Consider the following 72,089-nt stretch of genomic DNA (forward strand, 5'->3'; position numbering starts at 1 on the left):
GTTTATCAAGATCCATTCATATCTTAAAAAAATCAACAAGCCGGACCCATATGCAATTGTCTAGAGACATCTAGAAGATCAGGGAGCAAGTTGGCAGTGGAAGGTGATCTCGGAGGGCAACAAGGAAGGCCAGGCTGATCGGCTCGCACCAACCTAGACCTCTAGACCTCAGAGTTGGCAGCAGGTAGTGCGAATGGGGAGGCACAAGCAATCGTGGGGTTTTGCACCCACTTGTTCCTCCAATCATCCCAGTTGTTGCGCATCCTTTACCAGGTGTTCTCACCATGCTGCTCAGAGCAGAGCTTGAGCTGGACACCACGGTCATCTCCATGACGCTGGGCTCGCCCTCTTCTCTGTCAAACGCAGAGTAAAGAAGTGCTAGTGACACGGAGGTAAGCTCCACACGAACATGTCATAGAGATGCATGAAGATCACCATCGTCGGCACAACATTGGGTGCGAGGTGCATGAGCTGGATCACCGTCAAATGCAGAAAAGAGAGGAACTAGCACAGAGATGACGAAGAGGAGGAAGATGAAGATCTCCCGGCCGGGGCTCATGGGGTTGTGATGGATACGAGGCAACTGGGACCACGGTCACACCGGGTTGGCTCGGTGCCACCACCATATTCCAAACCTTGTCCAAACCCTTATCATTTATGAGGGTCGATTAGGGAAGAAGAGAGAGGATCTCCTCCGCGGAGCGCACTTGACGTTGAGGCCGAACCATGGCAGCTGAGAGCGCGAGCAACAGAGATGCAATCAGAGCGGCGATGGCAATGGCAGCCAAGAGGAGAGAGCGAGGGGGCAGGAGAATGGAGAAGTCACGGTATGAAATGGCACCCAGCCATTGCGCTTGTCATCCAAGAGCTAGCCCCACCCATGATCTCTAAGCCATCGATTAGGGGTAGGGCTGAGGACTGCTGTCAATAATATGGGGACTAGAGTACCCTGAGCGAAGGGCCTTAGGGTGTCTGTTGGATATTTATTTTAGTGATATGCGAATAAATGCGAGAGCGCATGGATACTATTGTACCTTTCACCTCAGAGTGTTCCAAAGGTATTGAATCTGAGGGAACGTGTATGCACTAACTTCTATTCTAGTCAGTCCAAGGACACCACACTAGATAGAGGAAAAGGGGTAAAGAGGATTCTTGTAGCACTTGAGGTAAGTTGAAAGGTCGATGTCTTTGATTAAAGATACTCGCTTTGGGCACCGGCTTACTTCTGGTCTGTCAGGCGACTCCGGCCAATATCTCTACGCTATATCCGAATGTGGAATGTTACAAAGGCCTGATAGGACTGTCACCACCTACGGCCTACATAAGGCAAACTAAAGATAAACCTTAACCTAAACACCACGTCTATGCTACTGATTACTACTGCAGTCTAAGTACATTTGAGCTCTTGTAGCAAACTACAGCACTCCGTATAAATATGGAGCGACAAACCCGCGAGTAAGAGAACTGATCTCACTCAGATATAAGGACTACTAATGTATACTATATCAAGGTTTATTAGCATACATGAGTGAATACAAGCCTATACTATGATAGCAAAGGTCACTACTCTTGCATATAAAGAGAACCAAGTATAACACTACAAGAAGGAATCACAAATGCTTACTCACTTAACTCCGAAAGAAGACAGCATCCATAAAGGTACAAGCTGGGAGGGGAGTGACGACACCCCGGCACTCCTCCTAAACTACCCCTCACCCTCTCCCTATTTTAAGCACTACAAAGGCAGCACTAAGCCTCTAAGGAGCCTTAAGATCAAATGTGAAAGCGTAAGCACAAGAGAGGAGTGTGTAAAGTGTGTCTCCTTTAGGAGCCCCCCACCTAGTATCTATAGGCTTGGCAAGGCGATGCTCGGCCAGCTTTGGCGTGGGACTCATGTAGAGCCGACTTCAAGAGGTCACCAGCTGCTGACACGTGGAAGATGGAGGCAAATGGTGCTTAAGTCGGTTCAGCCGATCCACCACCAACTCCTTTTCCACTGCCCTTTTGCTAGGTGACTGCTAGGTGGGTCCTCATGATGGTTGTCTGAGGCTTGGGTTGAATTAAGGCAATTTTGGTCGTTTTGTGGGCCCATGAATCCTTCTACTTGCACCTGATTCATCGGAACAGTGTTGTCTTGGATTGAGAGTGTATTTCCTTGCTCTTGAGGTGTGTTTTCTTCTTTAATTGACCTGCATATAAATATTCACTAACACTTATAGAATTTGTTAGTAATAATCCCTACCACTAATGTTGATGCTCGTTTTTCATGTGTTTATGCAGAAGTTGATCGTGTAAGTTTTGCACTTAAGAGCCATCAACAACACCCCCACACTTAGCCTTTGCTCGTCCTCGAGTGAAGGAGAAAGGACTAAGGTGAAACATGACTCCCATAGGTATGAAGCGAGCATAAGGGATATTCCAACACATACCTTGCACTTGTGAACTTTGAAGTGTCTATCATACCATCTTGAGTAGTTGAGGCATGAAATGGTCTTGAATCAAATTACTTCTACTCCTCATGTCAAGTAGCTTGGGATTTTTCAATACGTTTTCAAAACAAACCTTGCTTATCTCCTTATTTGATTCTCTCAGATTGCTTGATGTGTATATGTCCTCACCAAGGCATTAGATTTGCCTTTCTTCATCCTACTTCTAATGATGGCTATATGTGGAGCTCAAGGTAGTATATGAAGGATAAGGCATACTTGTATTGCATTTATTGCAAAGTCAAAAACTGGATCCAGGGTGAAGAGCAAGTCATACAATCAGATCAAGATGTGCATGTGTATGGATATGGTGGATGGTGATAGTATATGGATGGAAGGGTGTATGGACTCCTTTTCTATGATTCCATATCTCTCCTTTTTCTCTTCCTTTTGGACATAGGCTATCTTTTTCCCCTTTTTCTTTTTTTATTTTTTTCATCATGCTTTGAGCATGACTTTTCTTTTTTTTTTCTTTTTGCATAGGCAATGTCTCTTTTGCAAGGATACTTTTGGAGAGAAAGGTCACAACACATGTGGAGCTTTATTCGTGGAGTGGATGGATGGTACAATACTAACTCTCATTTGAGCATAGCAAGGGGTATACGGTGTGCACATGAATCTTGATCATGAAAATATGAAAAGAATTCTCTCAAGGGTCACAACAATTTGACAAAACTCAATGCAAGGATAAGCAGCATATGTGTATAGGGTTTTCAAGATATCTCATCATATCGCTTTGGTAGGACTTTGGCATATCAAAGAGGAGCTTTGCAAAGGTTTTTTCAAATTTTCAAATAAAGTGGCCAAGCACTTAAGAGCGAAGATCATATCTTTCAAAACATATCTCAAACATCAACTACTTAGATGAGCATGCTTTCCTAAATATTTTTGTTCACAAGCATCAAGACGATAAGTATGGAATAAAACATATGCAAGCCAACCATAGTAGACATGTAGAGCAGATGGAGCATGCTGGTTCATTTGAGTTTGATTTTAGTGAGTCTGATTTAAGATTTATTCAAACGCATGAATCAAGGGGAGTATAGAGGTAGAGTGTGCGCATACCATCGCTCTTGAAGGAGATGGGGGTCGAGGCGTGTCGGTGTTTTACCGCCTGCCCACCGAGGGGTATACCCGAGGTGGTAAGTTTTTGGTAGGGTGACGCCGAGATCAGGAACTCGAAGGTGCAAGCAACACAAGGTTTAGATAGGTTCGGACCACGATGGGCGTAATACTCTACGTCCTGTTTGGTGGTTTGTATTGCCTTGGGTGTTGATTGATGTTTTGAGGGGGTCCCTGCCTGCGCTTATATATCCAGGAGGACAGGGTTACATGAATCCTAGTCCGACACTAGCCTAGGAATCATACTCGAGCACAACTCGAATAGTTTCCTTCTATACCGGCTAGTCCTACTTCGCATGCGAGTAGAGTACAATATAGATAAGGTATAGGACATATCCTATCCCCCAATCCTGTATGAACTACGTTATGTACACAGTCCCGTAGTCCCGGGTCTGACAAGTCCCCGAGCTCTTCATAGCTCAGTACTGCAGGCTCCTCGAGTACTTTCGAAGTAGTCTTCGACTTCTTTTGAAGCTCCATCTTGAACTTCTTCAAGTACTTTCTTGGCTGCATCGAAGCTATGAGGTGCTCATACCCCGAATTACTTCTTCGGTATGGTGTGCGATTGAAAAATCGCACTCCATAAGGAGTAGCCCCCGAGCCTTAGGTTGAATCAGAGCCTTAGGTTGAATCAGAGAATCAGGTTGAGGGTCACATTAGTCTTGAATCTTCCTTTCTTACTTTTCGAATAAATTCAAAAAAATAAGTAGTCGATGCCACATATCCCGCAGCCCTCGAACCTTGAATCCAAAACTCCCAGGTTTGGAAATAAGGATCCAAAGGTCGTGGCATGCAGTGAAAAAAATGTTCCCATGATAAATAATTAGTGTGATGGTGCAGATGATGGAAGTTAGATTTGGAATTCGAAAAACCCCTTTTTTTGGAACAATTAATCCTGAAAAAATGATTAATCGAATATTTTATCTAAAAAATCCATCAAACGACCCCTCATCTTCCGAATATTCCCTGAGACGACTCTTCAACTTCGAAACAATAAACTTGTATCCGACCGCTGGTTATTTAACCCCGCGGTAACTCCGGGTAAAATCCGTGCTTCCAATCTTCAATCCGCCAAGAAATTTCTGAATCCCCAATAAGATCCGCGCTTCACCTTCATCCCCTTTGAAAAGCCCCAAACTAGCCAAATCTCTCCACCCCTTTCTCCGCAGCCCCCGAGCTACTCGTGGCAAACGGATCTGGAAATGGCACCCAAGAGATCCTGCAAGAAGGATGGGAAGGGGAAGGAGTCGCAGCCGCCATCTGGGGAGTGGACTTACAGTAAGTGCTCCAACAAAATCCTCTAAAGCCGGTAAGTGTTCGACTTCTTTGGAATAAGTTCTATTTTCTGTAACCGCTGACTGAAAAATCCTCTGCAGGGACACACAGAGTTGTACCGGAGTTATCCACCACAACCTGACATCTCCCAACCCGACCACCTCCTTCCCAGCGCCGCGGCTGAAGCGAAAAAAGCTCAAACATCTAATGCTCAGCCCGGCAGCGAGATGACCGAAAGCGGGAGCCTCCTGGTGGAAAGGGTAACCGAAGGGAAGGCGAAGAAGAACAACTCCCCTGGATCATCCATGGAGTTGATCGATTGCCATTGGTCCCTCGGGGTCGTCGAGTAGTACACAAATGTAAAGCGCATGTAGTCGAACCCCCAGGTGTCACACCCTAAAATATTTAATTTTAGGATTTTCCGACAATTTTAAAGATTTTTCTGGCAATTATTCTATTTATCTGAGAGCTAGATCCATTTTTATTTGGAAAGCTCTAAAATTCTTTTTCATGAAGTCCAAATATTTTATTTGGATTCCTCGTGTCCTAAAATTACCTCCCGAGTTTTCCTCGAAAAATTTTGGGATTCTTCCGGATATATTTTTCGTGGTTTGAAATATTTATCTGGACTTTTCTAGATTTATTTTAAACTTAAAAATATGTTCTGGAAAATATTTCTATTTTGATTCTCACAGACCGAGCCGTATCTTGTTGTACATCCTTTTAATCTTGCCTCTCCGAATCTTTAAAAGGTTCCATCGAGCTCCAGATCCTCTAACCATTCTCCTCGATCAGGTCATGCTTGAAAACGACACTGCGTGGCTCATCTTCAGTGTTTTTCCAATGATGTTTGATCACCATTAGCTCCAACGACTCGGCCTGATCCTTTCCTTGTCTTTCCATGTTCCCGAATAAATGGTTCACGTTCAACCAGCTCTGTCAGCTCGTTTTCACGTTCGGCCCTTACCTGAACCTGTTTCGGCCCATAACCGAACTCGTTCGGCCATTCTCGTTTCCTCTCTCCATTACCTCTTCTATCCTCTCTTTGCTCGTTAAATTGTGGGACCCGCTGGTCGGTCCAATCTTGTCTCCCGTGGGCAATCCGAACTCAAGAACAAGTCCCAGTCCGATACGCCGTCGCGTCCTTATCCTCGTTTGAGTTGGAGCCCAGCACGATATCTCCAGGCCTATTTAAACGCGTCTTGCACCATCTGTTCCCCAGTAGCCGGCCCTAATTTTCTCTCCTGCGTCGGCTCCTGCGTACCCTATAAATTCTCGCGTAACCCTAGCCTCTGCATCGCTTCCCTGCTGCCCACGTAGTCGGCCCTAGATTTCCCTCGCGCTCCTGCTCTCCCTCTTCCTTCACATCCACGAACAGATGCTGCCGCCGTCGCTGTGTCTTGCCTGTGCCCTTCCTGTGTGCCACCCTCCTGCCCTGTGACCTCCTGCCGCCGCCGCACGACCTCCTGCTTGCGTGCCACCAGGAAGTGCCGCGCCCCTCGCGTCTCCTACAGCTAGGACCAGCAGCGCCGCCTGAGCTCCTCCCTCCTGTCCAGCGCCGCCCTTCTCCTGTGTGCACCACCAGAACATCGCCATGCCCCTGCATCGCCACCCCCCAGCACCGCCAGCCCAAGCCCCTGCAGGCCGCCCTGCACCGTGCCTTCCCCCGTGTGCCGCGCCCCCTAGCAGGCCGCCCCTGCCTCTGCAGTGCTGCCGCCACAAGCAGGACTGAAACTGCCATGAACACAGACGTCGTCGCATCTTCCTCCGCAAAATTCGGTCACCTAGATGCGTCCCCGCGGTAAGTAAGGTATGGAATGGAATCCCCTCGTCGTCCTCTTTCATTTGCCCCGCTTCCCGCGATCTCCCGTGCCCAAAATCGACGGGAATTTGAGCTACAGTACCCACCACCGCCATTGGAGCTATGCTGTGAAGCTGTTACAAATTAGTCCCTGGAAGATCCAGCCCCACCATAGAATTTTTCAGATCTAACCCTAATCTTTTCTGTATTTGCAAGCACTATTTTCCGAGTCTAGTATTTCTTTTCTGCTAACCCCTAAAAGCTATAGTTAATTGCGTATAGGTCCCTGCAGCGCTGTTTTATGCGTAGTTTCCGCGTTTTATATCCGTTTCGATCCATTCTTTTTGCGTTAGTCTTCTAAAACCCTAAGCTATCGTTTAGTAGTGCTGTTGTACCATAATTCCTATTTTAAAATTATATATCAATTTAATTTGAATAATATCCTCTCATCTAGTTTTTCGAAATAAAATCCAATTAAGTCTTTACTCCGGTTTTCATAATAAATATTAATTTGATTAATATCAACTTAAATGTGTTTGTAATTTAATCTATCTAGTTCAACTCAAATCATAAAGTTCGACATTTAGATGCTCTCACCGGTTTCTTTCTAATTAATTGTTTAATTCGGATAATTCGTACATAGACAATTATATATAAAATTTGATTAAGTTGTATCTCATCTTTATAAATGCAAATATAATATAAGTTAATTCTAATTAGGGATATTTCTCTTTTATATATTTTACATTAGTTTTCTAAATTAAAATAAATGAAATCCTATAGTTTTTTTATTTCTTTTATAATATAAATCTCCCGATAGATGTATCTTTTCAACCCAAGCTCTGTTTTCCGCATTTTTTTCGTTCTCGTGACCGTAGCAACGAGCCCTATCTTTCTTTACGCACTTTTAAAGCTTTCCTTTTTGTTTGGTGTATCTGTTCTTAGTCGTTCTTATTTGTTTGCTTGCTTGTATGTTTGTGCCCGATGCTTGTGTGACATTAGAAGGAGCGTGATCCAAGAGTTTTGAAGATTTAGAGTTTCAAGAACAAGAGTTGAAAACTCTAAGCAGCTATTCTCTAAAATAAAGGCAAGCGATTCCTTGATCGTGCTTTGTCTTAATAATCACACTAAATAAAAATTTTTCTTTATATGCATGCATGTGTCCTAATTTTGATGGATCCTAATTATGGATATGCCTAACCTTTATGATCATTCCTTGTCAATCTGGGTTTTACCTTTATGTTGGGTAGCTATTGCTTAGTTGCTATAACTGATTATGGTTCGGGAATAATATATAACCCTGATGATGATAATGATGATACTACACCTGTTTTATCCATGTTCATGCTATTTGTGGTGTTAATCGCAAGTTATATGTTTTAATTGGAACATAGAGAACCACCCAGGAAATTAGTGCAACCACAATACTATGTGGCTCTGGTCTTGGCTAATTAATTAGAGACTCTAGCTTATGAAAATCTTACCGAAAGGGCAAGAGGGGTTGCATCGTTGGGGTAAAGCTCGGTCCTCTTGAGGGTATGATATAATCCTGGTTAAGGCGTCTGCCTCATTAGGGAGAGTTATGACCACTTTGACTTGAAACCTTAGCGGATTGTCATGAGTTAGGAAATCTTTGTAAAGGCCTCGTAGTGAATCCCTTGCCACTCACCTCGGAAGTGTTTAAGAGGCTAGCTACCTCGGGGAAATTGGGAGACATGAATTGTGGATAAAGTGTACAACCTCTGCAGAGTGAAAACTGATATATCAGCCGTGCTCATGGTTAAGAGCAGCTTGGACCCTCGCATGATTAATTGAACTTGAAGATGAATTAAATCGTGGACCATGATTAGTGTTATGGTTATCGTGGACCATGTTTATGGTTGTGGTTATGCTTATGCTATATCTCTTCTATTTCTTTTAAAGCGGATTTTGGTATGAGCTTATACCTTAGTAATCAGGTGCTAATAAAACTTTACCAACTAAAATTGCTTATCGCAGTAAGCCAGTCAGCCTTTCCTTACTTTTGGCCTTCATGTCATATAATTCCCAACACTTACTGAGTACCAACCATAAGTGTACGCTTGTTATAATTGCTGCTCAGAGGAGAAAGTGATGTGAAGTCTTTTGAAGATGCTGCTGAGTCCTAGGCTTGCGCAACCCCGGTCGGTTGCCTGTGAAGTTTGGAGTCTCCGTTTCCAGGATAAGCTGTATAACTCTGATAATCTTTATAGTCTTTTAATTCTCTTTTCGTGATACTGTTGCTGATTCTTCACTGATGAAGTCATTATATGTATGGAACTTGATCCTAGCAAACATATAGTTATGTATTCGGTTTTATCCTTAAAAACCAGGTGTGACACCAGGTATGAAGTTGCTATCCTGTAGAATTGTCAAATATCGGAGTTGTTGAATGCTTACACTGTCTGTTTTGTAGTCCTTCTGCTTCTCCTCCCGACCCCAAGTGCCAAAAGGTCATCGGGGCCGAATTCGCTTGGACGGACCCATCGACTACATCAGCAGGGATTGTAACCATTGCCGTGGCAGGTACCTCACCATCGGCTGGTGTGACCTCGCCACCGGCAACAAGTACCGTGGCTATAAAACCATGAGCCCTGAGACTAAAGAAATCCGCCATGAAGAAATCTTCGCTGTAAGTGCAGATCCTTTTTGCATAATGCATATCCTGTTCTTTTCGACTTGGTTAATGATATAATTGACTGCTTCATTAGGACTGCGTCGGCCTTGGGGTTTAAGCCAAAGCTTGTCTCAGCTACTCCAGCCCCCGAGTCGCCAGCCCCCGAGGAGGACACGACATTGCCCGACGCACCACCCCCCGAGCCCCAGCAACCCGAAGCCAGTGCCGGTAGCCCGAAGTGATCCTTTGGGCAATGCTTGTTGAGATCGGTGTAGTCAACGCATATTCTCCATTCATTATTCTTTTTCCATACAAGGATGGGGTTAGCTACCCACTCTGGATGGATTACTTCTTTAATGAAGCCAGCCGCGAGGAGTTTAGCTATTTCCCATTTAATTGCCTCACGTTTGTCATGAGCAAACCTTCAAAGGCGTTGCTTTTTAGGCACAGCCTGTGGGTTTACATTCAGATTATGCTCGATCAGTTCCCTGGGCACCCCTGGCATATCTGCTGGTTTCCACGCCAATATGTCTCGGTTAGCCCGAAGGAAACTGACGAGCGCGAATTTCTATTTCTCATCTAAGGCTGCACCGATAACAGCGGTCTTGGATGAGTCACCCTCCTGAAGCTGGATCATCTTGAGGGCCACGTCACCGGTCGACTGGATGCTCGACTTGCTGGCCTTTCTCATAGGGATTTCCAGCCCAGCTTGGGAAAGTTGTTGCGCGGCCGTGAGTACTTCTCCAGAAGCATCTAGCATACGCGCAGTTGAAGCATACAGGATCACCTCCTGGTTGCAGTCATACGACTTCTTCAAGTCGCCCCGGAGAGTGAGTACCCCACTTCATCCTGGCATCTTGAGAAGCAAATAAACATAATGCAGCACCGCCATGAATTTGGCCAGTGCCGGTCTACCCAGTATGGCATGATAAGAAAATTCGAAGTTGGTAACTTCGAATTTGATGAACTCGGTGCGATAGTTCTCCCTCGTGCCGAAGGTGACTGGAAGAACCACCGTGCCAAGTGGGTGCACCGCATTACCTAGGACAATACCGTAGAAAGGAGACTTGCTTGGAACAAGAATGTCTGTTAAGTCCAGACCCATCTTTCTCAAAGTGCTGGCGAAGATGAGGTTGAGACCACTCCCGCCATCGATGAGTATTTTGGTGAGCCTGACTTCTGCCACCACCGGGTCCAGGACCAGGGGGAATTTGCCGGGCTCCGAGAAGCTTGTCCACTAATCGTCGCATGAGAACGAGATGGGGACCTCCAACCAACGGAGTGGTCGTGGTACCGCCGGCTCGAAAGACATGATCTCTCAGAGGAGCAGTTTCTGTTCCCGCCTGGAACTGAAGTCCTCATCTCCCCCGAAGATGACATTGACGGTTTTTGAGGCATCCTGGAACTTCGCGCTGTGCGATTTGTCCCCTTGGTCATCCTCTTCGGGTTCTTTTTCCGCTGGCTTGTTCTTCTTGCCACCACCGGGATTGCTGAATGTCCTCCGGAGGTGGTAGCAATCAATTGCCGCATGATTGGCACCTGGATGCCATGGAAATTTCTTCTGCAGGAGCTTTTCGAACTCCTCCTGCGTTGTAGTCTTCTTGGCTTGCGAAGGATGATCTACAGCCGCGACGAGGTCATCTGGCTTGCGCTTTCAGGATGGACCCGAGTAGTCCCGCTAGCTCTTGTTGGTATGACTGTCATTTGTGCGCCTCAGGTTGCTGTCATTGCATCTCGGGAACCGCTCCCGCATCTTTTCCTCCTGCTCGGACCAGTCGTGCATCATGTCACGAAGCCCTGTAATAGTTTTCGGTCTGTTCTGCCCAAAGTCTCTGTAGATGCCTTGGTCGGTGATGCCATTGTAGAAGCAGTCGATGATGTCTTCCTCCGAGATATTCGCAATGGTGGCGCACAAGTCAAAAAAATGACGTGTATAAGACCGTAGGAGCTCGTTACATTCCTATTTACATTGAGCAAGATCGTGACGAGTACCCGCACGGGTGATCGGCCCCTGGAAGGTGTTGATGAAGACTTTCTTGAGCTGCTCCTAGGAGTCGATCGAGTTGTTGCTGAGGCTCTCCAACCACGTGAGCGGCGCAGGGTCCAAATCCATCGGGAAGTAGATGATCTTGGTGATATTGGAGCCTCCTGCGACTTCAATGGCGGTGGAGTAGCAACGTAGCCATTGCTGAGAAGCTTGCTTGCCATCATACTTGGTGATCCCAATCGGCTTGAAGCCCTCAGGGTACTTGTAGCTGTTAAACCGTGCAGTGAATGTTGGAAAATGGTCACTGCAGTCAGTACCCTCTGTCTTAGCTACTTCGCGCTCTCTGCGCCTAGAATCAATTATGGATCACACATCGCGTCCTTCATTGATTCGCTGGCACAGGTCTTCCGGAGGATTCCGATGATTGGCCTGTCGCGGGTTGCCTCCTGGAGGTGGCTGCTGCCTCCCGCCAGTGGCCTGACTCCTGCGAGCGTTGTCGTTGTTGTTGCTGTGATGAGGTCGAAGACGGCCGCCTGCTGTTTGACTGTGAGCCTGGCTGCGGCTTTCGCCCACGTGTTCTTCTCTGACGACGGACGCCGGGTTTTGTTGATTGAGCTGAATCCATGCCCTCTGCACGTAGCGAAGTGCTTGATGCAGGTTTGGATCGTTACTGCGCTCGAATATAGCTGTTACCTTGGCGATGTTGGCCACCGGAGTTCTGAAGCCCCGCTCACTTACGGCAGCGAATTCAGCGTCTAGCTCACGATGCATAGATCGCATGCGCTCGTTGACCCTCCTTCGCCGGACTGCGCGAGCTCTGTTTCTGGCCCTCCGTGCCTCATGATCGGCGTCGTTTTCATCGCCGGCGTTGGCTGTGGCCTCATCTTCGGATATCACATCAAGTTCATCATTGGGTGCGATGCCATCATCCTCGCCCTTCTCCGCCATCAGCACCTGGCGTGATATGAGCTCATCAGAACTCGCTTCGACTAGCTCGGTCGACTCCACTGCCACGGTGGCTAATGGCCTGCCCTCCTGAAAAGGCAAAGGCTCAAGGTATGCCACAAGTCGGTTTTCATCCACGAGTAGATCAAAGAGTTTCATGCCCTTCCAATGCACAAAATGGCCCTCTGGAGTGGAGGTGATCATCAGACCGTTGTCACCAAGACAAACCGCAGCCCCCCGATGTGCGGTGGCTTCAGACTTTTCGATTCAAAGTAAATAGTCCAAGTCCTTTTCCAATGCGGAGAGGGACTCAGAATTGTTGGCCTCCTGATGATTTGTGGCCAAATTGCATAGACCGAGTCACGATCGGCAACGCAAGTCCTCAGATTGGAAAGAGTCCAACCCGAGCAAGTTGCAGCGCTGGGCGGAGTCGCATTGACAACGGACTCCTCCACGGTCTTCCTGGCAGAACCATGGGTCGACAAGCCGTCGAGATTGTCAACGAACTCGCCGAGGTCGCTATGAAAACTCACTGCGAGAGTTTTCGGCTTCATGTCGACGATGAATCGATGAAAATTGCCCGCACCACCTGCGACGCAAACCCACGAGCCAAAAACGAACGTCGTGCCCTGAGGGGGAACAGCACTGGTAAACTTGAAGGATGCCATCGAGTTCGTCGGTGGATCTTAGATGCGCACCCCTACCTGGCGCGCCAGCTGTCGGTGTTTTACTGCCTGCCCACCGAGGGGTATACCCGAGGTGGTAAGTTTTAGGTAGGGTGACGCTGAGGTCAGGAACTCGAAGGTGCAAGCAACACAAGGTTTAGACAGGTTCGGGCCACGATGTGCGTAATATCCTACGTCCTGTTTGGTGGTTTGTATTGCCTTGGGTGTTGATTGATATTTTGAGGGGTCCCTGCCCTCCCTTATATATCCGAGAGGACAGGGTTACATGAATCCTAGTCCGACACTAGCCTAGGAATCGTACTCGAGTACAACTGGAGTAGTTTTCTTCTGTACCGTCTAGTCCTACTTCGCATGCGAGTAGAGTACAACATAGATAAGGTATAGAACATGTCCTATCCCCCAATCCTGTATGAACTATATTATGTACACAGTCCCGTAGTCCCGGGTCTGACAAGGCGGACCAGTTGTGATTCGGCCAAACCACGGGGGCGGCCAACTCACTTTGGTGCCCTCACCTTATCCCTTGTCATTTTGGCGTAGTTGATGTTGTGCGACACAATTGTGGGAGATCTTGTGTGTGTATGTTGATGATGAACTTCAGATATCTCCCCCACACTTGTGCTTGTACCTGGTGCGGTATTTAGAAAAAAGATGGAAACAAAAGGGGGACTCTGCTGGTTCGAGAACTAGGGAGTCTTTTATTGAACTCAAATATATATATATGGGGTTTTTTCTTAATTTTATTTTTAGTGGGGCAAGATTCAAGAACTAGCACCGTCTCAAAACCAAGATAAGATTTTGGCACAAAGGGAACTTACTTGGGATACTTACATACCTCCCCCACACTTGGAGTTTGTCTTGCTGAGCAACAGAACTCAAGTTGGTGGAGTTCAAGCTTCCCTTCAAAATTGTTCCCTCACCAAGAGTTACCATGGTGTCGTAGTCGGTGTAGCTCTCATGTTCTTATGCGTCACCTGTCCATAGTTCGTTTTAATCTCCACCTGCAATGGTTACCGACCAAAAATATCCGAAGGAGAGTTTATCCTAAACACATGATCTTGCTTTTATTCAAAAAGGGAAATGATAACCTGGGCAATCTTCGGCAGTGCTTTGTTTATGGTCACAAGCTCGACCATGGGAACTTCCTCTTGCAGCTATCATTGGCGATGTCATTCCCCTCTCACCACCAATTGTTGATGTGTCATGAAGCTTTAGCTGCAAGGTTTATGCCACAGAGCATCCACGAAATTTGCAATGTTTGTGATAAACATATACATCTAGAACTAGCCTTCTAAATGTCTTGCAAGAGAGGACCTTAAGGTGGTTGTAGTCCTTTTACGTGCTCGGGGTGCAAAGTGTGGCTGACTCTGGAGAGGCATTATACGAGCATGTTTCTTGTGGTATTTCAAGAATGAAGCTACCATGCTCATCTATGGAATCCTTTCCTTCGGACTCTAGAGTCGGCACCTCGCAAAATTCCATGGCCCATGGATTCTCCATCTCCAGAGATTCATTGTGATAGATATTGGTTTGATCTTGATCGTGGTCAAGAACAACATACTCCAGGCTAGCGGGAAGAGGCTCACACTCGATTGAGGGAGGTGATAATCGTTTGTTTTCACAAAGGTGGAGGGTCTCTTCCGAGTCGTACTCTTCAAGAGTTGCAGATTCTAAAACCTCAAAGAGAACAGGATCGGATGATACTAATGGAGATACGTGCATCATCTTCTTGAGCTAGTTTTGCTTGGGAAGAGGCTTCACCATAAGATTTTCTAAAGAAAAGGTAGCGGTGGCGGAAGAAATTTTCCTAAGATTTTTATCTAGGGTCCCTTCAGAAACATCAGAAAGTTTTTCTAGTGGGTAGCCTAGGAGAAGATCAAAATCAAGGATATCAAAGACATGAAAGTCTAGGTTGACCTCAATTTTGTCTATTGTGAGCGGCACAACACCTGCGACCCCCCGACATTTAATGATGTGTCCAACGGGACAACTTTTGAGGAGCTTTTCGGATGGTCTTAGTGGAACATTGCCCCAAAGAGTGTATGTTATGTGCCATGGCATGACATTGACTGTGGCAGAACCAACCTGAATTATACCGGCTCAAGTACGTGAGTCCACTCCCGAGGGCTCCAACGTGCTTCAAACGGTATAATCCCTTGGCCTGTCGGGTAACGTCCCGATAAACCACCGATACACAGGATCAAATAAGGTTACCTCACACGAAGGTGAGTCCAGAGATACAATCACCCTCACATTTTTCATCTTAGAGACTTACATTACAAGAGTTTCCAAAAGAAATACGAAGTTTCAAATCCAGAGAAAAGATTACACACCATTAAAGCTATGGTTTTTGGCAGCGGAAAACATACGCGATGATCTACAGCACGTCGACAAGACGGATGTCATGCTAAGCCCGGGCACGACATCACTCGATATCACCAGTGCTGGCCGGGGACGGATCCCATTCCACGGACCAACCTTCTGAAAGAGCACAGGGCCAAGGCAAGGGAAGAGTAGGGTCTTCAAGACATTACCTGCAAAACATATAACTAGCAAGGCTGAGTATACTAATACTCAGCAAGGCTTACCCGGGATTGGGTATACTTAGCCCATAACTAGACTTATGAAAGCGTATAATGGTTCTGGGTTTAGTTTCAGCTGAAAAGCAACTAAGAGTAGATCCTTATTTTCAACTTTTAGCTTTCAAGTTCTATGTGATTAACCATTCTAGATAAGCACTTACAACTAAGCAAGCAAGGTAGAGCTCTTTATCTCAACCATCAGTATTATTCATCATATAGTTGCTCTTGTTACTCTGTGTGATAAAGGGATTAAGTAGTCTCAATCATCGTGAGAGGCGGACGATTCTGAATCGAATTTAACCTTGCAAGGTAAACCTAACTCACACGCTTGGAACATCCAACGATAGTTCCGAAGCAACCGTTTGCCTTTCATTCCGACTCGTGGACAGGTCCACCACAAGCGACTGCAGGAACATACGCACATCACTCGTGCAGGACATACGTCTGTAGCGCGACTACAAAACCCGTATTCCTGGTTGCCCTTGCAACACGTATTTCCTCAGTCGAACATAAGTAACCAGAAGAAGCAAATACATGTGGTGGGAGGTATGTCCACTCCTCGGGCCGATTGGCTACTAGGCTTACCGCTTACCCATAACTCACGGCATGTGGCTAGTACTTTCAAACGCTTAACCCGCACTACCACACACTGCGACCTTATCAGATTCATCAACACAGACGGGGTATCATCTCGACCATGATACCTCACAAAACTCCCGTCCGGCATCCTTATAGTGATAACAGGAATGTAATCATTACAACTCCTATATCGCGCGAGTGACAGGAAATCACCCGACTTCTACCGGCCCTATTAGCATAGCAGCTAGTCGGACTCAAGTGCTAGTATTCATCACATTGGTTCCTAGGGAAATGCAACTAGGGTTTCAAGCAATTCCTAAGAACTTAATGCATAGAATACGTAAATAGATATAGATTGCAGTATAATTAAAATAGTGGGTTATGTCCGGGGCTTGCCTTTACTGGTGAGTCTGAAGTTAGGAATGTTAATATCTTCCGAACTTTGGTTCGGGGCTTCCGATATCCCATTGGCGACATTTACTTGATCTTCAGGAACATCCTCTGTAGACTCCAGGGAGATTTCGCAGGTACCGTTGCCGAAAGTAATCGTATCTACATGTAATGCAACATCACATTCAAGTGTGCACACAAAACTATTTTACTTTACAATTCAATTGCAATCTAGCATTCATACAACATACTATTCACATATCAACCCAAAAAGATCTGAACTAAACCTAGATAGAGTTTTAGGGGGACAACTAACTAGAAACAGCTACTTGTTGAGGGTTACAACAGAGCCGATTGGAAATAACGAGGGTTTAGCTGATTGATGAATGCATCGGGTTCCTAGATGATCGATGAAAGCATCGATCACTTTGGCAGAAGGATGATTCCTAAAGCAATTGTCTTAAATGAGATGTGCTTAAGTGTTATTCTAGGTAACTAAGTGTGGTTGCATCGGCTCGACTACATCAGCACAACTATTGAGTGACGTATAGCCGAATGGAGTGTGGTTAAGGGTATGTGACTGATAAGTATAAAGCCGACCTCTCAATCGATAAATCGACTGATAGAAGTGTGTGGATAAGAAGATGGGAAAACTAAGGATCGATCGGCTCTATGTGACCGATATGGAGAGCAACTAGAATCGGCTTAGGTCGGCCGATGGTAAGAACCCTAAGATTGTGTGTGTCTCTCCGATACAGCGACTCTGTGCAGTTGATGTAGGACAGACCAGAAGAACTGTGTCGGCAGTAGCTGACACTGGAAAGGTAACAATCGTATCAGCTAACCAGCCGATGGTAGAAGCATCGACTGACAGCTGTTACACATAAACATTATAGACTCAAGGGAAACAGATGCTTAGCGGCTAAACTGATAGTCAACGCTAAAGCATAACCGCAGAGGGGTAAAAGCTAAGCAGCAGAAACACATAAACTAACAGGGATTCTTTTACGAAAAGGATCTTAAGGAAACGGCAATCAAGACAAGGATAACATCTTGACGGTAAGGAGATGAGCACCAGGGTGATAGGACTAACTAACCGTCAACTTTCTCCACCTAAAACATATATCCTATACTTTATCTTCCAGCTATAACATATGCATACAATATAAGGTACAAACAAAGCATTCATTCCCTGACATTTAACCTAGACCGCAAATCAAAGACTTTCACTCAAGATCACAACATAAAATTTGTAGATTTCGACCTAGGGTTTCAAACAACACTGATTTTGCATTTTTATGAACTTCCTACGAAAATCTATGAAATGTAGAAGTTCATCGATTTGAAATACAGAAAGCTTTAGAAATTTTACAAAGAACACCCTAGAACTTTCTAAAACATAGCAATCAAGTCCCTGGTCCGGGAAAACAGATAACAGGAAGTTAATGGCGATATTCCGGCAAAGGAATTGCCAGCATTAGGAGGATTCAAAGAATCAGGGCAGACCTTGGTTGTGGAGAAGAACAAACGGAAAGTGAATTCCCGTGGTGAATAGGATTGGTGACGATAAGATGAGCTCGACGATGATGAGATTCCGTGGTTGACGAAGAGGTTCGTCGGGAATTGTAGTGGTTAGAGAATGGCCGAAGAAGTAGTTCTTGCGGCGATTCGTGGTGATAACGGTTGAGCGACCAACGAAGGCAGGGACTGCTGGACGTCGTGGACTCCTGGGACGAGATGATGGAGCCGAATGGGTTCGCTATGCCAAATCCTCCGCGAACCTCAAGATCCTCCTACTCACGGGTTAAGCCTTCCCTGCCCATGCGCGTGTGCCGCTGAGACACGGTCGGCACACCCGCACAGTTGCTTCTTTCGAAACCGCCGCGCTATAACCGCCGCCTCCGTTTCGCCGCTTCTCCTTCCGACTCGCCATGCTACACTTCCACCTCCGCATTCACGAAGACCGTGGTCTACTTGCATTAGGGCCGTGTCTTCCGTTGCCCTTTACTCGACGGCCTTTGATCAATGCATTGCACATCAACTCGGTCGCGGCCCAGCTCGCCCAGCGGGAACACTGCCATGCGTTGCACGCCGCCGCCCTGCATGTCGTTGCCCTGCTCGTCAATGCTCTGCATAGCTCCTCCTGTTGCCGAGCTCGCACTCACCTCGGCCTTGCCGCATCGCATGTGCACATGTCCGAGCCGCGCGCATCCTTGACCCGCTCCCACTTCGCAGGCTCAGCTTCACTTCTCTCGCGGCTAGCATTTCGTCAAACACCTTGGTTGCATCCTCGATACAGTCACCGCGTTCCCGCATCTCGCGAATGATCCCAAGAGTCGCCTAGACGCGGCCGTGCTGCTCCTTCGGGTTCACCATGCCCGGCCACCCCGCGCCTTTCCAATGCTGCCTGTACGCCCCGCCCTCAGCACCGCATCTGTACACACTACCGCTTCACTCCTGCACCGGCTCTTCAGCACGCGAGCTCCTGCACCGCCGAAACCATGCCGCTTCAGCTCCCGTACTCGCTCGACACCCATGCTCCTGCACCTGTCAATCCCGAGCGCCAGAACCGAGCCGCTCGTTCTGGCCTTGCCCGCGCTACAGCCGCGCCGCCAGGCCGCAGCTGCGCGCCACCACCGCCCTGCCTCGGGCCTGCGTCCGCTCGCTCAGCCGCACCGCGTACTCGCCCGCTCGCGCCCCGCCTGGCCTGGGGCCGCGCTCGCCGCTCGGGCCGCCTGCCTGCGCCGCGCGCCTGGCCCAGCGCCGGCCGCTCGCCTCCGCCTGCCGCGGCCCGCGCGCCTGGGCCCCCTCCACGCCTGCGCTGGCCACCACACCGCCAGCCGTCGCCTGCCCGCCTGGAGCCGAGCCGTGGCTTGCCGCCGCTGCGCCTAGCGCGCGTGCTGCCCTGGGCAGGAGCGCCCTTGAGCACCGCCGCCTCCTCCGCTTGAGGTCGTGCCAAGGAAGTGGGGAAGGGGCAGGAGGATAACCCCCTGGAGGAGGCGCCGCTAGAACCAGAGACGCCAGGAGAGGATAAGAGAGAGAGGGGAAAAACAGAGAAGAAGGAGGAATGAAATTCCCCAAGGACTGATGCGTAATTTCAGAAAACTGCAGGGACTCATTTGTAAAACTAAATTTCCCGTTGATTTAAAATCCAAATGAAGAAATGCCCAAAACGAAAGTTGGAGAGTTTTTCAAACTCTACAACATTGCATTAGGGCTCAAATTCAAAAACTCAAAATTTATATTTTTACACGTGAATCTTTGAACAAAAGTCGGATTTGAATTGCTTTTATCCTAAAAGTGTAATTTATAAAATTTCAGGACCTAAATGCAATCATTTATGACACGTCATGATGACGGGATAGACTCGTCATAATGACTGGATAGACATGTCATGATGACTTGCACTTTTACACTTTAGCCTTAAGTAAATTTGAAAGTTACTTTTGTAAACCAAACATTTGCATAAAAGGACTTGCACTTTTATAAAATTATATAAATACCCTTAGTTTTACCATTTTACCCTAACTTTTTACCCACTTCAACATATGCATTTCAAATGCAACTTTTGGGTAAATAAATATATATTTTTTTTACAAGAGATAAAATAAGGAAAACATGTTTACAAAACCACCCGTCACTTATTTTAAAATTATCCTTTCCCAAATACATTTTACAAAAACATCCCTAGGTTTTTCTATAATTACAAAAATACCCTTTCTACTTGCACTTTAAATTTTCAAAAACTTCACATAAACACACATGAGCTTTATACAAATAAACATATATTTCACACTAACAAAATATTTGCCTAGCATTACAAACACATGAACTGTCACATTGACCTCCATGATGGGGTTATGATGGGCTTCTACGATAGGGCAAGGAATGATTGTAGAGGGTGCACTAATCCAAATCTCTTCGGAAAAGCGTCTCATTTTATCCGATCGTTCTTCCTTTATGGCCTCCTTGAGAATTGCTTCATTGGGAGGATTAGGAGGTAAATGAGGTTTCGTAGGCCTGAGGGTAGGTTCTGTCAAGGGATTTCTATATTGATCGATGTTGACAGAAGAAGGTTCCTCCCCTAATTGGGCATCAAAGAAATTCGAGGTGTTTCTATGGTTTCTGGATGGATCATCTCAAATTGAGAAGGGAACTTCGGGGGTTGAATTTCTTCTCCCTCTGATGTTTCTGGTTGGGGCTAGGGTCCTATGGCTGAACGTGAGGATGTGGATGGTGAAGGATCAGATTCAGCCGCTAGAAGATCCTCATGGCTCGACTCACACTCTTCTCGGAGAGGTTTAGACTCAACCATGAAGGATGTTTTCTTGGAGATATGACCTAAGATTTTACTATCTTTAGCCGGAATCTTATGGAGAGATACCCCTCCAGTGATGAAGTCAAGATAATCGGCGGAATCCTTATCGAGAATCTTATAAAAGGTGTGAAGCAACAAAGGATTGAGTATCAATAGGACAGGGTCAGATTTCACTAAGAGCGAAAATCTAGCCCAAGCTGCACCTAAAGTTTCCTTCTCATCCTGCTTAAAGAAAGCGATAGAGAGTCTCTTTCTAAGGTTGTCCCACTTGCCATCCATGATGCCTGCGGCAAATGTGTACCATCGCTTAGCCCTCCCTTTAAGAGAGAAGGGGAAGAACTTCCACCGGAGGACATACTGTGTCATGCTTGCACAGGCAGAGCGTGAACAAAAGACACCATGGCAGTTGAGAGTGCAAGCAACAGAGATGGAATCAAAGCGGCGATGGCAATGGTAGCCAAGAGGAGAGAGCGAGGGGGCAGTGTCGGTGTTTAACCGGCTGCCCACCGAGGGATATACCCAAGGTGGTAAGTTTTGGGTAAGGAGACGCCGAGATCAGGAACTCGATGGTGCAAGGAACACAAAGTTTAGATATGTTCGGGCCACAAGATGCGTAACACCCTACGTCCTGTATGGTGGTTTGTATTGCCTTTGGTATAGAATGATCTGGAGATCGTGTTTTGAGAGGGGTCCCTGTCCTCCCTTATATATCCGAGAGTGCCAAGGTTACAAAGATACTAACCAACGCCAGCTAAGGAATCGTACCAGAATATATCTCGAGTAGATTTCTCCTGTATCGGTTAGCCTTATCTCCTATTTAAACGGAATAAATAAGAGATAAACAAGATGAATAAGAGATAAGACGGACTTAATCTCTTAGACCTCTTGAAACTACGTTATGTACACAGCCCCATGGCCCCGGGTCTGACAAGCCCCCGAGCTCTTCGTAGCTGAGTACTGCAGGCTTATCGAGTACTTTTGAAGTAGTCTTCGACTTCTTCCGAAGCTCCGTCTTGAAGTCCTTCTTTGAGTACTTGCTTGGCTGCATCGAAGCTATGAGGTGCTCATGCCCTGAATTTTATTTTTAACATGGTGTGCGATTGAAAAATCGCACTCCATATGGAGTAGCCCCCGAGCCTTAGGTTGAATCGAAGAATCAGGCTGAGGGTCACTTTAATCTTGAATCTTCCTTACTCACTTTTTCAAACAAATTTGAAAAAATAATTAGTCGATGCCACGTACCCCGCAGCCCCTGAGCCTTGAATCCAAATCTCCCAGGTTTGAGAAAAAGGATCCAAGAATCGTGGCATTAGTGTTACTCTGAAATCCTGAGAAAAACTATTCGTCTTCTGCATGGAGAAATTAAGCCTCCCGCTGGTTTATTTAACCGCGCGGTGACTTAGGGTTTCTTCTGCGCTCTCAGTCTTTATATGAGTCATCTTCGAGTAGTTTTGCGGTGTTCAGCCCCCGAGCTTACGAGCTAGGAGAGCCGAAGGAGCCATGTCGAGTAGTGTGCATCGCCCAGCCCCCAAGCCTGGGAACTAGCGGAACTGTGATGGCACGCCGTGCTGCCTGGAGGGTTGTTGCTGAAGCTTGATCTAAAAAAAGACAATACATACATTATGTAGCATAATGCGAAGATACCGAGTAGTACTCAGTAATAATATGAAGGAACCAAAATTGATTTGGTGTAAAATTTTCACGTCTTGCTCTTGCTAGGCCATGTAATTTCCCAGGGCAGTTAGCCTATTACGTTTAAGCACCTGATCCCTGATGGCCGTAGACCATAGCGTAGGGAGCTTAGCCGCATGCACGCGTAGGAGCATAGGCTTACAGAAGAGTCGAGGTTTCATGGATTAAGGCGTGTGCTACCCGAGTACTTTAGCAACCGTTAAGAGAAGACAAAGAAGTCATCATGTGACAAAGAGGATGCGCGGTGCGCATAAAGTAGTCGGCGATGTGCAGCTCTGGAGGGTTTCATACCCATCGAGAGACATACGTGCATAAGTAGTCGACGAGAGCGTGTGTGGCAACACGCAAAGATCTATACTTCCATAGGGTGTAGTCCCATGAAGCCTCCAGCACTCAGAACACAACCTTGTGGCGTGGCCTCCGTAGTCAGTGTCCTAAGGCCGTGGCAAAGCCGCCAACACTCGGTGCATTAAGTCTGTGGCAGAGCCTCCAGTACTCGGTGCACCAAAGCTGTGGCTATCGGTCTAGCATCCTAGGAGTAGTCGATTAGGGTGTAGCCCCCGAGGGTTTCATGCCCGTCGAGAGGCATACCCAAAAAGGTAGCCGATTCTGTGAAGAACAAGTCGGAAAAGGTATAAAACACTTAGCTTGATTCGTGGACGGATGTCGATGAAGCCGTGGAGCTCGTTGATGGAGCTGCGATGGTTTTGATGAAGCTCGACTAGTCGGAGTCGATTCCGACTAGTTTTCAGGTCAAGAGAAGTAGTTGATGTAGTCGTTACTGTGAGGCTCGCCCTCGACTAGTTTCTAGTCAAGTCGAGTAGTCGAAGTAGTCGGCGAGCCGCCGATCGTCCTCGCGAAGTCGATGTAGTCGAACTGGTCGCTGCTGCGCGCGGACATCGCGGCATAAGCCGAAGTTGAACCGGGTCGTCGAGGTCGGTGGCCGCGGTGCATCGACGTTGCAGCGCGAGGTGAAGTCGAGCCGAGTAGTTGAGGTCGATGTAGCCGTTCGCTGAAGGATCCGTTCTCGAACTCGATGAGTCGATCCGCCGATGCACATCCATGAAGGTAGCAATCCGCCACCTGGTGAACTAGAAAGATGCCATCGAGTTCGCCAGTGGATCTTCGATGCGCCCCCCTACCTGGCGCGCCAGCTGTCGGTGTTTAACCGGCTGCCCACCGAGGGATATACCTAAGGTGGTAAGTTTTGGGTGAGGAGACGCCGAGATCAGGAACTCGAAGGTGCAAGGAACACAAAGTTTAGACAGGTTCGGGCCGCAAGATGCGTAACACCCTACATCCTGTATGGTGGTTTGTATTGCCTTAAGTGTAGAATGACCTAGAGATCGTATTTTGAGAGGGGTCCCTGTCCTCCCTTATATATCCGAGAGGCCAGAGTTACAAAGATACTAACCAACACCAGCTAAGGAATCGTATCAGAACATATCTCGAGTAGATTCCTCCTGTATCGGTTAGCCTTATCTCCTATTTAAATGGAATAAATAAGAGATAAACAAGATAAATAAGAGATAAGACGGACTTAATCTCTTAGACCTCTTAAAACTACGTCATGTACACAGCCCCGTGGCCCCGGGTCTGACAAGCAGTGGCAGGAGAAGGGAGAATTCACAGTATGGCATCTGTGCCGCCACTCCCCCTTCCTTTTGTAGGGGCCCATGGCGCTCTAGTCCCCTCGCCACAAAACAGCCAAAAGGATGGCCCCATGGAACTTGAGAGTCAAGATACCACATCAGTGTTTTTTTTGCGTATGTGATGGAGAGATTTTGGTTCTGAGAATTAAAGATGAAATGGCACCCAGCCATTGCGCTTGTCATCCAAGAGCTAGCCCCACCCATGATCTTCAAGCCATCGATTAGGGGTAGGGTCGGGATTGCTGTCAATAATATGGGGATCAGGGTACCCTGAGCGAAGGGTCTTAGGGTGTTTGTTGGGTATTTTAGCAATGTGCGAATAAATCCGTAAGCACACGGATACCGTTGTAGATTTCACCTCAGAGTATTCCAAGTGTATCAAATCCGAGGGAACGTGTGTGCACTAACTTCTATTCTAGTCGGTCCAAGGACACCACACTAGATAGAGGAAAAGGGGTAGAAGAGGATTCCTATAGCACTTGAGGTAAGTTAAAGGTCGATCTCTCGATTAAAGATACTCGCTTCGGGCACCGGCTTACTTCTAATCTACAAGGCGACTCCGACCAACAGATCTATGCTATATCCGAATGTGGAGGGTTACAAAGGCCTAATAGGGCTGTCACCACCTATGGCCTACCTCCAGCAATATGTGGGATGTAAGGCAAATGAAGGATAACCCTTAGTCTAGACACCACGTCTACACTACTGATTACTATTGCAATCTAACTATGTTTGAGCTCTCATAGCAAACTACAGCACTCCATATAAATATGGAGCGACGAACCCGCGAGTAAGAGAACTAATCTCACTCAGATATAAGGACTACTAGTGTATACTATATCAAGGTTTATTAGCATACATGAGCGCGTACAAGCCTATACTATGATAGCAAAGGTCATAGACTACTCATGCATATAAAGAGACCAAGTATAACACTATAAGAAGGAATCACAAACGCTTACTCACTTAACTCCAAAGGAAGCCAACATCCGTAGAGGTACAGGCTGGGAGGGGAGTGCCGACACCTTAGCATTCCTCCCGAACTACCCCTCACTCTCTCCCTATTCTAAGCACTACCAAGGCAGCACTAAGCCTCTAAGGAGCCTTAAGATCAAATGTGAAAGAGTAAGCACAAGAGAGGAGTGTGTGAAGTGTGTCTCCTTTAGGAGCCCCGCACCTAGTATTTATAGGCTTGGTAAGGCGATGCTCGGCCAGCTTTGGCGTGGGAATCACGCAGAACCGACTTCAGGAGGTCACCAGCTGCTGACACGTGGAAGATGGAGGCTAATGGTGCTTAAGTTGGTTTGGCGGAACCAATGGTTCGGCCGATCCACCACCGACTCCTTTTCCATCGCCCTTTGGTTGGGTGACAGCTAGGGGGGTCTCATGACGGTTGTCCGAGGCTTAGGTTGAATTAAGGTGCTTCAAGTGCCATACGGTTCTCTTGGTAGTCGACATCGTCTTCTTCAACAGCTTCCCACAGACCACACGCCTGGAGCTTCACCTTCATCACCAAGCTCCACTCCTCGTAGTTGCCTTTAGTCGGCAGCGGGAAAGATGTGTTGCTGACCTCCTTGATCACCCGCACCTCACGGATTCTTCCACCACGGCGAGTTGCTGATGGAGATCGCCGGCGATAGGTGCGAGGCTGATCCTCATCACCTCGAGCACCTCGACCGGTTGCAGACATGATTCCTGCTCTAACAAGGCTCTGGTACCAATTGTTGGATTCTTTAGCTTAGGATCACTTTTGTTCTGTTAAGAATAGGAGAGAGACATGAGAGGAGTGGTTTTGTGCAGTGAAGCTAATAATGTATATTTCTATATTACACAAGCTTAGATACACAGGAGAGGTACATGTTCTTTTATAGGAATTTTAGGTCAGTGCTACAGTACCACTACAGTAACCGACATTATGTTGGCCTGCGCTTTACAGCTAAAGCAAAATCCAAATTTTCTACTACTATCAGTTGTCAACAGCTACCTATAACTTAATGGCTAAGCAAAGTACATCTGACCCTACTAGTCAAAACAAAATAAACTCATGGATTATCTCACATTCTTGGCATACAATGTTTTGCTACATTCTTGTTGTACTCATTGTGTGACAGGAACTTAAAAGAAAAAGATACTCATTATGTAGCAGGAATGCATGCTTTGTTTTTCCCTAAGCTCTGCTGTTTTTATTTGTAAAATATCTCCTTGATATCCTTCTTGACAGAAAGGTCGAGTACCGATAGAAATTGCTGCAATGAAAGGATGTCAGGAATGTGTTGAGATTCTTTTCCCTGTCACGGCACCTTTGGCTAAAATTGCAGACTGGAGCATTGATGGAATAACTCAACATGCAAAAATTACAAGATCAAAGCCACAAGTATGGGTCAAACGTGCAGATTTGTAAAATTTATTTCATATCCCTTGTACAATGGTTTTTCCATTTCATAATAGACTTCTCATTCTATATTCTGTCTGACTTTCAGTTGTGTTTGTTGTTATCATCTGCTCCAGGAGGACAGTAAACCTGATTTTGAGGCAGATGGTGATGCCGCATTCTCTGAAAGGGATTATGCTCATGCATTGACTCTCTACACTAAGGTTAACTCTTACATTATACATCCCATTAAATTTAAGTTATACTTATCTTTCAATTCATCTTCTGACTTATGTAGTCATTGTCTTTTATTTTGGTGTGCACCAATGTTGAAATTCCAAGAACACGAATTTGGACATATATCATCCAGAACTGGGCCATTTAGTTATTGAACTTGTATTTATCACCTTTCCAGTCCCCTTTGTGAAGGTTATCAGTTAAACTTTGTTGCTAAAATGATTCTTGTTGGTTATAGATGCATGTCCTATTAGCTAATGATTATGTTATTTTAAACATAAAAAATTTCAAGTATATTTGTTATGATTGACTATAAGTGGTGCCATTTATGGATTAGCTTGGTCTTTGGTTTAATAATTAAGCACTTGATTGCTGCAGGCAGTGGATACTGACCCTGATAATTCAACCTTGTATGCGAAGATGAGCCTTTGCTCACTGCATACAGTTGATAAAGGCAAGGCTCTGGATGACGCTGATACCTACAAAGGTATGCAGCCGAACTTATCAAAGTCTTGCTTTGCACAAGGAGCGGCTCTGATACTGGTGAAGGTGAGTTGTGCTAGGCTACCCAGTATCAGTGACATTTGATTTCCCAATTCTGCGTCACATTACATTGTAAATTATTTGCACTTTTTGTTTAGGAGTATGGCAGAGCATGCAAAGCACTCATGTCTTGTTTGCACATGGATTTTGGATGCAAACCAACTGACATAGCATCTAGGTAAACTCTGTTGTATTTAGTTTAACCCTTTCGTTGGAAAAGTTTGTATTACTGATGCTAAGATTAGAGAGATGTCTCCTGAGAAAGAAAGTTTATAGTGTGGCTTATCATTAGTACAAAATAATTCCTTGTACTCAACACCATCATATAAGTACATGTACTTCAACCCAGATTGTCAAATCTTGTGCTTGACAGAAACAAAATATAACTGAAATATTGCTCTATTTCCTTAAGTTGTTTTCTCATTTGGTTTGGAAAGTTGGCTACACATGGAGCTTGTCCCAATTAGCTTCTTATTCACCTTATATTCTAACATAACTTCTAACCGTATTTGTTGTAGTGGGGACCATCAGTGAAGAAATGTTGATACTGCAAAGGCAAGAATAAGTGGACAGGTTGTTGTTGTCACTACCGTGCAGGCAAAGATATACTAACAGGTCAGGCACCCTATATATGAAAGCTGGGGTGCTCTTTTTTTTTCTTTTTGGGACCTGTCCAGGTTTTGTGCAGATAAACGATGCTGCATAGTAAATGTGTTGTACCTATACTAGCTAAACTGTGAAACTGGACCAGATGGGTGTAAAGATCAAACAATGCTGGAAGCCTGAACAACTTAACCAATAATCATAGTGATATTGTGGGTTTTGACGCTGTAGAATTGTAGTAACAATGCTGCATATCCTCAAAATCGCTTTAAACATGTGAAATGAAGGCTGTTTGAACTGTGTTCAAAGTTGATGGCATAATCGAGATATGGAAAGTATACTTTGTTGTGACCACGTGAATGTTCGTTTTACTCCTATGGATGGATACTAGAGTAACATTAATCCTCGTAATCGTATCAAACGCCTTACGAGTTGATGTGGCTTCTGGCCAGGCTTCTCTCAAGTGCACGAGCAATTCATGCCACCGGTCCATGAACTTAGGTGGGTGCAAATATCGTTTTAGTTTCTGTCTTTCAGAAACTAGGAAACCGAACACTCATGTGCATAAACTTTAGGAACCAGAGCAAGAGGTCTGAAAGCGGTTTTCATGTGATCGAACTGCATCTTTTTCAATGATGATAGGGCATGTGCAGAAGTTGATTATGACGCGGACTTGTTGATTTGAGCCTTAATCAGCCTTGCTAAAATTTGGTCATGAACAAAAAGCAGGTCATGGCTAGAAGTTTTGGTAAGGAAAGGCGTTTGGATTCTAACCATACCAACACACTCAAGCCCCTGCTCCTCAACTGTATAAACTGCTGCCACAAAATAATTGGCAGCTTGGTCACGATGAGGTGGCAACACATTTGAAAGGTTGGTGATATCTCGTGGTTATCTACACGTCAAGAGTTTTTTCTTAAAAAAATTGAAACTTAAAAGGTTGGTGTAAATTACGCGAGCCACCACCCCGATTAATATAATTTTATATTGCACCAAATAAATATTAACGCACAGACAGCATAGTACGCGTAAGCCGCAACCACCAAAGCTGACTCGTAGAGCCCAATCGATATCGGCCCATGAAACGTGAACCCATTTAGGCAGGGCCTATTCCGATCACCTTGGTGTGGCTGGGTAGTAGCAGCTTCTGTACGGAAGCACCGCACCGCCAGCCGGCGCGCGCCTCCCGCCCTTTTCCATTCCCCTCCTCGCCACCCCCCGTCTCTCTCAGCGCCGCGGAAGCTTCCAGAACCCTCTCAACCCCATGGCTTCCTCCTCTGCGCCGCCGCCTCTCAACTCCGTGGCTCCCTCCTCTTCCTCCTCTGCACCGCCGCCTCTCAACTCCATGGCTTCCTCCTCTGCGCTGCCGCCTTCGTCGTCGCAGCGGTTTGTCATGCCGCCCCGGCTCGAGCTCGGGTTCGGGTTCGGAAACCCCAGTCCCAGCCACAACCCCTCCGTCGAAGACAGGGTGGCACTGCTCCTCAGGGCGGCGTACGACGGCTACCTCCCCAAAATCAAGAGTGAGCTCTCGAGACGGACACCGCGATTTCATATTCGCTGGGATGCGGATGATCTGATGGTTCCGATTTCCTGCTTTTGGTTTAGTTTTGTCTGGGTTTCGGGGGATTGATTGAATTTGTTGTGCGTTGCTGTCTGTTGTCGCGCAGAGCTGGTGAAGCGGCTCGAGGAGCATTCAGGGATGAGCGTGGCGGAGGCGGTAGCGGGGGTCGAGGTCCCGTGGAGCAAAGGCCACGGGCCACTGCATATGGCGGCGTCGGCCGGGAAGGTGAAGGCGTGCAAGTTCCTGATCAAGGAAGTCCAGCTCCATGTCAACGCGATCGGCACCGATGGTTCGTAACTCGAGGCAATTTTTGCTTTTGCGTGGCGTCCGTTGGGTGACCACTGAGAGGGATGGGTTGGTTTGATCATGTTTCCGAGCACGGGAATTGAGAAGGGGAGGCTATGCTCTGATATTTGCGCGTGCAGGATAGGTCGAGGGTTAAGTTTCTTAATGTTGGGGAATGTTGTGGCATCCGAGGTTTGCTGGATTATTTGTTTGGGAGCAAATTGCTGGAAACTGCTTCATGTGAGTTCTATGCATGATAGAGACGAAATAACAGGTGATCATGTTTGTCCTTGGGGTGCAATTGGTATTTTATTCAGAGCCTGCGCAGTGCCCAGACTCTAGATCACCATCCCACCGGCCAGTTTTCTTTCATAAATCCAAACCTGTGATGTTGAAGGATGGTTGCTGTGGAGACTATATTCGATTGCCAATTTATTTTGCGTTGATGCCGGTGGGATCCCTTTCTTTTCTTTTTCCAGAGTGAAGGGGGAAACCTTTGTCTGCTTGGGAAAATATTTGCAAATAGTTGGTCTTTGTGAAGTGTATGATGACTCATGTATCTGCGAAAAATATGATCTATCAGGGGAACATTTAAGTCATGATAGCAGTTTGAGTCATGGGCTCATGGCTCCTGCTGTTTCGCTTAATCTTATGCCACAATACAGGATACAACTCTGTGGTACTGCTATCCTTTTCTATATATACCACCTCATTTGATCAGAAGCAGTAAAATGTTGATATTCTGATTGACATTTCTTGTACCCTTGCCACATTCCAGGTGCGACACCTCTATATTGCGCAGTATATGGGAGTGGATCTTTAGCTGTTGTGAAGTTTCTTCTCGATCATCAGGCTAATCCAAGCAGAGTAGACAGTCATGGGTGTTCTCCTCTCCACATTGCAGCAATTCGAGGTTCTCTTTGCCCTTGAATATGTGTGTTTGGGACTTTTACCATTCGTCAAGCTTTATTCTGAGCTTATCGTGCCAAAATATTTTCTCACATTTCTTGTAAATTTCAGCACATATAGGTATGTTGTTGCCTAATGCCTATTGGTTGCATATTATGGTTATGTACTGATCTGAGTTGGGTACTAGAACATTTATTTGGTAGTCCAAGTTTGGAGGTTATGTCCAGCGTACTCAATCTATAGTCAATATAAACATATTCCTCATAAGGAAGTAACACTGAACTTTAGAAGTAACATTGGAAGAAAAGTGAGACCTGTTTCTATGGGTTTGAACATACCATTAGCAATCCTTGAGTTCTAAGAAGCTATTTTTTGGTGCTGTGCTGTTTGACCTAAACATTGATTTCGAGTTTTGACCATATTATTACTTCCTCAGTTGCTGAAAAGTTCAAGTTACTACACAGTTCTGTCGAAATGCTTTATAGGCGTAAATTTGATATGTTAAGCCCTTAAGATGGTTAAGATAAGATTTTAGTTATGGAACGCATATTCATTTAATATATCTATGAATGCGACATGACGTGATTATTTTCCTTGCGTTTGATCCAGGTAACTATGAAATTGTGGAGGAATTATTGTCAAGAGGAGCTTGTGCTGATCCTATGTGGGAATGTAAAAGTCCACTATATATTGCTGCCCAACGTGGACATACAAGAATGATGGAATTATTGCTGCGTCATGGAGCAGAAGTAACAATTTCTTTCTTACCAGCTCTAATTTGGTCTTCTTACCAATGTACAATGTATCAGGTTCAGCATCCCATTCATGATAAATTGACCAAGAATTAAAAGTTGGACAAATTTGTTTGGGAGTAGAAATGCTCTTGTGTTTGTCTTCTTAAGCGTATTTTCTAACCCCTTGCCTGGAAATTGGACTCTTATTTTTTGGCTAGCTCAAAATCTATTTGCCTTCTGCATATTTTGTTCTTTTACCATATAATAGAATGCCTATGTGCCGTATCATAACTCATGGTAAACTAGAACCACATTGCACATTTTCGTAGTGGTCGTTCCAATGTCAAACTTTGGTTGGAACAGTTTTATTTATCCTACATATTTATGACACTGGCTTGAACTCTCCTGCATCGTTTGAGAAAAAAATATATTTGTGACTTAAATTTTCAGTTGTTATATGGTTAGGATAGAGGATAGAGAGAAAACATTGGTTACTGTTTAGCTAAGAGCCTAAGACTAGCTTCCAATTTTTCTGTTGGTTTCTTTTTTAGTTTCACGGAAACAGTTAAGACTTTCTTCGTAAGTTGAAGTTGAGAAAACTAACTTCATTTTTGTTAACTTTGTTTTTCCTGTAACTAAACCGAACAACTGTTTTTGTTATGCTTTAAATTCAGATTCAAGATTAAAAAAACATAGTTTCGATAAAACCTGAAATCCAAATCAGCTCCAAGTATAGTCATTGGTAAAACAGAATTACTTTGTAGACTCATATTCTTGTTCTAGTGAGAATGGAGCATGGGTCCCTAATTTTAATGTTGTGCTCTTTCGAGGTTTCATTTGACTAGTGCAGTGGGACAGTGGAGGGGCCCTGTTAATGAAAGCTAGATTTTACCCAAAAATGACGTGGGTGTAATTTTACACCCAATGATACATAAGAAAAATCTATTGTAGGCATTATACTTTCCCACCTGCATATTTATTCTCGTGCCGAGAAATCTGGATAAAATAACAATCAGAGATGGTATTTGTGGTTAACTATTTTATTTGTCATTCTAAAATTACGTATTGACTTTTTTTTTACTACTACCCTTATCATTGTCCTTGTACAAGTAATGTGTTCTTTGTCTTGTTTCCAGCCTAATAACAATTTGGTATATACACCACTGAAAGCGGCAATCTTCGCTCGTTCATTGGTAGGCATGGAATTACTTATCAAGGTGCAGTGACTTGTCCTGTTAGAGTTGTTACTGATTCCCTACAAAGATCTTGCCAAGGGAACTGGAAAATTTTGATATGTCATTCCTAGGATGAGCACAAGTTGAATCTTTAATACGTAAAGTTGTGTTCAATATTCTGTATCATATATTCTATTTTGCAGGCTGATGCTGGTGTTAATTTTGGTCTGCCTGAAACTCCACTGATAGCAGCTGCAGCTGCTGGCTTAACTGACTTCGTCAAGCGTTTGTTGGAAGCTGGTGCCAATGCAAACACGCCTGATGATGTCAGTTTTGTCCTAACACTTAGCTTGTTCATTGTCTCTTTTGAAGAGCTTCTTTGTTATGTACTATCATTTATACTTTCAAAATAAATTTCTAATATGTTACAAAATGAATGGCTTTCTACAACATTCTGAGATCTTAATAACATAACATCACACGTTAGGATGGAACAAGGTACTTCTCCAAGTTCTTTGTTCTTACAAAATAGTTGAATCGAATGCCCATAAAGACTAATGTAAAACTCGGTTGTACTATTTGGTCTCTTTGCAACTAGCAGTTTAGGGTAAAATGTTGTACTTTGAAGTCCTATGTTATCTCTTTTTTCTAAAAACAGAAATAAAGAACTCCTCTTTTTTCCTGTACCTAAATTCACCGGAACCACAAGACTTCTTAGAATGGGATTCTAGCACCATAGATTTTGTTTCAGAAGGGTTACTTGTCTGGACCTCACCATATTCTAGTACACAATGCATTAATTTGTGATCTCAGTTCTTCTTGAGTATAATGACTTTTCACATTCCTTTTTACTCATTTGTGCAACAGAAAGCCTAACTTTACTATTCCCTAAGCTCTCATTTATTTATTTGATAAAGTTCTTTCTTCTTAAGCAGAATGGTAGGATTGCGATAGAAATTGCTGCAATCCAAGGACGGCAGCAATGTGTTGAGGTTCTTTTCCCTTTCACGGACCCTTTGGCTAGAGTTGCAGACTGGAGCATTGATGGAGTAACTCAACATGCAAAACTTATGAGTTCCGAGCCGCAAGTATGGGCAAAACTTGCAGATTGCTAAAATTATGTCATATTGTTTGACTTTGTAACCTCTTATAGCTTTAGGTTATCATAGGTTTTTGTATTCTATTTGACTTTCAGTTGCCCATGTTATTTAGGATCCTGTGTTCTATGAAGTTGATGAACCTGATTATGAAGCAGAAGGGGATGCCGCATCCAATGGAAGGGATTATTCCCGTGCATTGACTCTCTATACTATGGTAAATTTTTCTATCATGCATCTTATTAAATTGGGATGCACTTCTGTTTGCTGAAAAAAACTCACTTCTGACTTATGCCTTGTATGTAACTAAGTATTGTGGCACACACTAGTCCTGATCAATTAATAAGTAGGGTTAGGTTACCTTAACACATGGTGATTGCATTTTTTTATTTTTAATGAACATTCATGTAATAAGTTCCAAGAAAGCAAATCTAGTCATAGGGTTAGATTACCTTAACTCATGGTGATTGCATTTTTTATTTTAATAAACATTCATGTAATAAGTTCCAAGAAAGCAAATCTAGTCATATATCCTCCAGAACAGAGTGACCAATTTTGATGTTTTTGTCTAATGCCTTGTTAGTCCCTTCTTTAATACTCCCTCCATTCCAAATTGTAGGTCGTTTTGACGAATCTAAATACATAGATTTTGCTATGCATCTAAATAAACGCTATGTCTAGATACGTAGCAAAATTATGTATCTAGATTTTGCCAAAACGACCTGCAGTTTGAAACGGATGGAGCAAGAATTAACATGTTCTTTTGTTTAGTAAATTAAATCATCAAATGGCTGCAGGCAATGGAAGTTGACCCTAATAATGCAACCTTGTATGCAAAGAGGAGCCTTTGCTTTCTGAATTCAGGACATCAAGCAAACGCTCTGGAGGATGCTACTACCTACATAGATATGCAGCCGGTATGACTGTATGTACTTTTACCTCCATATTGACAATCTTTAGAGTGATGTTTTCTATCGTTCGTTTCTGATTTGGGTCGCATAATTATCTGATTGTTTAACTTGTTTGTGATGTGCTAATGAAACTTGTAAATCTGCAGTGAAGGACCGACCATCCGTGAAGAAAGGTTGTTAGTGTAAAAGCTAGAAGAAGAAAGCCGTTACTGCACAGGCAAGGTCAGGTTAATAGCTGTTACTCGTAGTCTTATAGTAACAACTGCACAGGAAAGAACAGGGATTGTTAGTTGTTACTACGATATACACTGCAGCGCCACTGACATGGTAAATACTGACGAATGAAGCCTCCGTCGTAAAAAAAAACTGCGGAGCTCTGTGTTTCCGTAGGATACTGCATTTTTCTCTGTAAATTGTTCATGCTTTTTGTAAAGAACGGAAGGAGCATTGTATACATGCTGTGCGTATACTAAACCTGTGAAACTGGTCCAACGTTGGCACCACGTACGATCAAACAGTGCAGCAAGGTTGAAATCCTTATCCAGATGATAGTGATGTTTTTACAACTTTTGTCGTGGTATTGTAATACTAGGATGGTTGGCCCACGTGGGGAAGGCGTGGATGGTCTGTGTTGTCAGCATTACCAGCAGGAACAATGGTGTTCTGAGTCGCCTAGCATAACAACGCAGGTATATGGATTTTGGTTTGGGTGGGTGGGTGTTGGGGGGGGGGGGGGGGGGGGGGGGGGCGGGGGTGCGGTTGGGATTCAAAACTGAAAAATTTTTGATTGCTACTGAAATGGATGAATTTCGGATCAGGATTCGGTTGTTTGACCGGTCAATAAATTTATTTCTAAATAAAATTTGGATAGAATTTGATGGAAATTTGGACATTGATCACTTCTGTAGCAGATGGTGGGGAGAATTGGAGAGATACGGTGAGAAGCTAAGGGTGCGTTTGAGTAGCGCTCCAGCCGCTCCGCTCCGCAAGAGAATCGGGGGAGCGCTACCAAACGGTGCCGAACTCGTCCGATTCATGGATAAATCGAGCTGGAGCGATTCGCTCGCTTCCACATCGAGCGGGAAGCGGGAAAACCCTGCTCACCTCCCCCTCCTTCTCTTCCGCTCTTCCCCCTCGTCCTAGCCCGCACCACCATCCGTTGGATAGCGATTCTTACAAGATGTGTGTCCCTTAGTGCAAGGACAAAACGGGTTCAGCACCCCACACGGGCCATGCATCATGTGGTTGGTGACCATTTTGTACAACTCAGAAAACTTTTTCTTGTTTGGAAGTTCTGCTAAGATAAGAACATCATATTGTTCGGGACACTTAAACTTGTACTTCCGTTTCATGATCAGCAAGTGAAATCTAGGCCCCTAATTGATTTTGGTGATTCTTGACAATCACAATTTGGGATGTGATGCTTTGATGAAGTTGTGTGCAGGAATAAAATGAAAGAGTTGAGAAGAAGATAAAAAGAAGGTCTCCAATTCAAATATGTATGGTGGTGGAGTTCACTGGTGATTTAGTTCAGATTTTGATTTTGAATTTGAGTATAGGACCACCGTACTATAAAGGAGGATGCTGTCGATTGATCCAGGTTGTCAAAGTGCTTCCGTTTGAGATGAAATTCTTTCTTGAGATCTACCTTCTAAATTCATCTGAGTCGGATGATCCGGCCTGCCAGCAAATTTTCCTCTGCCCCAGGCCGGATGATCCGGTCTGTCTGGCTGTTCCCCTCTGTGCTGGGTCGGATGATCTGACCCTAGGCCGGATGATCCGGCCATGGGAGTTGCGTAGTGTATTTTGATCTTTGTTGCTTGCTCGGATGATCCGGACTAACAACGGATGATCCGGTACCCCTCAGAAATACACATAACGGTAACTTGAGGTGAGTGGGGGTATTTATACCCTTTCACCTCCCTCATTCATTGCTGCTGCTTCCCACGACTTAACACACCTCCACAGCATTCATTTCAACCATTCCCTCCATCCAAGAGCTTGATTCTTGCAAAGATTCACCTAGGGATTGAGAGGGAGTGAGATTTGGGGTGTGGAAAGAGAGCACTTCGTGGGCTTTCACTTGTTCATCTCAAGAAGCACTTGAAGCATCCTTTGATTCATCGATTTGCGTTTGTTACTCTTGGAGCCCTGCTCCTAGACGGTTAGAGATGCCGGTAAGTTCCCATTCCTTTGTGGTTTGAGCTTCCGAAAGTTTGTATTACCCCTCTCTTTGTGAGATCAATAGTAAATAACTCAATCCTCCTTTGTGGTTGATTGTGAGAGACTTGGGGCTAGTGACAGCCCGGTTCTTTGTGAGCATCTCAACGGAGACGTAGCTCCTTTGTGGAGTGAACTTCGGATTAAATCTTGTGTCTCCATTTACTTATTGTTGTTCATATCGTTCTTGAGCTTGTTTCGACCCGATCTACTAGATAGGGGTAGATCTCGTATATTGGATTCCTGCATAGGCTTTGCAATACCTTTTACCAACTTTGTATTCAAAGGGAATCGTCAAAAGTTAAGTATATTTTGAATTTAGTTGTTGGTTATTTTCTCCCGGCTGGAAGATCCGACCTTAGGCCGGATCATCCGCCGCCCGGAAGATCCGACACTAGGCCGGATCATCCGGAACCCGGAAGATCCGACCTTGAGCCGGATCATCCGGCCGCTGACGTTTTTCTGCCAAGATTTTCAGGAAAATTTGAACAAGGCCTATTCACCCCCCTCTAGGCCTAGTGTTGGTCCTTTCAATTGGTATCAGAGCCTAATCTCTTGATTAAGTCTTAACCACTAAGGGAAACACACTATGGCTGGGATCGGTGATAACTCTGGTATTGGTGCATCCTCCGAGAAAGAACATGTGGTTGTGGAATCATGCTCAGATGACGATGACGACTTTGCTATAAGCGATGTTGATGAGAGCTTGGAGGAAGCGGAGAAGAAGAAGAAACGAAGTGAGAAGATAAGAAAGAAGATTGCCGAACAAGCCGAGAAGAAAGCACAAAAGCTTCTCAAGAAGAAGTTGAAGGAGAAAGAAATCCTTGCAGGACTTCATGCGGTGTCACATTCATATGAGACTTCTTCCTCTCATAAAACTCTTGATCCTGCTAACCTTGCTTTTACATCGGTTCCAATGAAAAAAGTTCCTCACTTTGATGGGAGTGACTATGCTCGTTGGAGCAATGATATGAAAATGTACTTATATGGTCTTCATCCCTCTCTTTGGACTATTGTGGTTGTAGGTGTGGACATTAACGCCAACCCCCCTCACACAAAAGAGCAAGAACATGACTTCTTCCGAAATGCTCAAGCCGTGATGGTTCTTCGATGCTCTCTAAGCTCATATGAATACAACAAGATAAGAGGGCTTGAAATTGCAAAGGACATTTGGGATACACTCCAATTGTCTCATGAAGGAACTGACGTGGTCAAGAAAGGAAAGATGGATTTTCTTCAAGAGGAACTTGAATCCTTTGTCATGAAGAAGAATGAGAGTCTTAAAGAAATGCATGATCGCTTGAAGCTTCTTGTGACCGAGATAAGGATGCTTGGTAGTAAGGATTGGGATGAGCACAAAGTCACCAAGAAAATGCTTAGAGCATATGCTCCGAAGAATCCAATGCTTGCAACCATGATTAGAGACAAGAGAAAATTTAAGCATATGCTACCCATGGAGTTATTCAACAAGTTGCAATTCCATGAGATGAACAACTTGGATGTGTCCAAATCAATTGAACAAAGTGAAGTCAAGGCAATTGCTCTAAAGGCCGAACCAAGCAAGAAGAATGAGTCAAAAGAGAAGACCTCAAAGTTAAAGGAGAAGAAAGATTCAAGTGACAATGATAGCACCGATGAAGAGACCGCCATGATGGTAAAGAACTTCAAGAAGTTCATGAAGAGAAGAGGTGACAAGAAGCCGATTCACCAAAGAAGATGTTATGAGTGCGGTGAAAAAGGTCACTACATCGCCGATTGTCCTCACAAGAAAAATGACAAGGAGGACAACAAGTCAAAAGACAAGTACCATGATAAAAAGAAGAAGTACAAGGAGAAGAGCAAGGAATACAAGAAGAAACATGGCAATGTTCATGATGGTGAAGGTTGGGAGTCAAGTGATGACTCCGACAAAGAAGAAGTAGCAAATCTTGCTATTCAAGCCCCTACACCAACTCAAAGACTCTTCAACAACTACTCCAAAAGTGATGATGAATTTCTCTTGTGGCTTATGGCTCAAGGGACCAAGGTATTAAATGCTTCCGCTCCTCCATCATCTACTCCCTCAACATCTAGTGACATAGAAAATAACCTAGATGAAGAGGAGGCCGAACTAGAAAGAAACATGATAAATGAGTTTGGCAAAAAGGGCTATAAACAAATTAAAAAACTAATGGAGAAATTGGAAAAGAGAAAAGAGACTCTCGAGAGGCAAGAAGACTTGCTTATCCTTGAAAAGGAAAGAAACCTTGCCTTTAAGAAAACTCTAGTTGAGGAAAAGGTGAAGGTTGATAAATTGACAATTGATTTGTCAAGTGCCAATGACTCACTTAACAGGATGTCTAAGGAATCATCTTTGATTAATGACTCTTTTGTTAATCTAAAGAATGCACATAGTGAGCTTCAAGAAAGACAATAAAGCATAGAGGTCAAATATAAAGATCTTGAAGCTAACCATAATACTCTTTTGAAAAATGCCAAAATCAACTCCAAAACAACTCATGATCCAAATGTCTCCACTAGTGAAGGTTGCTCAAGATGTTATTCAATTGATATCAAATCTTGTGTAACTAACCTTGTTAAGCTAGAAGAAAAAGTCAAAGCGAAAGATTCTCAAATTAGGGATTTGAACAAGTTGGTTGACATGAGTAAAGCCAAAGGTAAGAGTGTATTCGAGTCACATCCGGCATATAAGGCTGAGAGATATCCTAGTATTAAGGATGGACTCGGATTCACACGAGGTGGAAGGTCAAATGGCACAAGAAAAATAAATGCATATGAGGTGCCCTTGTTCAAGAGAGGCACTAATCTTAGAGAGTTGATGAACATTGCTCATGGTGCGTCAAGGGTGAACAACATTGAAGCAAAGCCCTTGGTTAAGATTCTTAGCAAGGTTGCCAAGGACTCAACCAATCTCAAGGAAAAAGAGAAGATCATTGAGCGCAAACCATCTTCCAACTACACAATTGATTACACGGTCATGTGGGATCAAAATGGGAAGATGGTAGTCAAGTATGTTGGCGCTCATGCTAAGAAAATGATGAGAAGTGTTTGGGTGCCCAAGATGTCTCGGTCTAACCCTCAAGGACCCAACCTCATTTGGGTACCTAAAATCAAGATTTGATTTATTTTGTAGGCATATTCCTCCGGTGGTCCTACATGGTTGCTAGATAGCGGTTGTTCAAATCATATGACCGGAGAGAAGAAAATGTTTACTAATCTTGAAGAATATGACTCGCCTATTGAGAGAATCATGTTTGGCGATAATAATTATGGTGATGTTGTTGGTCAAGGTGATATCCCTATCTCAAAAGATTCATCACTTACTAATGTGTATTTAGTGGATACTTTGGGGTACAATTTGTTGTCCGTTTCACAACTTTGTGAGAAAGGCTACAATTGTCTCTTTACTAATCAGGGTGTGACCATCTTGAGAAGGGAGGATTCCTCTATTGCTTTTACAGGTCGTTTAAAGGGAAAACTTTATTTAGTTTATTTCACAACTACTAAAGTGGAACCTAAGATATGTTTAGTGGCAAAATCTAGCTTGGGTTGGCTTTGGCATTGCCGGCTTGCCCATGTTAGCATAAGAAACTTGGCCAAACTTCAAAAGAGTGAGCACATCCTAGGACTAACAAATGTTACTTTTGAGAAAGATAGGTTATGTAGTGCTTGCCAAGCCGGGAAACAAGTTGGTGCTCCTCATCCACCCAAGAACATATTGACTAGTTCAAGACCTTTGAAACTACTTCATATGGATTTATTTGGTCCAATTGCTTATGTTAGTATTGGTGGGAATAAATATGGTCTTGTGATTGTGGATGACTTATCTAGATACACTTGGGTATACTTCTTGCAAGATAAAAGTGAAGCTCAAAGGGTTATCAAAAAGTTCATTAGAAGAGCACAAAATGAGTTTGAATTAAAGATTAAGAATATTAGAAGTGATAATGGTTTGGAGTTCCGGAATCTCAATGTGGAGGAATATCTTGATGAAGAAGGGATCAAGCATGAGCTCTCAGCTCCTTATACTCCTCAACAAAATGGCATTGTTGAAAGGAAGAATAGAACTCTTATTGAGATGGCTAGAACTATGCTTGATGAATACAAGACTCTGGATTCATTTTTGGCCAAAGCAATTAATACGGCTTTGCCATGCCGTGAATCGTCTCTATCTTCAAAAGTACTTGGGCAAGACTCCATATGAGATCCTCACCGGTAACAAGCCAAAGGTGCATTACTTTAGAGTCTTTGGTTGCAAGTGTTATATTCTTAACAAAAAAACCAAAAGTTCTAAGTTTGCACCTAAGGCCGATGAAGGTTTTCTACTTGGTTATGGTACTAACGAACATGCCTATCGTGTCTTCAACAAAACCTCCGGGTGTGTTGAGGTCACGGTAGATGTGAAATTTGATGAATCAAACGGCTCTCAAGTAGAGCAAGTTGAAAATGACCTTGTAGGTAATGAAGAGCCTCCAGACCAATCCATCTTGAAGATGGGTCTAGGAGAAGTAAGACCTTATGAAGATCAAGAAGAAGAGCAAGCGGAAACCCAAGCTCCGAATATTTGTCCTAATCTTAATTCATCATCATCAACAAGAGTCGAACCACCAAGTTCTTCTCAAGATCAAGATCAAGCTCATGGTGACGATCATGATCGTGGCAATGATCAAGGGGGAGCTAGTGGTGAAGATGCTCAAGTTGATGGTTCTCATGATGAGGGCGATGATGATGAGCCTATTCAATACCAATCAAATATTCCTTCACCCAAGAGTTCATCAAAGTATTCAACGGGATCATCCCGTTGATAATATCCTTGGAAGTATTCGAAGAGGGGTAACTACTCGTTCACATTTAGTAAATTTTTGTGCATGTTACTCGTTTGTTTCCTCTTTGGAAACTCTTAAGGTAGAAGATGCTCTTAGTGATGCGGATTGGGTCATTGCAATGCAAGAAGAGCTGAATAACTTTACAAGAAATGAAGTTTGGGAGTTGGTTCCAAGGCCCAAACAAAATGTAATTGGTACAAAGTGGGGTTTCCAGAACAAGCAAGATGAGCATGGCATTGTCACAAGAAATAAGGCTAGATTGGTTGCTAAAGGTTTTACTCAAATTGAAGGTCTAGACTTTGGTGAGACTTATGCTCCGGTGGCTAGGCTTGAGTCCATTCGTATTCTTCTAGCCTATGCCGCCCATCATGACTTCAAGCTATATCAAATGGATGTGAAGAGTGCATTCTTAAATGGACCTCTCTCCGAGTTGGTATATGTAGAGCAACCTCCGGGCTTTGAAGATCCTCAATTTCCCAATTATGTGTACAAGCTCCATAAGGCGCTCTATGGGCTCAAGCAAGCTCCAAGAGCATGGTATGAATGCCTTAAGGAATTTCTTCTTAAGAATGGCTTTGAAATGGGCAAAGCTGATTCTACTCTCTTCATTCAAAAAGTAGACAAGGACTTATTTGTTTGCCAAATTTAAGTTGATGATATTATCTTTGGTCCTACTAATAAGAAGTTTTGTGAAGAATTTAGTAGAATCATGACAAAGAGGTTTGAGATGTCTATGATGGGTGAATTAAAGTTCTTTCTTGGTTTTCAAATCAAGCAATTGAAGAACGGAACTTTCTTATGTCAAACCAAGTATACAAGTGATATGCTCAAGAAGTTTGACATGGCAAATGCTAAGCCCATCACGACTCCTATGGTTGTAAATGGACATCTTGATCTCAATGAAGATGGAAAACCGGTCGATCAAAAGGTATATCGCTCCATGATTGGATCTCTTCTTTACCTTTGTGCATCTAGGCCGGATATCATGCTTAGTGTGTGCATGTGTGCAAGATTTCAAGCCAATCCTAATGAATGTCATTTAGTGGCTGTTAAAAAAATCTTTAGATATTTAGTGCATACTCCAAACCTTAGCTTATGGTATCCCAAGGGCTCCACTTTTGACCTACTTGGCTATTCCGATTCGGATTATGCCGGTTGCAAGGTAGATTGAAAGAGTACAACAGGGCCTTGCCAATTTCTTGGTCGGTCCTTGGTGTCTTGGAGTTCTAAGAAACAAAATTCTGTTGCGCTATCCACCGCCGTGGCCGAGTATGTTGCAGCCGGTGCTTGTTGTGCTCAACTGCTTTGGATGAGGCAAACCTTGAGTGATTTTGGTTGTGAGTACAAAAAGATTCCTCTCTTGTGTGACAATGAGAGTGCCATTAAACTAGCCAACAACCCGGTCCAACACTCAAGAACCAAGCATATTGACATAAGACACCATTTCCTTAGAGACCACGAAGCCAAAGGAGATATCGCACTAAGTCATGTAGGAACCGAAAAACAACTAGCCGATATCTTCACAAAACCTCTCGATGAGCAAAGGTTTTGTTCTTTGAGGAGTGAGCTAAATATCTTGGATTCTCGTAACTTGGCTTGACTTGTTGTATATACCTTGTATTGATGTTTAGACTAAGAAAAATTCTTTTGTGTGAGCTTTTCAAAAATCTTTGGTGTTAAGATCTTTGGATCTTTCCTTGGCTCAAATGATCATAGTTATGTAATGATGAATGTGGCTGATCATTTTTAGTCAAGGGTCTTATATGTCCATACTTCCAATCATCTTCTTCGGATCAAATTCCTCAATCAACATCACCTAGGCTTTTTATCTCTGGTGGAAGTCGGATGATGCAGCCCTACACAGGATCATCCGGCTCTTTATTCTGTTATCTTCTGTCGACCGTCGGATCATCTGACCCTATACCGGATGATCCGGCTCCTTCGTCCGGGTTGCCTCTGTTACGTACCAGATCATCCGGCCCTAGACCGGATGATCCAGCCTCTCCAGTCGTATACCTCTGTCAGCCGTCGGATCATCCGGCCCTGGCACTTCACCTATATAAGGAACCGACCGTTTGGAACCCTAGACCTCATCTTTCTTTCATCCGCCGGCCCCTTTTCTCTCCAAATCTTGCATGGCGATTTTTCGACCCAACCAAGATTTCTTCGTGCCCTCTTGTGCCTTGCTTCCTCCGCATCGGAAGATCCGGCATTACTCCAGAGCTTTGTTTCAAATCGTGCGGGAAACTCAAAGATATTTCTTCCAAAATCCTCTCACCCCGATCTCTCAATGTAGGATGTCTTAGGTGATTTCCTCCGGTGAATCATCTTCTTTACCCATCTAGAGATCATGCCTAGAGTTTCATACATTTTGGTGGGCTAGTTTCTTAGATTCACGAATTTGGAGTTCATCCCCAAGCAGGGCCGGATGACCCGATGGTGGGCCGGATGATCCAGCTACCGGATCATCCGAACTAAGGCCGGATCATCCTTCCTGCCCTGAGATGCACAACGAGCTCATGAATTCATATCATTCTCTCGATCCATATCCTAAATTCTTGTTAATCTTTTGATCTAGATGGTGAGGGAAAAGGTGACCAAGAAGAAGGGTCCTCCTACTGACTCCAAATCAACGGAGTATGAAACCGGTTCCGATGGAGAGGTGTACATTAAAGTAAAGACAAGAAAGAATACCACCCCTCGGAGGAATTTAAGAGGACGTGGTGCACAAATTCCTCAAGGGAGAGGCTCGACGGCTGTAGGAAGTTCTAGCGGTCGTCCCAGAATGAAGCAAGCTAGCATTAGCCGTCCAATAGATGAGTATGATGATGATATTGATCTTTCATATCTAGAAACCATGGTTGTTAGTATCATGCATCCAACTCGTGGCCCCCATGATCCCTCAATGGTGAATTACAAGAGGGGTGGTAACTCTATCTCAACGCTTCGATATAGTGAAGATCCTAGACATGTTGAGCGCAGTTTCTTTGGAGATGTTCGCTTTTGGTTTCCTCATCAAGCTGATTGGTATGAATCAGTTATCATGACCAAGAAGCACGTTACCACTGAGATGAGGTGGATTGATTGGGATCACTTGAAGAGGTTGTCCTCACCGGTTAAGGAAGTGGTTGAGGCTGTGTATGATCGCTGCAGTGAGATGGATCTTGTGGAGATCATGAGTTTCAGATGTGATTGGAATGAAGAGGTTGTGGCTCAATTCTATGCCACACTATTTGTTGAGCAAGATGAGTGAACTATTCATTGGTTAATCGGAGGAAAGCGATTCAGATAAAACATGGCTCAGTTTAGTATCCTATTTGGTCACAACGGAGACTCTACAGTTTATGGGGGTGGCTACATTGTGGGTCGTGACAACTCCAAGGTTGACTTGCATGAAGGTAATGAACTTGAGCCCTCCAAGATGCACTTCATGTATGATAGAGCTTATGGAGATATAGTGTATGGGCAAATCAAGGGGCTCACTCCTTATTACAAGATGCTCAACACTCTCTTTAGGTTCACTCTCACTTCTAGAGGTGGTGACTCAGATAAAATATCCTCTCAAGCCAAGAACCTACTAGCTCAAATGGCCCCCGATCGTCCCAAGTTTGCTGTCATGGAGTTTATTTGGCACGAGATCATTGCTTGTTCATCTGATTCATCTAGTGCATGCCATTATGCTCCATACATCTTTCACATGATTAAGGCGGCAACTTAGCTCAACATAGTGCACAACACCATTCATATGGCCTATCGGTCAAACAAAGGAAAAATCGAACAGACTCTTCATATTGCTAGTCATGGCACGGGGATTCCTGCTTCTGGACCCTTTCCGGGTGCCTATGCTTTGAACTTCACTCCCAGTGCATCATCTTCGCGAGCTGCTCCTCCTTCTCCTACGGCACCATCTACTTCTCGCCGGCGCAAGGCTTCCAAGTCCAAGCAAGGCAAGTTATCCTTTATTGCTCAAGGCATTTTTGCTTGCTTCAATATGTGTCACCAAAATGCACATAAAATGTGAGAACATAGAAGATATATGGATGAGGAACTCCTCAAGATAGAAAGGAGGCAAAAGGAGCTAATGGCCAAAGTTGACATTCCTCATTCTCCCGTTCGTGAGCCTCAAGACTTTCCTTCTCCACCACCCATCTACAATCCTTGGGATGATTATATTCCTCAAGAATATCAATTTGGTGAAGACGTTGAGCTTGACTATGGAGGACAAGAGATGCCCTTCCAAGGGGGTCAAGCCAATAGTGATGAAGAGGAAGAGGAAGAAGGCGGCGATGATGAGACCGAGTCCGAGTGAGCTGATGAACAGCTTCCTTTTTGGTGCTTGCTGCCAAGGGCGAGTGATATTTGGGTGCCATCGTCATTCTATCTTAATTTATGTCTTATCGAACTTTATCTTTGGATATGTAAGAACTATGTATTGGCGTCACGTTTGGTGATCGTGAACTTTGTTAACTTATTTGATAATTTGTAAGACTTATTTGCTAGTGTGATGATGAACTTGATTTTTATTAGCTTGATGCGTGTGGATGATGTAATGTTATTTGTCACTTTGTTGATTTGGATATCTTGTCATATGCATCACGGTTATTTTCATCACACTTGAGCATTTCTATACAAAGTCTTGGGGGGGAGTTCACCTAAATATGTGCATTGGTATTTGAGACCACTTTGAGTTGTTCATGCACATATTTAGGGGGAGCTCTTCCATTTTGTCATTTACAATTCATGAATTTTATTCCTTCCTTGTGAGCCCAAATTGGTATTGTCATCAATCACCAAAAAGGGGGAGATTGAAAGTGCATCTAGGCCCCTAATTGATTTTGGTGATTCTTGACAATCACAATTTGGGATATGATGCTTTGATGAAGTTGTGTGCAGAAATAAAATGAAAGAATTGAGAAGAAGATAAAAAGAAGGTCCCCAATTCAAATATGTATGGTGGTGGAGTTCACTGGTGATTTAATTCAGATTTTCCTTTTGAATTTGAATATAGGACAACCGTACTATAAAGGGGGATGCTGTCGATTGATCCAGGTTGTCAAAGTGCTTCCGTTTGAGATAAAATTCTTTCTTGAGAAAATCTACCTTCTAAATTCATCTGGGTCGGATGATCCGGCCCTAGGCCGGATGATCCGGCCTGCCAGCAAATTTTCCTTTGCCCCAGGCCGGATGATCCGGTCTGCCTGGCTGTTCCCCTCTGTGCTGGGCCGGATGATCCGGCCATGGGAGTTGCGTAGTGTATTTTGACCTATTCTATTGCTTGCTCGGATGATCCGGACTAACATCGGATGATCCGGTACCCCTCAGAAATACACATAACGGTAACTTGAGGTGGATGGGGGTATTTATACCCTTTCACCTTCCTCATTCATTGCTACTGCTTCCCACGACCTAACACACCTCCACAGCATTCATTTCCACCCTCCCCTCCATCCAAGAGCTTGATTCTTGCAAGGATTCACCTAGGGATTGAGAGGGAGTGAGATTTTGGGTGTGGGAAGAGAGCACTTCATGGGCTTTCACTTGTTCATCTCAAGAAGCACTTGAAGCATCCTTTGATTCGTCGATTTGCATTTGTTACTCTTGGAGCCCTGCTCCTAGACGGTTAGAGATGCCGGTAAGCTCCCATTCCTTTGTGGTTTGAGCTCCCGAAAGTTTGTATTACCCCTCTCTTTGTGAGATCAATAGTAAATAACTCAATCCTCCTTTGTGGTTGATTGTGAGAGACTTGGGGCTAGTGACAGCCCGGCTCTTTGTGAGCATCTCAACAGAGACGTAGCTCCTTTGTAGAGTGAACTTCGGATTAAATCTTGTGTCTCCATTTACTTATTGTTGTTCATATCGTTCTTGAGCTTGTTTCGACCCGATCTACTAGATAGGGGTAGATCTCGTATATTGGATTCCTGCATAGGCTTTGCAATACCTTTTACCAACTTTGTATTCAAAGGAAATCATCAAAAGTTAATTATATTTTGAATTTAGTTGTTGGTTATTTTCTCCTGGCTGGAAGATCTGACCTTAGGCTGGATCATCCGTCGCCCGGAAGATCCGACACTAGGCCGGATCATCCGGAACTCGGAAGATCCGACCTTGAGCCGGATCATCCGGCCGCTGACGTTTTTCTGCCAAGATTTTCATGAAAAATTTGAACAAGGCCTATTCACCCCCCTCTAGGCCTAGTGTCGTTCCTTTCAGCAAGAAGTGAGCATGTGGTAACCCCCCTCTTTTGAAACTACACAACGTATACATAAGCCCAAACCTTACCAAGGATGTCATTCTCCATTAATTTCTTCTTCAGCACCTCAAGTTTTGCCATGAAAACCCTAGTTACGAGATCAGGGAGATTCTATGCCGTTTGAGCAGTTTGGCCAGGCAAAAGGTCTTGTTTGATCTTATCCCAATTTAGGTTGCACGTCATTGTGAGGAAGATATCTGGTTTCCCATACTTCCACACCAATGCCATTGCATCCATGTACCGATGCCTCATATCCTGAGGACCTCCGATGAATGACATAGATAGCATTGTCCATTTCCCAACGGCATTTGCTCGACCCTCGCCTGTATCCAAACTATCAACAAGACCTTGGCATAAATCAGCCCTCAACTATTGCTGATTATTCCTAATGTAATCTAAGCGTGAACTTTCTATCATTATGTATGTGTCCATAGCAAACTGCTAGAATAGCCTTTTACCAAAAAATATTGGGTTAAATATACTAGGACGCATCTGGAATTTGTAGCACTAATGGTCACGTACTGACACACATAAATTGTTGGGCCCACCTATACATCTGCGAAGCTAATATTAGCACAATAAAATATAGTACAAGAAGTAGTGTGTAATAAAAGCTATGATTATTTATTTATAATCCATGAACTATACCTTCATCATCGTCGCCATCACTTTCAACGCGAGCCTGTCAGTATGCACGGGCAGCCTCGACTTCTTGCATAGTCACACCAACCTTCGGAATGCAACTATGCAAACCAAGCTCCCCTCTAGGGAAGGAAAGTGGATACGATAATGCATCATAACACGAATGGTATGACAGAATCCCATGCACAGACCTATCCTTCCCCTGCAGGAGAACACTGTTTGAACTGACCTAGAAGTTCACTGCCCTCAATCCAAACGGCAACAACCTCTTATGTGAGAGGCACATTATATTTCTTCCGATCCAACTGTTGGTCCAGATTCGATGCAACATGGTAGTCCTCTATATCTTCAACGTGACCCATAGACCTCAACTGTTCAGAGTATGGGTTGCCTCAAAATATCCCAACTAATCTTTCTATAACATCCTTATCCTTTTTCAAGCATTCTTCGCGACTCCTACGGTATCGGTGCTCAAGAGAAGGATCATCATCATAGAAGTATAATTCAAGGTGTCTAGGTTCAGTTCCTTACCAAATGATCGAAGTATATCTGCCCATGTGCACGGAATGTATAAACTCCCTCACTTCGCATGTTGATTATCATACGATCTAGGTGGCAATACAGAGATGTGAATGAGAAATGACCATTAAAGAATCTAATGTTTGAACGAAAGTGTCTAGCATCAGCATCTGAGCTTGACCAAAGCCTCATGAGTTCAGGTGGTGTGTCAAGGTTTAATAAATGTATCTTCCCACTGCGGCAACAAAATCCAAGTGGCTTGAACTAAAATTTCTTTGCGTTGCAGTGTTCACAGTTATCAACCAGCTCAAGCATATGCGTCTCAGATGGTATGTTTTCAAACACTTTGCCGAAGGGATCAATTATGTCAGAGGAAATCTCCAGCAGGGTGGCGGAACGTACCCGCCTAATCCTAGTCTAGGATGAGTTTGGGGAAAGTCTAGAGATGCTATATCAAGAGGCGTAAGAACACGGGAAGCACACGGGGATTTAGAGTGGTTTAGGCCGCCAGAGCGTAAAACCCTATATCCACTGTGTGTTGTATTGCTTGTGAGTGACTTGGTGGAGTGTGAGTCCAAGAGAACTTGTGTTCTAACGAGCGCGCTCTCCCTTTTATAGGCTCAAGGGGAGCGCGTACACTGAGCGGGGCCCCGACAGGTGGCCCGGTGACATATTAAATGACGTATACGTTGGAGCCTTAAATGCTACAGATTTGGCAATCCTGCTCTCCAGCCCCGTGCGTATCCTCTACCAGGGTATGGTCATGTGCCGTTTCACTGGCACAATGCCTGCTGATAGTGACATGCATAGTAGAAGACGTGCTGTCACTGTTGGGTCAATTCCCGCTAACGGGCGAAGGGGCTATGTTGACCTGCCGTGCTGTAGCCTCCGTGCACACTCTAGCAGCGCACGCCGCAGCCCTCCTGCAGCAGATCATAATTACCCTTTGCTCATGCGTACGGCACTGTGATGTGACTACACGCCGCCCGCGCGCGCGCAGCACGGTGATGCAACGCGCTGCCTCGGTAACAGGCGGGCTTACCATGGTGTCAGTGATACCTACCCAACGTGTCAGTGGGTAGCCCACGCCCTGTCATGGGCACGCGCACCATACCTACCCGCATTTAATGCGGTAGTTGGGTTGGCGTCCCGCAGAAGGCTTACTGCCACCGGACACATGGCAGAGCTGGCTTAGCAGCCGCTTCCTCTGGGGCACGTGGCAGCACTGGACCTCCTCCCCGGAGGGATGGGAGGTCCGGGCCCCCCGAGGCCGGCCCGGGTGCACAGGTCCCCAGGGGGTCCGGCTTCCACACATGGCAGAATCGGACCACCCCGTGGTGGTTTGGGCCTGCGGTGGCCGTCTCTGGGCACCTTGTCGTTGTGGGTACGTGGAGGCGCCGGTCCTACAAGAGCACTGGGTGAGGTCCGGAGACCGTGACCCCAGCTATCAGGCCCGGGCCGTACGCCCCGTCACCCAAAGGCTTAGGGCGAGGTTACGGATAACCTTGCGCCCTTCGGGTTGGACACCCTAGCAGGAGGTACCCCTGTTCGTATGTACTGACAGAGGCCCCCGGGCCCACCTCAGGTGAGGAACGAACCCACAGGTGGGGCCATATCCCAGTGTTGCACCGGGTGGACAGCTTGCACCCACAGTGAAGGGGCAAGAAGGACCTTTCCCCTCCGGCGAGATCCTCGAGGGGTCGTCCTCTGTCCGCATTCTGCGTGCCTGACGGTTCAGCTTCTTGTCTTATTCGCGCCTGTCCCGCGGCATCGGCGGTTCGGATTCCACCTTTCCCCCCGCCTCCAGTGACCACGCCTTTGACCAGCGGGCCCGGGCCCACCAATCATAGAGGGTGAGAGGCGGGGGCCTGGTGCGAGCGACTCTTCGGCTTCTCCTCGGTCGCCGAGGAGTTCAAAGGGGGAGCAGCTTTATTTAAAGGCATGCGCCGCAACGCCCCTTCATCTTTGCTCGCACCTTTGCGATCTGCTTTTTGCGCCCGGCATTTCTTCCTCTTCCTACATCCTTGCAATCCTTCCCCTCGCACCAGCAGCAATCACCGCCATGTCTTCGCTTTGTCAACCTCGCCGCTTCTAGCGCCAGGATCAGCTCAACACGGTGCGCTGCCTCTTGGGGTGGACCATGCCGGAGCTTTCTGGGAAGATTCGCGCAGGCTCGAGCTCCCTCAATGACCTGGTCGTGGGGGAGTTCATCCTCTTCAACGCGTACGCCACCTACGGGCTGGCGCCTCCGATCTCCTCCTTCTTCCTTCTGCTCCTGTAGGAGTTCGGTCTTCAACTCCAGCACTCCACCCCCCACTCCATCTTCCTCGTGGCTATCTTCGCCCACTTCATGGAGATGTTCGTGGGGGTCCGTCCCTGCGTCGCCATCTTCAGGCATTTCTACGCCCTGGTCGGGTCAGGGAGGAGCAAGCACGAGGTCGGCGCCTATTACTTCCAGCTCCGGCACGGGATGTCCAGCTCCTACATCAGCGTCTTCTCCAGCGCCAAGAGGGAGGACTGGCGTGACGACTGGGTCATCACCATGACCAACGCCAGCAACTGCCTCGAGCTGCCGACGGAAGGGCCTCTCCTCGACCGCAGCTGCTGGAAGGCTAGGCCATCCCTACCGGTGGAGCTCGACCCAGTGCTGGGCTGGGTCAAAACTCTAGCGAGGGGCGGCCTGACGTCCATGATGGTGCTGGGCGACTTCCTGGGGCACCGTATCGCTCCCCTGCAACAGCGATCCAGGATGGTCTGCATGTTCACTAGGGTGAACGACTGCTATAGGATCATGCGCGGGGCCGGCTTGGATCTGTCCAGCACAGAGCTGGAGGTCCTGATTCAGTCGATGACCGGCGAGGCGTACGGCCCAAAGTTGCTGGTGCTTCTGAGGGGATCAAGGCCCTATGCGAGGACTAGGCGTTGCGGACGGTGGTCTTGGCGTCGATGCCGACTCTCGACGAGGGCGGCCTGGTGGTCCGGCAGGTTGGGGGCGACCCCAATCGCGGAATCCGGATCCCCGGCACCTTGCCCGACAGCCATCAGCGCACCGACGAAAGCCCCGGCGGGTCCTGCCATGGAGGTCCGGCCCCCATCAGGAAAGGGAAATCGAAGGAGCCGGAGCTACGCCACAAATACAACATGCGCTCCAGCCCGAACCGCAAGGATGACGAGGAGCGCACCATCCCGATCCGCAAGGATGATGAGGTGCGCTCCATCCCGATCTACAAGGATGACGAGGAGCGCGCCATCCCGATCCACAAGGACGATGAGGTGCATTCCATCCCAATCCACAAACACGACGAGGAGAGGGAGGCAGCCACCTCGCGGAGTAGCCGGGACCGCGAGGAGGCTGGGTCGCGGAGGCTCCGTCATGGCGATGGGTCCTACGTGGGGGAGCCGGCCCCCAAGCACCAGAAGACGGCGGAGTCGTGGGGGCAGAGTAGCTCCCGGGCCCCGCCACTGCCGCTGCAATGCCAGCAGCCGCAGGGGAGGCCAGAGGAGGCGCGGCAATCTTCGCCGCAGCATCGATCACCGCCAACTCCACAGCAGCGCCAGGTTCTGCCACCGCCACCATCCCAGCGGCAGTAGCAGGTCCCACCGCCACCACCACCTCAGCAGCAGCAGCAGGCCCCGCCACCACCACCCGAGGCGTCCCCGGAGAAGAGGCCCCACCAGACACCTGGGGCATCCTCCTCAGGGAGGAAGGAAACCCCGATTACGCAGGCAGGATGGGGGGTGCGAGGCTTCACGTGAGTGGTTAACTCCTCTTGCTTTTCTTTGTTCCATTTAATTTTTGGATCCTTATCTTAATGATGTTTACCAGGACCGCTTGCCCTGCCACAACCTTCACGTCGTCCAGCGATCCACCGACCGGGAGGTCAAGCCCCCAGCCGGCTCCTTCCACCTCCACAGGGGGCTGGTGGCAACATCGGCAGCACCACCATCCCCGCTCACATCGGCGGAGGCCTGAACCGGAGCCCCGGAGGCCGAACCCGCACCCGAGGAGGCCGAAGCCGTACCCCAGGAGGCCGAAGCCGCATCCTAGGAGGAGGCGACCCCTCCAGCTGCGGCAAGCGGAAAGTCAGCCGCGGCGGCCGCTTCAGGTGCCACGGCGGAGGGCCCCTCGACAGAGCCGGCTGTAGAGGAGGCTGCGGCGACGGCGGGGGTAGCCGAAGTGGAGGTCGCGGAGGCTCCCAGCTTTGGCCCCCAGCCTGCGCAGGAGGATGTGCCGGAGGTGGTATACGAGAGGCACCTCCTCCCGAAGCCGGTGAAGGTCCCGCTCCCCTGCCTCTTGGTTAAGGCCCATCAGGTGATAGAGGAGGCGGAAGCGGGCTTCCGGCAGGAGTGGGAGGAGCTGGAGGCAGAACACCTTTGGCTCTCTGACTGGGAGCGCCGTCTAGGGACCGCATCCAGGCGCTGGCCTCCCGCACCGCAGAGGAGCGGGCCTAACTGGAGCGGGAGTGCGATGTCCAGCGCGAGAAGATGCACAAGGTCATCTACCGGGAGACGGCGGTCGCCCGGCAGAAGAAGGCAACGATCCTGAAGGAGCTGGAGGTGGAGCAGAAGGAGCAGGCCCCTCGTCATACAATCGACGGTGCCAAGGTTGCGGCGAAGATGATTGATGATGAGCAGGCTGACCTCCAGCAATGGGAGGTGGCCGTCCAGGAGGAGAAAGCCCGCCTCGCCGCCTACCTGGTACATGGAGGCCTGGTCCCGGGACCTCAAGGAGCGGGAGGTGGCCGTCTAGGAGAGGGAGCCCCGCCTCACCACCCTCCAGATAGACATGGAGGCCCAGACTCGGGACCTCAAGGAGCGGGAGGCCAAGGTGGAGGGACTCCTGGCGGAGCAGAGCGCCGGGATCAAGCGGGTAGTGAAGTGGGTCAAGCAAACACCTCCCTGGATACCCTTGGGCTAAGTCCCATCCAGATTGCAGAGGCCCCTTCCTCACTTGGCGCTGTCCTACTAGTGCTGGACTCCGCCGCTGAGTGTCTGCAACGCTTGGAGTCCACTATCGTCAGGCGCCTGGAGACCGAAGGGCAGGAGATTGCTCGGGTGGTGGTCGACTACATCCTCACCTGCTTTCGGAGCCATGACCCCGCGATCACCCTGACTCCGGTCCTGGTTGGCCCTGTACCAGAAGCGGTGGCCGCTGCCCGGGAAGGAGTGCAAGAGGCAGTGGAGATCATGGCCGCCCGCTTCGAGCACTTCACAGGGCCGGACCTGCAAAAGGAGGAGGCCCCTCCGGACCGCCAATAGAATAGGAGTAGTTTTTTGTATATATTGTAAGTAATGTAATGTTTTGTGTATGACAAGCAATAAAAACTTAGTTGTTTTGCAAGAAAACTTAGCCATTTTTCCAATTGCATGTTCTTTCATGTGCTCTCGGGACTACCGAGGTCCCTTGGCCCCCTGGGAGGTAGTCGCAATGAATTGGGACTAGCTTCCATTAAAACGAGGTTTAGCCCTGCACATGATTTAAAATCGATGCTTAGCAATCGTTCCCACGGGGTCCCGGATGTGGCAGAACCAACCTGAATTATACCGGCTCAAGTACGTGAGTCCATTTCTGAGGGCCCCAACGTGCTTCAAACGGTATAATCCCTTGGCCTGTCGGGTAACGTCCCGATAAACCACCGAACACAGGATCAAATAAGGTTACCTCACATGAAGGTGAGTCCAGAGATACAGTCACCATCATATTTTACATCACAGAGAATTACATTACAAGAGTTTCCAAAAGTAGTACGAAGTTCTAAATTCAGAAAAATTATTACCAGCTGTTAAAGTTATAGTTTTTGGCAGCGGAAATCATACGCGATGATTCACAACACGTCATCAAGACGGATGTCATGCTAAGCCCGGGCACGACATCACTCGGCATCATCAGCATTGGCCGGGGACGGATCCCATTCCATGGACCAATCATCTGGAAGAGCACAGGGCCAAGGCAAGGGAAGAGTAGGGTCTTCAAAGACATTACCTGAAAAACAAGTAACTAGCAAGACTGAGTATACTAATACTCAGCAAGGCTTACCCGTTCATGGTATACTTAGCCATGTAACTAGACTTATGAAGGTTTGTAATAGTTCTGGGTTTAGTTTCAGCTAAAAAGCAACAAAGAGTAGATCCTTAATTTCAACTTTTAGCTTTCAAGTTCTATGTGATTATTCATTCTAGGTAGGCACCTATAGCTATTCAAGCATGGTAGAAAATTTAGCCAAACATCATCTTTGATAATCATGAAATTTCTCTTGTTACTCTATGTGGTAAAGGGATCAAGCAGTCTCAATCTTCGTGAGAAGCGGACGATTCTGAATCGAATTCAACCTTGCAAGGTAAACCTAACTCACACGCTTGGAATATCCAACGATGATTCCAAAGCAACTGTTTGCCTTTCATTCCGACTCGTGCACAGGTCCACCACAAGCGACTGCAGGACCATACGCACTTCCAAAGTGCAGGACGTACGCCTGTAGCGCGACTATATGTCCGTGCTCCTGGTTGCCCTTGCAACATGTATTCCCACATGTCGAACTAAGTAACCAGAAGAAGCAAGATGAGTGGTGGGAGGTATGTCCACTCCTCGGGCTGATTGGTTACTAGGTTTACCACTTACCATATTTCGCGGCATGTGGCTAGTACTTTCAAACACTTAACCCGCACTACCACACACTACGACCTTATCAAATTTATCAACACAGACGGGGTATCATCTCGACCATGATACCTCACAAAACTCCCGTCCGTCATCCTTATAGTGATTATAGGAATGTAAACATTACAACTCCTATATCGCGCGAGTGACAGGAAATCACCCGACTTCTACCGGTCCTATTAGCAGAGCATCTAAGCGATGAGGACTCAGGTACAGTACATTGGTTCCTAGGATTCATGCATCTAGGGTTTCATCTCAACTCTTAGACTTAATGCAAGGTATAATATATAAGTATAGAATTGCATAGTGAAGTAATCTGAAATACTGGGTTATGCACCGGGGCTTGCTTTACTGGTGGGGCTGAAGTCAGGGATGTTAGTATTATTATCTTCCGAACTTGGTTCGGGGCTTCCGATAATCCCTTGGTGACGTTCACTTGGTCTTCAGGTATATCCCTTGCAGACTTCTAGGAGATCTTGTAGGTATCATTTGCGGAAGTAGTCGTATCTACATGCAATGCAATATTACATTCAAAGTGTGCACATGAAGCCATTTTACTTCACGACAAAGTTGCAATCCAACACTCATTTAACATACTACTCGCATAACAATCAAAAAGATCTGAAACTAAACTTAGACAGAGCTTTAGGGGGACAACTAATTAGAATCGGCTATTTGTTGAAGATTATAACAGAGCCGATTGGAACAACAGGGGTTTAGCTGATTGATGTGCTTAGGTCGTGCCTAATAGAGGCGTGTCTACTGTGCTATCTTACTGATCTAGGGTTGTGTACTTTGGCCTGCATAGCCGATTGATAGGGTTTCCTAATTGATCGATGAAAGCATCGACTACTTTAACAGAGGGATGATTCCTAAAGCAGTTGTGTCTTAATTGAGATGTGCTTAAGTGTTATCCTAGGTAACTAGGTGTGGTTGTATTGGCTCGATTACGTCAGCACAATAATTGAGTGACGCATAGCCGATTGGAGTGTGGTTGAGGATATGTGACCGATAGATATATAGCCGATTTCCTAGCTGATAAATCGGCTGATAAAAGTGTGTGGACAAGGATGGGAAAACTAAGGATTGATCGGCCATATTTGACCGATATGGAAAACAACTAGAATCGGCTTGGATCGGCCGATAGCAAGAATCCTAAGATCGTGTGTGCATCTTTGATACATCGACTATGTGCAGTCGATGTAGGATAGAACAAAAGAATTGTATCGGCAGTAGCCGATATTAGAAAGATATCAACCGTATCAGCTAACTAGCCGATGGTAGAAGCATATCAAAAGAAATGCATCGGCTGACAGCTGTTATATAGAAACATCATAGACTCCAAGGAAACGAATGTTTAGCGCCTGAGCCGATAGCCGACGCTGAAGCATAGCTGCAGAGATGTATTGGCTAAGCAGCAGATACACACGAATTAATAAGGATCCTTATACGAAAAGGACCTTAATGAAACGGCAATCAAAACAAGGATAAAGTCTTGATAGCAGGGATATGAGCACTCGGGTGAAAAGATTAACTAGATATCACACATCCCTACTGAAGACATACACCCTATGATTTACCTTTCAGCTATAACACATGCATATAACACAAGGTACAAATAAAGCATTCATTCCCTAATATTTAACCTAGACCACAAATTAAAGACTTCAACTCAAGATTGTAGATTTTGACCTAAGGATTTAAACAAAATTGATTTTTGTATTTTTTATGAACTTCTTACGAAATTCTATGAAATGTAGAAGTTCACTGATTTGAAATAAAGAAGGTTTTGGACATTTTACAGAGAACACCCTAGAACTTTCTAAATCAGAGCAATTAAGTCCCTGGTCGGGGAAAACAGAGAACAGGAAGATAATGACGATATTCCGGCAAAGAAGTCGCCGGCATTAGGAAGATTTAGTGAATTTTGGCAAACCTTGGGGTAGCCTTGGTTGTGGAGAAGAACAAGCGGAAAGTAAATTCCCGTGGTGAATAGGATCAGCGATGAGAAGAGCTCGACAGTGACGAAGTTCCGTTGGTGACGAAGAAACTTGCCAGGGGATTGTAGTGGGTGAAGAATGACCGGAGGAATATTCCTCACGGTGACCCGTGGCGACGATAGTCGGCTTTGCCACGGCGATGATGTTCCGGCATACAGGGATCAAAGAGGCTCGATGGGGGTCCAGGAGCTTTCTTGAGGTGTTGTGGTCTTGCTCAGACGATTGATGAGAGATAGGAGCTGCTGGATGTCGTGAACCCCTGGGACGAGACGATAGAGCCGGATTGGTTCGCTATGCCAACTCCTCCGTGAACCTCAGGGTTTTGCTGCTCACGGGCTAAACCTCCACTGTTCACGCGCGTGTGCTGCAGAAACACGGTCGGCACACCCGCGTAGCCCCCTGCAGGATCGCCACACCTGGTCGCATCTCCTGCGCTGTTCCTGTTCTGCTCTCACACCACTGGCCCTCAACTTGCTCGCGCGTGGCCTCTTGCCTTGCACGCGCACATGCCTGCGGAATCGAGCCGAGCCGGTCACCGGTAGAACATTCTCGCTCGCACCCGTGGACGTGCCAGTCCAAATCTGCCCGGACCTCTGGATCCTGTAACTCCGCCGCCCTTTCCACCTGCTACCTGTTGTGACGCCATCAGGGTCGGTCTACCACCGCCGTCGGTCTTGCACTGCGCGTCGAACCCGTGCCGCGTTACTTTTGCCTTGACCGCCTTGCCGCTGCGTAGCTGCTCCTTCCGAGCTTGCCGCGCTCTAATCGCTTCTCCGCCTTCGCGAGGACCGAGGCCTGCCTGCACCAGGGTTGCGCCTTCCGTTGCCCTCTCCTCGACGGCCTCCGAACGATGCGTTGTACATCACTGCAGTTGGCTTCACTTCTCCTGCGGCCAGCATTTCATCGAACACCTTAGCTGCGTGCTCGATACGGCCACTCTTGCACCACCTAGAGATCACCATGGCGTAGTCAGGGTTGATGCCATCGCGTTCCTGCATCTCGCGCAGAAGCCCTCCACCGCAACTCCTTCTGCGTGCGCTCGCCTGCGCCGCCAACTCCCGCGACGCTCCCGCGAGCCTGCGTCGCGCTGCCGCACCGCGCCGAACCACAGCCAGCGCCGTCAACTTCCGCACCCACACGCGCCAGCGCCAGCCCGCAGCTTGGATCCGCTCTGCTCCGCCTGCTCTTCCGCGCTGCGCGTCGCCTGCTTCCGCGTGCTGCTCCACCCGCGCCCTGCACATACGCTGCTTGCCCGCGCTAGCGCCCGCGAGCTGCAGCCCCGCCAACGCCCGCCTGCCGCCTGGAGCCCGCTCGCGCCTGCGCTCGCTCCTGCGCCCACGCCCCAGCCGAGCCGCCCCGCTCCAGCCGTCCCTGCGCCCGCTCCCGCCGCCAGCCGTGCCTCCACGTCGACCCGAGCCGCGCCGAGCCGCCCGCGCTGCGCTCGCCCCGTGCTGCCCGAGCGCCCGTGCCCAAGCCCGACGCCTGCTACTGCCTGGTGGAGGAGAGGGAGAGAGGAAGAAAAGAAGCATTTGGATGGAGCTGCCGCCGGTGGGGAAAGAAAAAGAAGGGGCGCCAGGGAGAAGAAACAGAGGAAAAGATGGAATGGAACTCCCCCAAGGACTTGTGCGTAAAATTAGAAAATTACAGGGACCTTTCTATAAAGCATAAATTCTCATTAATCTAAAACCCGAATGAAGAAACGCCCAAAACGAAAGTTGGAGAGTTTTTCAAACTCTACAACATTGCTTTAGGGCTCAAGTTCAAAACTCAAAACTTATATCTTTACACATTAAATTTTGAACAAAAGTTAGATTTGAATTACTTTTGTCCTAAAGAGTGAAATTTTATAACATTTAGGACCTAAATGCAAGAATTTATGACACGTCATGATGACGGGATAGACACGTCATAATGATTGGGTAGACATGTGATAATGACTTGCACCTTTTACACTTTAGTCCTGAGTAATTTTGAAAGTTACTTTTGTAATTCGACTACTTGCATAAAAGGACTTGTACTTTTATAAAATTACATAAACACCCTTGTTTTCACAACTTTACCCAAATTTTTATACAATTCAACACATACATTCCATATAAAACTTTTGGATAAATATATATATTTTTTTACAGAGGATAAAGTAAGGAAAAACATGTTTACAAAACCACCCTTCACTTATTTTAAAGTTACCTCCTATCCAATTACATTTTGCGAAAACAACCCTAGTTTTTCCATAATTACAAAAATACCCTTTTTACTTGCACTTTAAATTTTCAAAAGCTTCACATAAACACACACAAGCTTTACACTAACAAGCACATACTTCACACTAACAAATAATATGCCTAGATTACAGGCACTTGAACTGTCACACCGGACCTTGCCGGTGAGGGTCCTTCGAGATGCTTGGCGAACCAGAGCACCAGGGCCTAAGTTCAAGGATTGGAGGGGTCCGGGCTTTCGGGTCCGCAACTCTAGGTACTACAGCACTTATCTTAGGGAGGTAGAGCGTGTAGGCTTAGGGTACGGAACCAAGCTAAGCGGCTACACATCTCTGGACCCCACAGAGGACAAGTGCGCTTCCCTGAAGCCGGTTCCCAGAAGATCGGACCCTTTCTTATTCTGAAGCAGAGGTCCTGGGCGAAGACACATCGCAGCAACTCAAATCAGGTCTTAGGCACGGCAGGGGAATAAGGGACCACGTGGGGGTTAGGGTAAGCGAGAAATAAGAAAAAGAATTGAATTGCACAATCCTCCAAGATAGACTGAGAATAAATTTTTTCTTGATAAATTGGTACAGATAGATCGTGCGATGGACGCCAGGGGCCGGGTTTACAAGGACGGACCTCCACCGCCCTGGTTCGCACAGGGTTGCTACCATTTACAAAGGAAAAATTTTCTCTTAGCTAATCCCCTAAGGATAAAACTTACGGAGGTGCTCAATGTTCCACGGGTTGGGTAGTTGCATGCCTTCCTCCGTAGCTAAGTGAACAGATCCTGGTCGGCACACTTTCGTCACCTTGAAGGGGCCCTCCCAGCTGGGGGAGAGCTTATGGAGCCCCTCTCGGTTCAGGATTCATTGTAGGACTAGGTCCCCGATCCAGAGCTCCCTAATATGCACGAACCGTTGATGGTAACGCCGGAGCGCTTGGTTGTACCGTGCATTTCAGACCGCTGCCCGCCATCTTCGCTCGTCTATGAGGTCAACATCTTGGTGATGCTGCCGCTCCTGCAAGTCCTCATCGAAGGCTTGGACTCGTAGTGAGCCCATGGTGATCTCTGGGGGAAGGCATGCTTCGGCCCCATAGACCAGGAAGAAAGGGGTCTCCCCGGTTGCTCAGCTGGGTGTGGTCCGGTTCCCCCATAGCACGCTTGGAAGCTGGTCAACCCACTTCGCGCCACGTTTCCCAACATCGTTGTAGGTGCGAATCTTGAGCCCCCTGAGGATCTCAGCATTAGCCCGCTCTGCTTGGCCATTGCTTCTGGGATGTGCCACAGAAGCAAAGCAGAGCTGGATGCTGATGTCCTCGCAGTACTCTTGGAAATGCTGGCTCTTGAACTGGGTCCCGTTGTCGGTAATGATCCGGTTCGGGACCCCGAACCTGCACACAATTGACTTGAGGAAGGTAATTGCTAATTCCTTGGTGATGTTGACCATAGGGGTTGCTTCCGGCCACTTGGTGAACTTGTTGATGGTAATGTAGAGGTACCGGTACCCGCCGACGGCCCTGGGGAAAGGTCCCAAGATATCCAACCCCCATACTGCGAAAGGCCAAGAGGGCGGAATCATTTGTAGAGCCTGAGCTGGAGTGTGTATCTGCTTTGCATGGAACTGGCATGCCTTGCAGGACTTTACCAACTCGGCTGCATCGTGGAGCGCTGTCGGCCAATAAAAACCGTACCGGAAGGCTTTACCGACCAGCGTGCGGGATGAACAATGACTTCCGCACGCGCCTCCATGGATCTCTGCGAACAAGTTGCAGCCCTCTTCCTAGGTAATGCACCACACGAGGATGCCATTGGCACCACAGCGGTAGAGATCCCCTTCTACCACCGCGTATCGCTTAGCAAACCACACTATGCACTCAGCGGATGCTTGGTCTTCAGGAAGGAAGTTGTCTTTCAGGTAGTCTTGGATCTCGGAGATCCATGCATCGGGACCCCCCTGAGAGCTTGGATGTGGCTCCACGAGGTCTTCGGGACCCTCGAGGGTGCACACCATCCTTGGCGGCCCCCACGGATGGAGCACCGCCGGGACCGCTAGCTTCGAGGTGCTAGTCTGACCCCCTTCGCCCAGTTCGGCAGGCTGAGCGGATGGCTTCAGCGATCGTCTTTGAAAAATGCCCTCGGGCACAGGTGCCTGAGTTGATGCCTTCGCGGAGAGTGCATCCAGTGCGTCGAAGTCCTTCTCTAGCTTCATCACACGTATGAGGTATGCTGCTGTAACGCCCCGGAAATTTCAAATCTAAACTACGCGTTAGAGAGTTCCGACTAAAAACTTATTCATCGTAAAACCCTGACCGCTCCGTCACACGCGCGCCGTCACATCCCCGCCCTGTGCCGCTCAGGTGCCCGGCGTCCTCCCCCACGCGCATTGTCTCGACCCTCGCCACCGCGCGACCGCTCTCCGCATTTGGCGTCGGCGCTCCTCGTGCAGCGCGCGAATCCCGCGCGCGCGTGGCCGACCGGCCGCGGTCACCGCCGCGACCGGCGCCGACACGCCCCCCCCCCCCCCTCTCTCTTTCTCCTTTTCTTTCTCTCTCCCATTTTCTTTCTTTTCCTTCCTTTTTCCTTTTTTCCCCAATCTCTCTTTCCTTTCTTTCTTTCTCTTCTTTCCCTCCTTTTCTTTTTCCTCCTCTCCCCTGCTCCCGAGCGCCGCCCCTCCTACTTGTCACTGAGCCTCGGCCCTCCTCCCTCACGCGCAGACGTCGCGCCCGAAGCACCCCCCGCGCGCTAGCCTCTGCCCGGCCACGCCACGACGCGCACGCACGCGCCGCGCGTGGCCAAGCATCGCGCCGCTCCGCCCGTCGCCACGCCCCCACCTCTGGCCCGCGCCACACCGCGTTCCGCGCGCACGCGCGCGCCCTGTTCTCGCGCGTGCCGCGCCGCTCGTCGCTGCTGCACCCGCCTCGCCGCACGCGCGCCGCCGCCCTGTGCTGCACAAGCGCCGGGCCCGCGTCCGCCAGCACTCCAGCCGTGCGCACGCCCCGCTTCCACCGCCGGCCGCCCCTGTGCGCGCCCACGCGCAGTACTGCCGGCCGCCCTCTCCGCCGTCCGGCCACGCCAAGTCACCGCGCCGCTCGCCGCTTGTCGAGATGTCCCGTCCACCTCGCCGCTCGTGCCCCGCTCCGCGACAACCACAAGCGGCCGAGCGCCATTGAAGACGCCCCGCACCGCCCGCCGGCCGCTGCTACCCCCTTCCTCTCCGCTCCACCGCCTTCTCCCGCTATAAATTGGCCCCCGCGCAACCCCCAGCACCTCACCACCGCCACCGCCTGCCTCTGCCCTCTCCCCTAGCCACAGCGCCGCCGCCGCTCGAGACACCGCCGCTGCCCGCCTGCTCCCGTGGGCGCGCCCCCTCGCCCCACCGCAGCCCGTGGTGAGTGGGGGGATTGGTTCCCCTCCTTCCCCTTCCCCTTTTTCCCCTGCCCTGAGCCGCCCCTAGGCCTCGGCCGGCCGTATTGGCCGCCGCCGCCGGCACCCCCACCGCTCCTCTGTTTCGAGCAGGAAGAGGGAGGAAGAAAGGGGTTTTTGCTCAAAGCCCCCTCCCCTTTTCCTATATTAACCCAAAGAACCCCCCCCCTTAAGTACTTTTGACTAAATAGACCTTACTCTTTTAATATTTCAAAACAAACCCTCCAATACATGAACCTAGATACATTTGGCACTCTTTATCATGCCCCGAGAAATTCTAGGATTTACATAAAAGGTCCCTGCTATTTCCAGATACTTACGAATAAACCCCTAGCGCCCTGTGTGACCACTCGAAACCCCTTTAGCTCGTCATTTTATGTGCGAAACGATCTCCGATCGACCCGAAACTTTACCACGCCATTTCTAGTAGGGTTCCAGCCATGCCATTAAGAAACCACCCAAAGATATTACCCCTAACTCCGTAATTAAGTTATTTCCGATTCAAGCTCAACGATGAGAGCTTTTAATTCTTTCGTTTGATTGTGTGTCTGTTTGTTTGCGTCGTAGGACACGGAGTGAACGAGGAAGGTCCCGACTGTGACCGAGCGAACGAGGATCAGTACTGCGACCCCGAACCCGAGGGATAGTGCTTCGACCAGGACCTCCCGCAAGGGTTTGACGATGGCAAGTTCCATTCCGCCCTTTGATGCATGTTTCTGTCCTAGTTTTTATAAACACAACCCAGTGGCCTGTTTTATAAAATTGCATGGTTTTGCGTGCTAAAAACATGGTAGGTTAGCCACCCTTGTTTGTGACAACCAAACTTTGATTACCTGCTTTTATAAAGAAAACGCGTGTGTGTAGGAAGGGATAAAATGTGGTTTTGAAAGACGAGTCCGACGGGATGGATGGCATTTTTATGTGAAATTGCCGTTGGTGTGCTCGTACCTGTGTGGTAGGGCAAAGAAGGGAGATATCCATCTTGTCACCCCTAAGGACCGAGTGGATGTGACATCTCACCTAGCTTCCTGTCGTGCAAACCACTTGACCGTTGTATGGGCAACGGCTTAGCATAAATCCCACTAGTTAGTCTGATAGCCATCAGGAGAGCTGAGAGCAACGGGTGATCAAGGGGAAGGGATAAGCTCTGTGTGACTTATGCCCTGGTTAAACCTCGGAGATAGGTTGAGTGACCCCTTGGTGGACCCCGTGGTGGCTAGTCAGGTCTAGCTAAGGTGGGTAATGGCTTTGTTGGGATCTGCACCGGCACTAAGGTGTTCGTGCTGTGGTACCCCACCTGTGGGTAAAGTTGCACACCTCTGCAGAGTTGAAAATCTATTCGAATAGCCGTGCCCACGGTATTGGGCAAGTTATGGTGTGGTCACATAACTAGTGTTTATCTCTGGGAATGTATGGGCTGGTGTGAGTTGTTTGGAAAGTGTCCGGCAGTCGTGCCGTGAGCTACGGCGGACGGGGAGTCCGGTAGCAGTTTAAAAACTTGGATCCTGTGTGGATCAACACCGTGTGCTCCTTGGTACAAGAAAACTCGTTTTAAAAGGCTTTTAAAACAAACCCCTGTATACAACAGAGTTTTCCGCAAATGAACCATAACCCTATCCTTGGATTGTCCTGTGCATTAATCTCTGTTATACCCCTCCGTGGGTGTGATTGGACTTGCTGAGTACGTTTGTACTCACCCCTTCCTTACTTTTACAGTGGAAGACCCAGACTACGTCCCCGAAGACAACGAGTAGGGTTTCGTTCTGCACCCAGTCTTGCCTGTGGTTGAGGCCACCGTTGGATTCCGCATGGCGCAAGACTCTGATGATTCTCTTTTCGTAGCTAGTGTAGTAGTGTGGGTTCTAGTTGTAATCCTCGCGATAGTGGCGCTTCACTGCCCATTACCGCGTAGAATTGTACGGTAATGTACCATCTGATGTAATAAAAGTATTATCAGCCTCCTGGGACTGATAAATCAACACTTTTAAGTCTTCCCTGATGGGGGGGACGCTTCAGGTGGTATCAGAGCCGTAGGCTGGCCGTAGGACGTGACCCTAGGAGCGAGACCCCTTTTCAGGCCCTAGAACTTGTCCCGGTTTAGAAACTTTCTGCACAAACACTCACCACTGGTCTTTGCCTTGTTCCAGATGGCTGGCAATGGATGGGTTAGCGGAATCTGCCACGCAGAGCCCGGCCTCCCCAAGTTGCTATTGCTCAGCCTGGAACGCGTCGGGGTTATGGAACCACCGGAGTATGCCTACCATGAGTACATCGCCTGAGGCACCCTTCGGTGCGACACAATGGTTTTTGTGGAGAAAAGCACCCGCTACCCTGATGTGGACCCTTGGTTCATCTCCACCACTGGCTTTCCGCTTCCCCGACACCTATCGAAAGGCCGCTCGTAAAGCCCTGCGACGACTGCGTGTGCTCTACAGGCACCACCTTCATCGGACTCCTATGGGATTTTTCCCACCCGCTGAGGGAAGAGGGCGCACTTGGATTGCCCGAATGAGGGGACTCGGACGAGAAGAAGAAGACCTGGAAGACACGGTCTCCCATCGGTCCATCTACCTCACTGGTTTGGATGCACTCTACCGCGAACAGGCGGCACAACTGAAGCAGCTAATCCATGGGATCGAAAAGATAACCCAGGAGCTGGAGGAACAACGGACAAGAGCCGCAAGCGCCGAGTATTCCTTAGCCGCCCTCCAAGCCCAGATGCAAGAATACGAGAACCGCAACGGAATAGGTGGATGGATCGAGGAAGAAGAAGAAGAACCCATGGAAACCCATTGGGATAAGGGTACTCAGACCGAAAACGAGATGGATCGGTTCCTTCCAATAAAGAAGCGCTCTATCAGGGCCGAGGAAGAATCCCCATGATAGGATTAGCACCCCTAGCTAAAACCCTACCCTAATGACCACGCATCTATGAAAACTGTACCACCCCTGTTGTAATAATAAATATCGTCCACTCCCTTTTGCACCTGTACCAGGTTGTTTACCCTGTTTCTGTTTCAGATGGCTGAGGAAGGATGGACCCAGGGCGATTGCCAAGCTGCACCTGGATTTCCCAGCCTCTTAATCAACACCCTGGAGAACCTTGGCGTTGCAGAACGTCCAAGGTACTACAGCCGAGAGTACAAGCACCATGGTACCCTCCGCTGCAGGGTGATCCTGGTCATCGCCAGGAGCAACCGCTACCCCGACATCCAGCCTTGGCGAGCGACCGCCACAGGATTTAGACACCAAGATACCTACCCCCTGGCCATCAGAAAAGCACTCCGTTATTTGTGCCGGATTTTTGAAGAACACCTCGCCCCCACACCAGCGAAGTTCTTCCCGCCGGCCATCAGGACCCCAGTCTGGGAAGCACGCATGAGAAACCTGGAGCGACGTCGCCACGAAGAAGGCCCCCTGTACCAAGTGGCTACTTACCTAGCCGCCCTGGACCAACTCTTTGATGAGCAAGCCAACCTTCTGAGGGAGCAGACCCATCGAGCCGAGCAAGCGGAGCTCGCAGTGAGATTACAGCAGATGCGAGCCGCCCACGCCGAGGCAAGAGCCGCAGCCGCGGTCAGTAACGAAGCAGTCGCCCAAGAAAGCCTCAGGCAAGCCCGAGACTGGCGCATGCAAGATTGGACCCGAAGTGGGACACCAGTCCCGGCAATTGGGGAGGATCATGTTTTACTCGGGACGCCTATCATAGGATGGGGACCCCTTTTGGAAACACACAAGCCCCACCCGGAAACCCTAAAAGTTCCGCTGCCGCTATCGAAGCGGATGCTGCAGCACGACCCTTGACGGATAGGAACCCAGAGGACGGCGAGCAGGGATCACTCACGCTTCCCGCCCCAGAAGAAGGCCTGCCCCGCGAGTAAAACGACCGACGCCACCCTAGTGATGTGTCCCCAGCCGCTTTTGTTTAAGTTGTACCTGATCCCGGACGAGTAGTACGAGACCTAGCCTCACCCCAAGCTGTACCCCCCTTGTAGTAATAAAGTTGTTTGTGCTTGATGTTGTGTGCTGGTTTGTTGTGTGCTGATTATTTATATGAGTACCGGCAGGAGGTAGATTCTGCCATATATATATATATATATATATATATATACGAATTAAACAACTTAAACATCACATAAACGTAACCCCGATTTACCCAATCAACAGGTGACCCCCCGGAACGTCGCGAGGGCCTCCCGTGGCCGGAACCCCGTAGCCGCTAGTGTCGGAGCACAGCCCGTTGAACAAGATCTTCCCCAAGGAGAGCAAGAAGTAAGCCAGAACCGAGGGGGAAGTCAAGAAGGAGAACAACTACCACCACCCCCACCCCTCGGAGACCTGGCGCAGATCATCCATAACCAGACCCTCATACTGGAGACTCTGGCGAATGCCCTCATTAACCGGCAGCTGCGAGGGCAGAATATGAACGACAAGCTGACGGCCTTTCTAAGGACCAAGCCACCTACCTTCGCCGGATCCTGCAACCCGTTGGATGCTGACGACTGGTTGCGAGTAATTCAGAGGAAGCTCGAACCATTCGAATGCCAGGACCGGGATAAAGTCCTTCTGGCAGCCCACCAGCTCACCGGAACAGCGTTATCCTGGTGGGAAAACTATTGTGCCGCAGCCGAAGATGCCTCTACCATCACCTGGGGAGAATTTGTAAGGGAGTTCCGCCGCTACCACATCCCTTCGGCCACTATGAAGCGCAAGGCGGATGAATTCCGCGCACTACAGCAAGGAAGCATGTCGGTGGAAGAGTACACCCACCGGTTCATAGAATTGGCCCGGTACGCGCCGGAAGAAGTGAATGACGACGATAAGAAGCAAGACATGTTCAAGAAGGGGTTAAGCCCAGAACTCCGGACCTTGCTTACTCCCCAGATCTATCCGGACTTCAACACCCTGATGAACAAGGCTATCCTCACAGAAAGGGCCAAAGCTGAAGAGAGAAAGGATAATAAACGCAAATTCCTGGAAAGTAAGGCCCGCCAACAGGACCGCTTCCAAAAGCCGAGGAACACCAACTACACTGCACCAAGATCTCAGGCCCCAATGCAGTATAGGACTCAGTCCCAAGTGACAGGATCGCAGGCCCCGCCTAGGAGTCAGAATACCACGAGGGCCCCGCAGAGCAATGCAAGCCAGGCCGCCCCTGACAACAACAATGTTAGGGCCTGTTTCAACTGCCGCGAGATTGGGCATTACATTGCCAACTGCCATTATGCCAAGAATAAGCCGGCCACGTCAGCCTTCTCCAACACAGTGAATGGACCCAGACTAGCCCTGACTGGTGCCAACCGTGTGCCCGTCCGCAACAATGACAACAGTCAGCAGACGAAGCAGCCCCAGCAGTCGTTTGGACGAGCCCGCGTCAATCACATCGATGCGCAGGAGGCTCAAGAAGCTCAGGGCGTAGTGCTCGGTGAGTACCTAGTCAACTCAGCTCTGGTGACAGTACTATTTGATTCTGGGGCATCGCACTCATTTATATCCTCAAGTTTTGTGGAAAAACACAAAATACCTACAGTACTACTAGCTACACCCCTATTAACCCGGACGCCTGGAGGCGACATCAATTGTCAATTAGGTTGTCCACGGGTAAGGATCAATTTAAGTGGGGTAGACTTTCTAGCAGATTTGGTAGTACTTAAGCCTGGGGGAATAGACGTGATCCTTGGGATGGATTGGTTAAGCCGACACAATGGTCTCATAGGCTGCACTGACAAAGTGGTACACCTAACAAACCCCGAAGGGATACAAGTGATCTGCCATACCCGGGATAGTGAGTTTGACCCAATGATGTTTAGCATGGAAGCCAAGCCCTTAGAAGGAGTCCCGGTAGTAAACGAATACCCGGATGTATTCCCCGAAGAGCTTCCCGGTATGCCACCAGATAGGGATATAGAGTTCGTCATTGACCTTATCCCTGGAACCTCCCCTATAGCCAAAAGACCCTATAGGATGGCGGCATCCGAATTGACAGAATTAAAGAAACAACTAGAAGAGCTGCAACGAATTGGTTTCGTCAGACCAAGCTCGTCACCATGGGGAGCCCCAGTCCTATTTGTCAAGAAGAAAGATGGGAGTATGAGGTTGTGTGTAGATTACCGGGCACTGAACGAGGTTACCATTAAGAACAAGTACCCCCTCCCCAGGATTGATGACCTTTTCGATCAGCTAAAAGGAGCCAAGTACTTTTCTAAGATCGATCTAAGGTCAGGATATTTTCAACTCAAGATTAGGGAAAGTGACATCCCTAAAACAGCTTTTGTCACTCGCTACGGGCAATTTGAGTTCACCGTAATGTCCTTCGGACTAACCAATGCCCCTGCCTATTTTATGAACATCATGAACAAGGTATTTATGGACGAGCTGGATAAGTTTGTCGTAGTCTTTATCGACGACATACTTATCTACTCCAAGAGTATTCAGGAACATGAGCAACATCTGCGGGTAGTATTGGAAAAGCTAAGGACACATAGGCTATATGCCAAGTTCAGCAAGTGCGAATTCTGGCTGGAGAGAGTAGCTTTCCTTGGTCACATCCTGACCGCGGAAGGTGTAGCAGTGGACCCAGAGAAGGTCGAAGCAGTTTCCAACTGGCAGCGACCGACTAATGTTAGTGAAATCAGAAGTTTTCTTGGATTAGCTGGATACTATCGGAGATTTATCGAGGGATTTTCCAAGATAGCCCGACCCATGACGGAACTTCTTAAGAAGGAGAAGAAGTTCGCCTAGACGGAAAGTTGTGAAAGAAGTTTTCAAGAGTTGAAACAAAGGCTGACAACCGCCCCAGTGCTGACCCTACCGGACATTCATCGGGATTTTGTCATTTATTGTGATGCATCCCGACAAGGATTAGGGTGTGTGCTGATGCAAGATGGGAAAGTCGTTGCATATGCTTCCCGTCAACTCCGGAACCACGAGCAGAACTATCCAACCCATGACTTGGAATTAGCAGCCGTAGTGCATGCCCTCAAGATCTGGAGGCATTACTTGATCGGGAATAAGTGTGAGATTTACACTGACCATAAGAGTCTGAAGTACATCTTCACCCAGCCGGAATTGAACCTGAGGCAGAGGAGATGGCTGGAGTTGGTTAAGGACTACAATTTGGAAATCCATTATCACCCCGGAAAGGCAAACGTGGTAGCCGATGCCTTAAGCCGGAAATCCTATGGACCCAAGGATGACAATCTGCGCGAGGAAATGGCACGATTAAATGTGCACATTGTTCCTCGAGGTTCCAGCCAAGTGCTAAACGTCCAATCGACACTAGAAGATGGGATTAGAGAGGCCCAACGATCGGATCAAGAGTTAATGAAAATCCGCAAACAAACCGGAGAAAACAAAGCGCCAGGTTTCAGAGTGGACGATAAGGGGACGTTATGGTACGAGGATAGAATTTGTGTCCCCCAGAATGGAGATTTCCGGCAATTAATCATGGACGAAGCCCATAACTCGGCCTACTCCATCCACCCAGGATCCACCAAAATGTATATGGACATAAAGCAAAAATATTGGTGGAATGGAATGAAGGCGGATGTTGCACGATTCGTGGCCCATTGTGATACCTGCCAAAGGGTCAAGGCCGAACATCAAAAGCCGGCAGGATTATTGCAACCCTTGCCTATCCCGGTTTGGAAATGGGATGAGATAGGAATGGACTTTGTAGTAGGTCTACCCCGATCACAGAAGGGACACGATTCCATATGGGTAATAGTGGATCGACTCACTAAATCGGCTCATTTTATACCCGTACGGACCACTTATGGTGGAGAAAAGCTGGCAAAACTCTATGTGGAAAACATAGTAAAGTTACATGGAGTGCCTAGCAGGGTTGTCTCAGATAGAGGAACCCAGTTTACCTCTAGATTTTGGAAAAGCTTGCATCAAGCCATGGGCACCAAGTTAGATTTCAGCTCCGCATATCACCCACAGACGGACGGTCAAACCGAAAGGGTAAATCAGATTATGGAAGATATGCTGAGAGCATGTGTCCTGACCTACGGAAAAGACTGGGAACAAAGTCTGCCTTATGCAGAATTTTCGTACAACAATAGTTACCAAGCCAGCCTAGGCATGTCACCCTTCGAGGCCCTCTACGGAAGAAAGTGCAAAACCCCTCTAATGTGGTCGGAAGTTGGGGAACGTGCCCTAGTAGGACCCGCACTTATAAAAGAAGCAGAGGAAAAGTAGCGGAAATCCGTGAGAAATTGAAAACGGCTCAGTCCCGACAAAAGAGCTACGCGGACAAGAAGAGGCGGGAAATAAGTTTCAACCCAGGGGATTTCGTTTATCTCAAGGTCTCACCCATTCGAGGAACGCGAAGGTTTCAGGTACAAGGAAAATTAGCCCCTCGATATATTGGACCGTATCGGGTTCTAAAGAAAGTCGGAGCGGTGGCATACCGACTGGAATTACCAGAAGAAATGTCGGATATACATCCAGTGTTTCATGTCTCGCACTTAAGAAGATGTTTGAGAGTACCCGAGGGAGAATATGTGTCAGTGGAAACAATATACCTACAGCCGGATTTGCGATACCAGGAAGTGCCGGTCAAGATTCTAGACACTGTCGCTAAGAGGACAAGAAATTCCGAAGTACGGATATGCAGAGTTCAATGGAGCAGACATGGAGTAGAAGAAGCAACATGGGAACGCGAGGAGGCTCTAAAGAAGGAATTTCCCCATCTGTTTGAAAGCCAGCCGAATCTCGAGGACGAGATTCATTTAAGTGGGGTAGGTTTGTAACACCCCGG

General features: G+C 47.2%; 2 protein-coding genes across 4 annotated transcripts; one reads left to right on the forward strand and one right to left on the reverse strand.

The window, feature by feature from the left end:
* The first annotated feature begins 29,087 nt into the window (after nucleotides 1–29,087).
* Nucleotides 29,088–35,012, forward strand: LOC112883137 (tankyrase-1-like). 3 transcript variants are annotated; one of them, XM_025948378.1, is made up of 11 exons: nucleotides 29,088–29,424; nucleotides 29,572–29,754; nucleotides 30,334–30,429; nucleotides 30,529–30,663; nucleotides 31,269–31,408; nucleotides 32,530–32,610; nucleotides 32,772–32,894; nucleotides 33,504–33,656; nucleotides 33,781–33,882; nucleotides 34,463–34,582; nucleotides 34,723–35,012. In XM_025948378.1, the coding sequence occupies exons 1-11, from the start codon at nucleotides 29,169–29,171 to the stop codon at nucleotides 34,723–34,725; spliced, it is 1,392 nt and encodes a 463-aa protein (XP_025804163.1). In that variant the 5' UTR covers nucleotides 29,088–29,168; the 3' UTR covers nucleotides 34,726–35,012. The 3 variants fall into 3 exon arrangements, with proteins under 3 accessions (XP_025804163.1, XP_025804164.1, XP_025804165.1); XM_025948379.1 differs by having other exon boundaries at nucleotides 32,530–32,586; XM_025948380.1 differs by lacking the exon at nucleotides 30,334–30,429.
* Nucleotides 35,013–61,028: 26,016 nt separating this feature from the next.
* On the reverse strand, nucleotides 61,029–61,349 carry LOC112880962 (uncharacterized protein K02A2.6-like). The gene has a single exon (XM_025945686.1). It carries the CDS (start codon nucleotides 61,347–61,349, stop codon nucleotides 61,029–61,031), a length of 321 nt encoding a protein of 106 aa, XP_025801471.1.
* Between the last annotated feature and the right edge of the window lie 10,740 nt (nucleotides 61,350–72,089).

Source organism: Panicum hallii, chromosome 2 (assembly GCF_002211085.1).
Source record: "Panicum hallii strain FIL2 chromosome 2, PHallii_v3.1, whole genome shotgun sequence".
Taxonomy (NCBI): Eukaryota; Viridiplantae; Streptophyta; class Magnoliopsida; order Poales; family Poaceae; genus Panicum; species Panicum hallii.

Bases quoted from the DNA above. Each gene is read 5' to 3' on its own strand.
- LOC112880962 (XM_025945686.1), bottom strand. From the start codon at position 61,349: ATGGTCAACATCACCAAGGAATTAGCAATTACCTTCCTCAAGTCAATT.
- LOC112883137 (XM_025948378.1), top strand. From the start codon at position 29,169: ATGGCTTCCTCCTCTGCGCCGCCGCCTCTCAACTCCGTGGCTCCCTCC. The intron at 29,425-29,571 runs GTGAGCTCTCGA...GTTGTCGCGCAG, and splicing joins CTACCTCCCCAAAATCAAGA to AGCTGGTGAAGCGGCTCGAG. The intron at 29,755-30,333 runs GTTCGTAACTCG...ATGATCTATCAG, and splicing joins CAACGCGATCGGCACCGATG to GGGAACATTTAAGTCATGAT.